At 41.2% G+C, this 60,948-nt stretch overlaps 1 protein-coding gene across 2 annotated transcripts; it reads left to right on the top strand.

The window, feature by feature from the left end:
• The first annotated feature begins 15,172 nt into the window (after positions 1-15,172).
• Positions 15,173-31,496, top strand: vegfab (vascular endothelial growth factor Ab). Of its 2 annotated transcripts, XM_066668150.1 has the most exons (8): positions 15,173-15,991; positions 18,357-18,399; positions 19,544-19,740; positions 21,051-21,127; positions 21,463-21,495; positions 23,499-23,570; positions 28,184-28,330; positions 28,603-31,496. In XM_066668150.1, the coding sequence occupies exons 1-8, from the start codon at positions 15,824-15,826 to the stop codon at positions 28,622-28,624; spliced, it is 759 nt and encodes a 252-aa protein (XP_066524247.1). In that variant the 5' UTR covers positions 15,173-15,823; the 3' UTR covers positions 28,625-31,496. The 2 variants fall into 2 exon arrangements, with proteins under 2 accessions (XP_066524247.1, XP_066524248.1); XM_066668151.1 differs by lacking the exon at positions 23,499-23,570.
• Positions 31,497-60,948: the final 29,452 nt, after the last annotated feature.

The raw sequence follows: 60,948 nt of genomic DNA, 5'->3' as shown, positions 1-60,948 counted from the left end.
ATAGCTTTACCAGACTGATTGTGAGAGATAGTGCCTGAGACTGAGGTCAGAGGGAACGCAGTTTTGAATAAAGGTCAATGGCTTGAACCCTGGGTCCAGTCAGGCAGACAGAGGTCATGCTTTGGGCAACAGGAAGGATGGTAACTTGTCAGTCATGCTTTGGACTCATTTGGAAGCTGTTTCCTGTCTCTGGAACAAGCCACTCTTTGACACTACTTAGATTACGCTGAACACACTGCAATATCCCTGGCCCAGGCCGGAGCAGCCTCAGTGGCTTTATATGCTTTCTTGGCTGAAATGCATGGAAAATGTAAGAGTCATGAGGAGGCCAACACTGCACTGATGTTAGTCCAACAGCTTTCACACTGAAATATCTGAAACGTCGCAATGATGATGTTATGTTGGATACAGTGCTTTAATCTGTTCTTGAAAAAAAACAGTGTACTGCACTCTCAAAAAAAAATATATATATATATTTGTATATAATAACCCCTCATATTATTCAGGTGGCAGCCTCAAGAATACATCTCCAATGCCTTGAGTTAAGGAATATAACCTTCTTCTATATGGGCAAAGGTTTGTGGAAAGTTGGATGCTCATCCAACATTTTTCCTGAAATTACAAGTATCCATAAGGATTTGTTTCTGCTCTTCTGAAAAAGCTTTACACTACATGCTGGTACATTTTTGTGAGAATTTGATAGAATTCAGCTTCAAAAGCTTCAGATTCTGATTCAGCTAATGAACTCAGCTAATATAGGATGATTAGTTCTGGATAACAAAAGCCTCTCCAGCTAATCCCAAAGATATTGAATAGTGCTCCATCACTCCAGAGAGTGCAGTTCCTTTGGTCCCCAGCCTAATGCCGTGGGGCTTTACACCCTTATGCCAATGCATAGGCAGCTGCTCTAGTGTGTTTCGTTTCATCTACTGCTTTTCAAGGGAGATTATGCAGGCTGTGTGTTGTCCCCCTACACTCCACACACTTGATCTTGACTTCAGACTGTTTCTTTTTCTATTTTAAATAATTACTTATGAGAAGACCCTCTTCTCTTGGGGAAGAAAATGTACTGAACCTATAATACCTAAGGATATATAATTTGTAAGTATATTTACATTGTTTATAATATCATCACCAATGTGTACCAGTCCAGATCCCTGCTTTTCTGAAAGGAAAAAAATATATATATATATTTAAAATTGAACTTATGACAGGATAAACTAATAATAGATTCATTGATTGTCTATAACCGCTTACCCAGTTCAGGGTCACGGTGTGTCCGGAGCCTACCCGCAATCATTGGGCGCAAAGCAGGAATATACCCTGGAGGGGGCACCAGTCCTTCACATGGCAACACACACACACATTCACTCACAAACTCACACCTACGGACACTTTTGAGTCACCAATCCACCTACCAACTTGTATTTTTGGACCAAACCGGGAGGAAACGGGAGCACCCGGAGGAAACCCATACAGACACAGGGAGAACACAACAAAGTCCTCTCAGACACTGACCTGGAGCAGAACTTGAACCCACAACCTCCAAGTCCCTGGAGCCATGTGACTAATAACAGAGAAATAACAATTGAACCGTTATCAGCTATGTCAGGATACCAGCTGACAGTTTTAAAATCCAATCTAAGTGTTTGTTCAAAAGGAATAGTTAGGCCAGTAATGCTAATGTTGGACATAATGAACATGAATAGTCACCAATTAGCAAAATCCAACTGTCCAATTGTCATGCTGCTTGAGCAGTATTTTTAAATTTAATATACTTTTAATAGAATGTCTGTATTCCTTTGAATCAGTAAAAAAGTTATTGTTGTGCTGTGACCTGAACTGACTGTTCTAAGGAAGCAGATGAAAAAGGCCAATGCTATAAACACTTGTACCTACACACATACACACATTCTTTTTGTAAACTGGCACTGTTACAGAAAGCCTCATATCTATGTTTTGGACAAGGTTTACTTTCCTTGTTCAAGAAACCAGACTTTATTTATTTAGTTTAATGTCAAAACAGCTATTAAGTTGTTTGTTTTTCAGGAGATATTTCGGTGCAGATAAGATAGAAGATAATTCACTTGCATGTCAAAAGAAAACAAGTGGGGAAAAACAAAGACCTTCCAAAATGGATGTTTAAAATATAAATAAGAATGAAAAAAAAACAGTACAAACTGTATTTAATGCCAAGCTCCACATTATTTTGCATCTGACAAAGTCGTCAGGTGCTTATGTTCTTCTTTTCTCTGAGAGAAGACAAATAATACCATGAGTCTGAAAGGATATGGAGTTGTGGAGAAGCCCTTACCTAGGAAAATGGGGAAAAAAACAACAAACAAACAAAGAAAATCTGTGATACAAACAAAGACATAGTTGAAGTTCTGTGAAAAACACTGATCAACATTCACTGTGTTAGGGATAACTTGGATGAAAAATGCATTCGACTGGCTTTTGGAGGTGTGGGGAAATGTTCCTAAAACACTGCAATGTTATGTTACTTTACACTTTTCTGCTGCTTCAATTACTGAAGGAATAAGTGACTGGAAATTAAGTTCATTCATGAACAACATGAAACGTCTCAGAACTCAAGAATCGTTTAAGAGCCTCCTAGTGTTTTGACAATTCAAGATCTGTGTGTGAACAAGTGTCATCTCCGGGAATTAGTACTATTTCTGGAATAAACAGTCATTTAAGTCAGTAAATGTTGTGTGCAGTGCTGTACTTGTCCAACCATGTTCATTCATGGCTGTGTGCCCCATGTTAAAGCACCACTATTTACCCACATGCATTTACTTATTAATGCCTGAGAATGCTGACATATTTATTCTTAAATAAACATCATATTCAGATCTTACTTTTTTTTCAGTCTTTTTTTCAAACTTGGCAAACAGTTACAACTCTAATTCCGAGCCAAATCCTTCCTGTCATTTGTAAATACACTCTGACCTGTATCTAAATTAAAACAGTAAAAAGACAAGATATGAAACGTTTTACAACATACTACAAAAAAAACTCCCTAAACGTGTTAGAAAACTACAAAAGAAGCAGCAACAGTGTTTAAAAACAGCAGCTTTAGGACAAGAATTTTGAGGCTTGCCTCTTCACCTAAAAAGCGTCTATGAATAATCCATCCATCCATTATCTGTAAACCTTATCCAGTTCAGGGTCACGGTGGGTCCAGAGCCTACCTGGAATCATTGGGCGCAAGGCAGGAATACACCCTGGAGGGGGCGCCTGTCCTTAACAGGGCAACACACACACACACACACACTCTCTCACATACATACAGTCACTTTTGAGTCGCCAATCCACCTACCAACGTATGTTTTTGGACTGTGGGAGGAAACCAGAGCACCCGGAGGGAACCCACACAGACACAGAGAGAACACACCACACTCCTCACAGACAGTCACTTGGAGCGGGAATCAAACCCACAGCCTCCAGGCCCCTGGAGCTGTGTGACTGCGACACTACCTGCTGCACCACCGTGCTGCCCCCTATTAATAATCCAACAGTTTAAGAACAATGTTCTTCAGTGAATAACTGCATGAACTTGTAGACATTTCACCATTTCAAACTCTGTAGTTCCTCATATCATCATATGCATAAATCATGCTGGTAGGAGGATTGGTTATTCCAAGTGCCCATATCTGGAAGTAATATGTGAATGCGTGAGGTTTTGTGACTGACTGTTGCCCTGTTCAGGGTGTGTTCCTGTTTGCGTTCAGTGATTCTGTGTAGGCTCCAGACCCACCTCTACCATAGCAGAAGGAAGCGGTTGCAAAGAATAAATAAATGAATGGATTATTTTAAAAGTGTAATTAATTGCAAAGGTAGAGTAACATAGTGATAAACATGTTCCTGCCCCAGTTTTTTGGAGTGTGTTGCTGGTACTGTATCAAATCTAGATTTTTTGATTTTTCAGTTCTGTCAAAGAAAACCTATTGCCTTATTTCAATGCAATAAATTTAAACAGAATTTACTCATCACGTCATTCAGTTTTTATTACGATTTCACTTTCTGTTCCAACTTTTTCATATTGTGAAATAGCCTCAGAGTAGGTGGTACGACGACCCATCTGCTGTGGCTGGACCTCCTACCCCTGCTGAAATGGCCATGTCCACAAACTGTCTTTCATGTGCCATATGCCTTAGCTTGGACATGCAACATTGAACATAACTCTCATATACATGTCATACGTTTATATATGAAGGATGCTACCTGCAGTGATTCCTATAAATGTACAGTATTTATGCGCACTTGTTGGAGTTCCCTATCTGTGGAGTCCCTTTGTTTCAGCACACATTCTGCAGGCCACATGGCCCAACCACCATGGGCCTAATCTGTCAATCTGTACTGGAAAACAGTGAGACCCAAGGGATATTTTGCTGTTATTGAGGGAGATGTGGGTAAAATCCTCTTAAGACTTCTCGTGTGAATAGCTTTACATGGCTTTGAACTCATAACTTTGATGATTTTAAACATCTAAAACAAGATCATCTTGGATATGTTCACACAGCAATTAAAAAAGGCCCAAATCTGATTTTGTGATTAGATTAATTCAAACATTCATTGCATTCAGCGAAATAAACATAATGAGATCAGGTACTGATGGGCTGTTGGACAACTAGTTCTGAATCACAAATTCCAATTCAGCCCAGTACTGGACGGATTTATACACTTAACTCATTTTGGCATTGAGTACGGTGCTCCAGTGTCTCCCATTCTATTGGTCAGTGCTTTTGTGTGGAGAGTACGTAAAGTATGTGCCAGGATGGAGCGCCAAATCAGTAATAGGTGCATTCTAAAGCACAGATTCAATTTAAATGTCAAAACGTTTTGAACAGACACAGCAGGTAGTGTCACAATCACACAGCTCCAGAGACCTGGAGGTTGTGGGTTCAAGCCCTGCTCTGGGTGACTGTCTGTGAGGAAGTTTGGCGTGTTTTCCCTGTGTCAGCATGGGTTTCTTCCGGGTGCTCCGGTTTCCTCCAACAGTCCAGGTAGGTTGATTGGTGACTCATTCGTGTGAGTGAATGTGTGTGTGTGTTGCCCTGTGAAGGACTGGCGCCCCCTCCAGGTTTTGTTCCTGCCTTGCGCCCAATGGTTCCAGGTAGGCTCCTGACCCACCGTGATCCTGAACTAGAAAAGCGGTTACCGACAACGAATGAATTCATGAATGAATTTTGAACGTATTGTCCAGCTTTAAGGCATTTGTCCAGATTTGGGTTTCTTTGCACAAGCTAAGCCTCTAACTCTGGGATTTGGCCACATCCCAGTAGATCAATCAACTAGGTGTCCTCATGGTTTTGCAAATGTTGTTTAAGAATGTGTTAAGCTGCATGCATGACTACCAATCTTGACAGTTTATGAATTGTGCGACTACTGGAGCTCCAGTGAAGACGTGTGCTACTCTGCTCCTGCATGCTCCCCACAGCTGGAGGGGTGAAAGGTCACATGCTCTTCCAGCAAAATGGTGGTGATTTATTGGACGTTTAACTTTAATGATAGACTACATCTGCTTTCAGTTCGGTCAAAGAATCTGTCAGCGCTGGCCTGTTGAGAGAGATGGGCAGTGGGAAGGCCGTTACACAAGGGTCCAGTAGTGAAGTTACGTGTTTGAGAACCTCTTACTGTTCCCTGGGGTCACCCTGGGCTAATTAGGTACGAATCCTGGAAATGGCCTTTTAGTGAAATATGTAGGAATTCACCTTGAGACCAGCCTCCTCCTCTGCAACATCAGACAGGAGAGGAGTGTGAAATGTAGGTATCTGGATTTAAAAAAGAGGAAAGCTCCTTTTCTGAACATAAATGAAATGAAATGTAAATTTGTCTCAGAGTTAAGCTGCCTGTTGTCTGTTGTTAAATATAAGACTCTGCAGTTCTGTAGCAATAATCAGTGTTAAACACAAGATATACTTCAAAGTGTAAGTGTTTTAAAGGGCTTATTAACCAGAAGCAGAAACTAAACCTAGACTTAAAAGCATTTTGAATGGAAACCATCAACAGAACTGAAATTAAGTTTAATGTATGTAAGGCAAAGGGTCACAATATACATTTTGTATACATATTAATAGATTGTTTATTATTAAATAATAACCATAAAACAATACTTCTGCCTAGACATGTTATTGGGTAACAGTTCAGTTGTCAAATACCCCATCAATAGGTAAAGCATCAGTTGTGATTTCTGATTAAATGACGAGACTCAGGTGTCAGGTTTTGCTCATTCATTCATTCATTCATTATCTGTAACGTCCAGTTCAGGGTCGCTGTGGGTCCAGAGCCTACCTGGAATCATTGCAAGGTGGGAATACACCCTGGAGGGGGCGCCAGTCCTTCACAGGGCAACACAGACACACACACACACACACACACACATTCACTCACACCTACAAACACTTTTGAGTCGTCAATCCACCTATCAACCTGTGTTTTTGGACTGTGGGAGGAAACCGGAGCCCCCGGAGGAAACCCACGCAGACACAGAGAGAACACACCACACTCCTCACAGACAGTCACCCGGAGGAAACCCACGCAGACACAGGGAGAACACACTACACTCCTCACAGACAGTCACCCGGAGGAAACCCACGCAGACACAGGGAGAACACACCACACTCCTCACAGACAGTCACCCGGAGGAAACCCACGCAGACACAGGGAGAACACACCACACTCCTCACAGACAGTCACCCAGAGTGGGAATCGACCCACAACCTCCAGATCCCTGGAGCTGTGTGACTGAGACACCTACCTGCTGCACCACCATTGCCGCCCCACAATGCAACAGTTATTATTTGTTATTATGAGTTTTGCTCATTTAAAAAAAAAAAAAAAGATGATAATCATAATCTTTAAACACTTTATAAACCCCTTTTCCTCAGAGTGATTTCTACTGATTAATCTGAGCTGAACTCAGTGTAGTTTAGACCTGTACTAATGCAAACCCTGTATTTGCATGTCCTTGGTCAAGGGTTGATTCTGATAAAAAGGAAAATCCAAAAGGCTCGGTGCAAAGAGCACTTTGATACAGTTAAGTCAAAGTCAGTCTATATGGCCAACAAGACTACATTGTTTCTCTCTCTCTCTCTCTCTCTCCCTCCCTCTCTCTCTATACGTGTTGGCATACATTCAGCCTGCCATTCTTATATTACTGGATAATATCAGTGAGGCTGAAAGTATGACTTTCACTCAGAGGCTGTAACAGTGTGAGGTTCTACCAAATAATGGTCATCATTGTTCTGGGACTTTTTGTAGAATCTATGTCCAGGTTTGGTAGTGGTGTGTGTGTGTGAGAGAGAGAGAGAGAGAGAGAGAGAGAGAGAGAGAGAGAGAGAGAGAAGAGAGAGAGAGAGAGAGAGAGAGAGAGAGAGAGAGAGAGAGAGAGAGAGAGAGAGTTTAAACAGCTACGTGTGCTTCTGCACACAACATTTAAAGAGAGCTTATGTTACTTTCACTGTGACTTAAAAGTGATGACATTTCTGTCAGTAAAAGGTGGTTCATGGGAAACTGTTAAGGACTGATAGTTACAGTATATGGTCAAAAGTCTGAGCACACACGCTCACGCAACATTTCTTCTGAAATGAAAGGAGTTAATAGGCTGTTCTATTTCTCTCCCTTAGCTTGTACTGTTTTGGGAAAACAGCTTACAGAGTTACCGCATGGTGTTTCATCACTAAAGAGAACACAGTTACACTGCTCCACAGCCTAATGCTAAGGGGCTTTATACCCCTCTAACACTGGCCACTGGAACCATTGGCATATGAGGAACTGCTCCAGAGCATCCTATTGTATTTTATGCTTTTCTAAGCGTTTTACATAAGCGAATACCTGCTTACCCTTCGACAGACATGATTTCACACATCACAAACCTAAGGAACCAGTCCCTCAACCTGTGATTTGATTCTCAGGGTTACATCTCCTGGTAAATAAATAACATCACTAGAATTTAAAGGAACACTGGGTAATATTTGGTCGGCACGGTGGTGCCGCAGGTAGTGTTGCAGTCACACAGCTCCAGGGGCCTGGAGGTTGTGGGTTTGATTCCTGCTCCGGGTGACTGTCTGTGAGGAGTGTGGTGTGTTCTCCCAGTGTCTGCGTGGGTTTCCTCTGGGTGACTGTTTGTGAGGAGTGTGCTGTGTTCTCCCTTTGTCCGTGTGGGTTTCCTCCGGGTGACTGTCTGTGAGGAGTGTGGTGTGTTCTCCCAGTGTCTGCGTGGGTTTCCTCTGGGTGACTGTTTGTGAGGAGTGTGGTGTGTTCTCCCAGTGTCTGCGTGGGTTTCCTCTGGGTGACTGTCTGTGAGGAGTGTGGTGTGTTCTCCCTTTGTCCGTGTGGGTTTCCTCCGGGTGACTGTCTGTGAGGAGTGTGGTGTGTTCTCTCTGTGTCTGCGTGGGTTTCCTCCGGGTGACTGTCTGTGAGGAGTGTGGTGTGTTCTCCCTGTGTCCGCGTGGGTTTCCTCCGGGTGACTGTCTGTGAGGAGTGTGGTGTGCTCTCCCTGTGTCCGTGTGGGTTTCCTCCGGGTGCTCCGCTTTCCTCCCACAGTCCAAAAACACACGTTGGTAGGTGGATTGGCGACTCAAAAGTGTCTGTAGGTGTGAGTGTGTGTTGCCCTGTGAAGGACTGGCGCCCCCTCCAGGGTGTATTCCCACCTTGTGCCCAATGATTCCAGGTAGGCTCTGGACCCACCGCGACCCTGAACTGGATAAAGGTTACAGATAATGAATGAATGGGTAATATTTTAACCATAAAATTACAGCTTCAAAATCGTTGTGCTGCTTCTCTGACATGTAACAGGGAGAATAGTGCCTTTCTTGTTGTTACTCTGGGCTCAGCACTAAAGAAACTGCACTATGTAACGTGTGGAAAAAGGTAGGAACTACACCGTCCCTCCCATTTCCAGACAGTGCTGAAAAATGTATTACACATTACACCTTTAGGTGGAGACCAGGAGCCTAAAGTCTTACCTAGTGTTTCTTTAAATGCACCATATTCATTCCCAGAAAAACACCAAATATACATGTCCCCTCTGTCGATGATCTGTACACTGATGTGAGGATTGGTTGTGCGTTTTTCCACTGCTGTGTGTGACTGGTTGAGGGTGTTATGCCCTGCAATAGACTGGAAACGTCTCAAGTGTGTACCCACCACAGCTATGATCTTGTTGAAGAAGTCATGGAATAGGACTAAGTCTGATCATATGTTTGAGGTATGACTGTAAATATTTCCTATTAATTCCTTATAAAAATGAGTTCGTGTCCTATCTCAGTGTATTAAAGGGAGTGTGAAGTCCTTAATTCCTCAGCTGTAGTAAAGGGAGTGTAAAGCTCATTAAAAGCCTTGTTCTGGGATTCTTTTAGTTGTGTCAGCATTAACCGGACTCCAAACTCTCTCTGTTATTTTTCAATTAAACTCTGACGTGCAACATACTAACAGACACCAGGCAAACATCTCTCCTCATGCTTTGATTTACTGGACATCAGACTCTCCTCCCTTCTTCTCTCTCCACTTTCTCGTCAGTCTCTGCTGCTGGTGTGTTATCAGTCTCTCGTTTCTCCGACTCTCCTTTAACCCACTGTTGCAGTCCAAGGCTGCACCTGTAACTCAGACTAAACACTGCTGGCAGAGGTGTGTAGCCAAGTTTGTTTTATACACACACAGACGTGTTTTCATGCAGTATCAGGACATGGGCTTATACACGTGAGTGACAAATAGATTAACGTGCAAAACTCACTCACAACGTTCATTTATTTCAATTCTAATTTAAATTATTCAAATATTTTCAAGTTCAAATGGTTTATTTGTTCAGAAACGTTTAGATAGAAGATAAACTGCTGCATAAAGACGACACACATCAAGAGAAACAGTATACTGTTTTCATATTAGAGCGACAGAAAAAAGCGTTCATGCACATTTCATACCTGAAATACACAGCTGTTTCTGTTCATTCTTCCACTGTGAGAATTCCATTCTGTGCTGTGCATCGGAAAGGGATGTGGAGCTCTTAATAAAACATTACTAAAAAAAAACATCTGCAGGTGTTCTCAGAACAATGGGTTTACCACAATAGAGCCCAGACGACAGTGTCACTAAATGTGTTTGGGTTTTTCTTTTTGTATTAAACAGGCTTCAGTGCCAGCTCCTTTAAATGAGAATGAACCACAACTCAGATCAGCACAAGAGCCCAGGAATGAGGAGCAGAAGCTCTGGATTTTACCCATTTTCTCTAAGTTCTCATGTTAATCATGTTTAATTCATTCATTATCTGTAACCCTTATCCAGTTCAGGGTCACGGTGGGTCCAGAGCCTACCTGGAATCATTGGGCGCAAGGTGGGAATACACCCTGGAGTGGGCGCCAGTCCTTCACAGGGCAACACACACTCACACCTACGGACACTTTTGAGTCGCCAATCCACCTACCAACGTGTGTTTTTGGACTGTGGGAGGAAATCGGAGCACCCGGAGGAAACCCACGCAGACACTGGGAGAACACACAGACAAGGGAATCGGACGCACAACCTCCAGGCCCCTGGAGCTGTGTGACTGCAACACTACCCGCTGCGCCACCGTGCCGCTCCATGTTTAATCATTGCTCTAATTTCTTTGTGTTTGATGTTTGTATTGCTTTGTTTATCCTTGTCTTTAAGCTTTAAACATGTAAATAAAAATTAATTAGGCAGGCAGAGAAGTCCCCACAATGTATGTAAAGTGGGTTGGGGCCCAGCATCATGATATATATAATATAAGTCCCAAAAAAGCCTGTGATATGGAAGACCAATATGCAGCCTATGATTTTGGATGAACTGGATAACGATAACGGACTGGAAAAAAAGGAAGCTTTCAGGAGCAGTAAGGAAATGTTATTTCACAACCAGAAAAAAATAAGTGCCAGAAATGTTCTTTGAATCAATGCCAAAATAGAAACACTTTCATTTCCTTAAAAATCATTTTATTTTGTTCCACTTGAGAGACCATTCAGTAGATGTGTGTTTTTAATGTTTCTAGAAAATGCAGTGATTATAAACCGACTGATGCCATACAGAAAACATTCAACATTCATGCAACATTTCTTTTAGCATCAGTGTGTAAGTGAAAGGCAAATCCAAGACCTTTAAAATAGAGACTTATGAACCGTCCTGGCAGGTTATTATCTGACATTCATTCTTTTCTCGGAATACACACCCTAAGGTCTGCAGATTGTTTCAAAATATCTTTCCCGTACTGGAAAAGCCTCAAACATTCCCTTATAATTGAGTAGGAGTAAAAATAACGTATCACTTTAAAAACCTTAACAAGTGCTGAGTCTCTCAGAGAAATGCAGTGGAGTCTTAATACAGGGGTTCCCCCAGAACAATGACAAATTCAAGTTACTAATGTTCTGGAGAATTCTTTAAATTGTGGATTCATAATTTAGGGCTATTTTTGAATGTTTATTCGTAACACATATAAAGGACAACTAACAGCCAAAAATGATTCTTTGCACTGACGTACCTGTCTGATCCTTTATGAAATAAAGTAATAAAAACATTACCTTGAAAATTATGTCCTAAGTCATAAAACTAACAGCAAAATGGAACAAACAAATGTCCACCTCCAGCTCAGGACACTGAGACATAGGACCAACTCTAAACACTGTGGCCAGCAGAGGACGCTACAGCTACTAATAGAATGAAAAGTATGAATGGCTTTAAAAGTGTGGTATGAAAGGTCAGCTTTACTTTACTGTGGGACACAGTCTATTAGTGAGACATAAAATAACACACTTTATATAACACATGATAAGGGGGGGGGGGGGGGGGGGATAATAAATACAGGACAGTTTTATGTTGTACATTAATCACTGTGCAACTTGGAACAGTTCATTTTCCAAAAATACACCATGACCTAGCTTATTCTGGGAAGGAGAAAAGGAATAATTGGCCTATTCAAAGACCAGATATCAGAAACTTTTGCACAGACTAAAATGTATAACTTCATTCATGGACAGGCTGTGAGTCCACTGTCGAGCATCACACATCAATTACACTCATGTCTGTGGAACATTTTAACACAGCAAATCCATTTACCAGCACGTTTTTGGATTGTGGGAGGAAACCCATGAAGCCACAGTGAGAACACAACAAACTCCTCGCAGACAGTGACCCGAGGCGAGAATAGAGCCTTTTATTAACTAATTAACTGCATTTCCAAATATTTTGAATTCAGTAAATGAAGAGTTAATGTGCATTAATGCATGCAAAAATGTGTTGCGCTTGTAGTATTTGCACTTACAAACACACGTATGGATGTATTGGATTCGCCAATACACCAACCAACGTGTTTTTGGACTGTGAGAGGAAACAAAAGCACTGGAGGAAACCCACTCAGACACAGGGCGAACACACCAAACTCCTCCCAGACAGTCACCCAGAGTTGGACTCAAATCTACAACTCCAGGTCCCTATTCTGGAGTTCCAGGCCACAGTGCCGCCCTATTCTTATTATTGTTATTATTATTATTATTAAGCAAATACATATTAAATATATTCATGGTAGCCTATGCAAACACACTTTGGTTATTAATTAAACCCATAAAAACTCATCTCAGTTTCTCAGAATATCACATTTAGACGTTATTTCCCAGACAAAAATCCCCCAATGAAAAGTGGTGTAGATGTAACTTTACACCTTTACTTTCATTCACTACGTGCAGATCAGTGACTATGCAATTATCCTCACCATCTGCACTTCACCAACGCTCACCTGCAGAAAGCCCCTCCCAGCAAGTTGAGGGTATTGGTTCCTAAGGTTTATGATGCAAGAACCCCTTGAATCCATTTTTTAGACTGTCTTTGGAACACTGCAGTTTCAAGTTCAAATGCTCAGCCACGACACTGACTTCTTATTTCACGTCTTATATGTCGTTTAGAGCATAAACAATGCCACCCAGGCATGTTACCATTAAAGTAACAATAAAGTAAATATTTTGCTCTTCCCTGGTGGTTAGCTATAAGCTTGTATTTTTGTCAATCTTTTTGTAATTGGCCAATTTTTCGGCTTCAAATTAAGGAGGTGTTAACAGCAATTTTACAGATACCACCAACATGTGTCTAATCTTGTATCCGATTATAATCACCCACTCCAGAGCCCCGTTAAATGAAAAAAAATAAAGATTTTAGCTAAAATGAGCCAAAATCTTAGAGGCGCATCTATTTCAGTGAAAATAATACCACTGCAGACGAGGGCGAAGGGCTTTGAGGCACTTTTCTCGCGGTTTGTCCCACTTTTACCTGAAATAACCTCGTCGTTGCATTGAAAGCAGTGAGAGTGTTAAACCTGCAGCTCTGACTTTGCTTCGCCTCGCCATGACAACGAGCGGTCCTCGCGCCAGCTGGATCCGGCCAATAGAAGCTCACGTGGTCGTCGCGCGCTGAGGCGAGCCAGTCTTCCCGCACGCACGCGCACACGCACACGCGCGCACCTGTACGTGGCGACCGACACACACGCACGCGGACCGAGCTGATCACGCCCTATCAGCTTTTTCCGTGATGCGCAAAAAAGGCGCGCGCGGCTCCGCCGTCATGTGATTCCAGTAATTCCGGCTCAGTACGCGCTAACAGCGGGAAACTCTGCTCTTTCAGCACGTAGCATATAGACTAGAGCATACTCCACCACGAGGATCTGCAGCGGCGTCGCTATTAATACCCGTCTGAGGGGAACGCTACACACAAGCTGCTGGAGTAAATGGAGGGTCTCCTTTCGCTGATGCCTACAACATGAGACAACATTTTTGTTAAACATTCACACGAGTGATATTGGTCATGAGCTTGAACTCTGCCAGCGCCTTTATTTAGGAGACAGAGCACCATATATAAGTACAACCTGTAATCCTACTGTTCCTCTGCATGCATTTTAAGTCCCAAGTCACCCAATCCTTCACTGTTCCAACCCCAAATGTGCCACCACGCTGCAGGTATGATTTGGGTGGTGGATCATTCTCGGCGCTGCAAGGACACTGACGCAGTGGTGACTGTCTTCGTGTGTGTTGTCCTATAACGAATGGATCAGACACTGCAGTGCTGCTCGAGTGTATTATACTAACCGACCCAACCCAGTCAAATTCACCGTGTGGGTGTTGTCTACACTGGTGAAACACACACGAACGTGTTTAATGACTCCACTCGTATTAACGCAACACACACACCACAGTCACTGAATAATTTGCCACCAAATACTACCACCTCTGTTGAGGTCCTGACCACTGAATAAGGTCAAAGGGGGCGAACAATACATGAGTAAACAATGGACTACAGTCTGTGAGTGTTCGAGCATGTCGAAATGGACGGTGTGTGTAGAATATTAGTCTAAGCCATGTGTTATTTTACTTTTTAAACACTATAGATAAGATTTGTTGTTGTTGTTGTTGTTGTTCTTGGGGCTCCCTCTAGTATAATTTAATTTTACAGCGCTGTACTGAAATCGAGGGGGAGGGAGAGGGTGGTTCCCTACCCTCCACCAAAAGTTACATAGTGGCGTTTCTGCAGTGCTGAGCCTAGTGTAGCAAAGAATGATGCTCTGTTCTCCATAATACAAGTCACAAAATACATCACAATGTTTTTAAGTTATAATTTTAAGGTAAAATATTATGTTGTATTCCTCTACGTTGACAATGTAGCATAAGTCTAGGCTACACGATGTCTTAACTATAAAAAAGGTGAACTTCTAGTAGCTAGAAGAAGAATAAACTGATTTTCTTGATGTGTGTTATATACTGTAACAGTATTAGACGCCCAGGCCTACAAATTATTGCTGTTTAGGAAATCCTTAAAAAAAGTCTTCAGTCAGCGTTCTTTTATAGTCACTTCTTTACTGTTAACGACTACACGGTTTAGCCTCCTCTTGTTGTAAACTCGCCGGTTTCAGTGAAGATAGAGGTGGGCAGTGATATAAAAACGTTTGTAAAACTGTATAAAACTGTAACGTTTGTGAGAATTCCTCTTTTTTGGGGATTTATGTGTAGGATTTGTTCGCGCGCTGAACTCCCATTAACGGCTATCATCAAACCCACATCGTTGATACCTTAAGAAATGAGGGGGGGGCGGAGCTTTTTAGAAGCCCCGCCCACACCAGCCTCAAACCTCACCAATCCCTCTGCCGGAGTGACCGACAGTTGCGAACGAGCCCAAGACAGAGGGCTGCGAGTCGAGCGTGTCCTCACTGTAACGAACAAGAAGCGAGAGAAAAAGAGAGGGAGAGAGAAATAAAAATAAAAGTGGAAAGAGAAAAGAAAAAAAAGGAAACAAAAGTAGGAAAAACCTAATACAAGACAGTCGAGAAGCCTCCAGAAGAAGCGGAATCCGAAACTGCGCGCGCTTCAACGACTATCTCGAGCCGGTGTCAGGTCTTTTAGCCGGCATCTGCTAACCGTCCATGTTGAGAGAGCCGCCGTCGCCGTAGTCTCGGAGTTGCGTCAGAGAGCGGCGGACCGAGAGTTTCATCCCTTTCGAAGTTAAAGTCGAGCGAGGCGCGAGCGATATGGGATTATCACGGTGATGTGGATTGTAAAACGGGCTGAAAAGAGCTTCGCTTTCCTCCAGAACAATGTGAGAGGACTCGCCTCCTCCTGGGTCCTCTCGTTTCTGGATATTTTGAAAACTGTGAGCAACGGCTGAGAGACTCCTTCATTTCTGTCTCTCTTTCTGCCTCTGTTCCTCTTCTCCGTTTCTCAGGTGCCTCGCCTGCCTGTGTAGCCTTCTCTGCGGGACCAAAAGACAAGAAAAGAGGAATGGGCTTCTCGCCCGTTGTAGCTCTGTAATTCCGCTCTGGAAGCTGTGCCCCATGTCTGCCCCGTTCTCAGAGACCCTTTCTCATGCTCTAGAAAAAGTTCGCCTATCGTCCGATAGGATTTTAAACAGACTCTCCCGCTTCGCCCTTTCAATCATGAACTTTGCTGTCCGGCTGCTGCAGCTGTTTTGCGTGACGCTCCTGTACTTCTCCGCCGTGAAGGTAAGTTCAGTTCTGCGTGTGGTGTCCCCCCCCCCCCTTGGAGCGGGGGCGTGGGGGGTGCTCGCCCCCACTCCGGTCAGTTTACTCTGGACGTCCTTGTGGCCTCTCCTTGCGAGGTCATTGGCCTTGTATATATGCCTGTACCTGACTCAAGTACTGAAATAAAACCACTCAGAGCAGCCAAACTGTTCCTCTAGGAAGAGAGCAGGGTAGGGGTAGAATAGTAATAAGTCCACCAACTTGTGTGTGTTATTTTAAAGGCCTCATCACAGCCACTTTAGTGGGGATATTATAGGCGCAGGCTTGAGAAAATGGGACTGGAGCTTGTCATGCCAGTCAAGACTAAACAGAGAGTCTGCGTAAGTTAACTCTTAATGGCCAACAGACCACGTAGACCGTGTGTGCTAACTTATAACAGCAGGCTACATTGGCCAAATAAGCTGGAAACTTCCTATAATGATGTCAATAAAGCAAAAAGATCATATTCCAGTAGTTAAAGAAACAAAAGACATACCATAATACTATGACACTAACAGAGCCATATTTAGAAACAGTTGTGAAAAACTGTGATTTGGTTCATGATTTTATTCAGCTGTTTTGCTCTAAATCCATTGAAGCAAGACCAGTGATGGGCTTTCTTAAATGAAGCCTGCATACTCACAAAAGCACATCATGGTAACACTAAACTATTGCAACATTACCCTCCTCTAATCTGAGGATGAGCCCTGAATTTCTGGAAATTGGCTTCAGAAACTATACAACAATCTAGTCATAACTTCTAGACATTTCATTTGAGGCCGTAGTGTAGACTCAGCTATTGTGTGCCTTCCCAGTGTTCACAGTTTATCACCCTTCTTGGCTTTCAAATGATGCAAGGCTGGTGAATGAAAACGTGTACAGAAGGTTTTCCAGTAGGCATGGCAGATCATCTTTCAGGGTTGCACCCACCACAGAGCCCAGTAGCCTATACCCTAGCAAACCTACTAATTTAATACATTGTTTTCTTCTCTCTAAACAAGAACTGAAATATGAGATATAGGCTTATTTTGAGCTGTCTTCCCCCAATTACTGTCAAAAACATTGCCTCAAAGAAAGTGACTTGGGACATGACAGAAAATAGTTGCTTGGTTTAGTTGCATATGAAAAAATGGCCTAAACGTTGATGTCATTTGCAACGTTTGCCTCTTAAGAGCTGTGATTAAGTAGTGATTAAGCAATTATTTGAAGGGTTAATAGCAATTGCAGTAACTTTTAAATGACTTATGATTTCCCATTCATCAGTCTTTCAAGCTTTATATAACTATATACTATAGGGTACATGGCTTGTACAGAAGGCATAGAGGATGTGCATGAGACTTATAAACCATATTGACACTGATAGCACAGCAGTCTTTACAATGAGAAATCTGCACTTTTGTTTTCAGATCTGAAACCACTTGACAGTATAAGAAAAACAAAGCTGGATTTGCTGACATTTGCACTTTCAAATCCTATTCAATATCATGTTCCTTAATCATGTTAGAAGCCTACGTTTCATGTTATTAAATATTTATTGAACGTGACATAACGACCTAGCTAGTTATAGTAACTAGCTAGTCATTTTCACATCAGTATTCAGGTAAGAATATAGCATACAACAAAAAGGCGCACAGCATAAAATATCCCATAAATGTGGATCATTCTGCATGAGAGTGTCTTAAAATATACCTGTTCTCAGGTCACTATTCCAACAAAGTACAAACACACCTGCCCTCTGCGCCTACATTTTTATGATTTATGATTCCCGTTGCATGATTGCGCCCAGTCTGCACTTTGAGTAAGAAGCAAAGCTCAGAAACACAGATGCGGATCTGTGTAGCTCAGGTATGTTCCCCAATTAAACCCCACAGTAAAAGTAGAAAAGTCTATTGTAGAAATTGAGAGCAGTGCTTTTTAAAACCTTCAAGAGAGTCAAGGCTCCTTTACCATGTTCTGGCACCGTTCCCAGGATTACGTCAAAGTAAAAAGTTAAATGCAGTTGGGCCATGCAATGATTGAAGGATATTGCATCGTTCCCTCTGATTTGCATACAGCATCGCAAATGTTTGAAGACAGTTTGTAGGTGGAGCTCAGAGCAGGGTTGGGTGTGTTGTAACTCAACAAGGTTCCAGTAGAGCATCCAGAATTTACTGAATTATTTAAAAAAGTAGACAAAATGTAGAAGCTAGCACTGAGTATTCACTTTCCCCTATTAATTTTATATAAAACAGTATGGTTTAAATTAGTATAGCAGTCTTTTTTGCATTACTTCACATCATTGCAATTTCAGAAGTATCTTCTCAACAGTAATATTGCATTTCTGACAGAACTGACTTTTCTTCCACAGAGTGCCTACATCCCCAAAGAGAGTGGAGGAGATACACTTGAAGGTAAGTGTGTGATGGTATGTAAGCAGCAGATGAAAATTGCTGCTTTACATATGTTAATAATTCATTCCAAAGTGCTGAGTATAGGGGTTTAAAAAAAAGCAACTACAGCAGGAAAACCATTGTTTTCTTGAGCAAAGATAGTATTAATAATTACACAGTATTGATCATTCAATACATTTTGGAACAACCCCCTTTATTTAATGCACCTGCCCAGATTTAGATTTAGTTGCGGCGCCCTCTGGTGGACAAACATGCTTCTCTGAGGTTCCATTTGAGTTCTGAAGAAATCAGGATGAATTAGTAGTGTTGTTCTAACCTTATGACTTGTTTTGTAAGAATACTGTGTATATGTGATCTGGTTTTGGCATTTATCTGGATATAATGACAGCTGAACTTGCTCAATTATAGGGTTGCTCAATTCCCATCAGTTTCTCTGAAGGTGTTGGCTCACATGACATGTTTTCATTATTCATTCATTTTTCACTGGTGAGAATGCTTGGTCACAAAGAAGACCCTCCCTCTCTCTCACACACTCTCACATACACAGACAAGCGAATGCCATATGTAGGGGATGTATGCAGGGGAACTGAAGCTTAGTTAAGATGTGCAGAAAACCCAGGGAGGAGCAGTAGATCCGGTTTATAATCTCCATAATCCCAGTGTGTGAGGATTTGTCACGTTAACATCTTGAATTGTGTTTTTGTCTTATTGTTGAGCCAGGTGGATCAAGCAGCTCTAATACTACAGACAAGAATACTCTTACCGCTTTGTCTCAGTATTCAGGCGATGCTCATCTGATCACGTAGGACATGTCTGCAGCCCCCTGGTGGTGTAAATGCAGGATGCTTCATTCAGCTGAACTTCATTTCATTATATTTAACAATGGATTAGAAGAGTCATTAGGAGCTGCAAGGTCAACCTTGTAAATATGATATTTTTGTGGGACATGGCTTTGTTCAGGGTTATTTGAAAGGGAAAAGCTGATGTCAACCTGCCGCACCCTTCGGGCACTTTAGTAGTATGTGATCCACCTCGATTTACCAGCAGCTTTGTGCTTGTAATAATGTATGGGCATTTATATCATAACACTTTGACAATTTGATTAAATTAGAAGTGAAAGTACAATGTGTCCTTCTCTCTGCAGTGGTGTCCTTTACCGAGGTCTACAATAAGTCTATGTGTCGGCCGAGGGAGCTGCTAGTGGAGGTCCAGCAGGAATATCCAGACGACATTGAGCACATCTTCATTCCGTCCTGTGTGGTGCTCATGCGCTGTGCCGGCTGCTGCAATGACGAGATGCTGGAGTGCACGCCCACAGTCACGCGCAACATCACCATGGAGGTCAGAGAGCTATTCAGAGGTGGTCTAAGTGAAACGAGGACTTCTTCTATGCGTACTTGTTATATTTCCCCTTCCCCAGTCCTCTAGATAAGGGTAATATTGTATTTAATTTGTATTAGCTTATGTTGATTAAAATAGATGCTCTGTTTTCTTGTAATTTTGTTTATTTGTAAGACTCTCATCAACGTAGCTCTCAGTGAAATAGCTATATCAGTTGGGAGCTATTACATATCAACAGATAGGATGCCTAATCAAGAGCTAATCATTTTATTTTCCATACATTTCCTCTCTGTCTCTAATAGTTACATAGAATAATTGGCAAATGCAATCACATTGCTCTTCTGTTTCCTTTCATGTAGTTATTGTAACCCTTTATCTAACCCTTTGCTTCAAAAATAGCTCACTATGATTACTAACAATTTCAGGTACCAATGTGAGATGATTCATTCTCTCTAACTCTGTGTCTCACAAGTATTTGATGGAAAGCCATCACTCCTGAGAACTTTAGTCTTTAAGCTTGTAGGTCACATCTACAAAGTGTCCAGTTCCGCTGGTCAATGCTTTTGCTTTTTTGGAGAAGTAATACAAGCTGAGACTGTGCAGTTGAACTCCAGCATTGTCAGCATTGGGCACACCTTACAGTATTGAATTTACTACCTTTCAAGTTTGTTGTAATCCGTTTGGGCATATCATGTGGGACTTTAGCATTGGATTTAATTATCAACCATAATTTGAAAACTAGATCAAGGATAATACTAACATTTTCAGATTTATCAATTAATGACACATGCTTGTATTGACTTGTTTCTCTTACCTTTGTCTGGAAAATGTGTGCTTTTGCAATCCTATTTCACTGCGACTCTTTCATTCTTCTCCTTTCTGTTTTTGTCTCTGTTTCATTGACACACTTGCTCTCACTCACTTTTACTGATCTGATTCCAGTTCAGAAAACAGTAATCCCCATTCTGGCTTCATTCACAGAGCTCCATTCTTAAAGCTGGCTTTTTTGGCAGCTAGGGACTGTATCACAACTCTGCAAAACAATGGCTGTGTTATCAGGTTGTTTTTTGGCCATGGGCAACAAGTGGCCCACTCCAAGAAACTCTTGGTTGCTGCATAGGACTTGAGAAATTACCATAGGCTCTGTGTATCTGGGGTCAGAAATCTGGGAGAATTGAACACGTTTCTGATAAAAAATATTAGTCAAGCTGCTGAATATGAAGTTCTTATATCGTGTACTCAGGACAAATGTGTGTATGGTGTGTTATGTCATAATGCATTTGTAATACCCCCGTTTTCTTACCTTATAGGTACAAAGATTAAAACCCCTCCGTAACAGAGGCATCTCTTTAATGAGCTTCACAGAACACACTGAATGCCAATGCAGGTATGAACCTTTACTGCAATAACTTCATGACTTCAAGCTCATAAGTCACATTTGTATCTCAAACATTACCAATTTGCTTCTTCTCCAGCTTCTGTTTCTCTCTCCCTTGCTTTATTTTCCCTGGTTGTGGCTATTTACCCTGTGACAAATGTCAAATGCAGGGCTACACTGAGGTATATTGTCTGTTTCTCTAGGAGTGGCCTTTTCTCCTGGCACAGATTTAATGGGTACCATTGGGCTGCTCAACTGAAGTTGATGTGTATTCAGGTTGCTTAAAATCCAAACAAACAAACACTGAGTGAGGTAATGGTTCCCTTTTGTTTCCTTCTTTTCAGGCTAAAGAAAGACATCCAGGACAAGACAGAAAAGTAAGTACAGACATTTTTAGGACACAATAGTCTTCTGTCTGTTTAGGAAAACATTGATGTCTTTGGTCTATCAGCCCCTTTTCTTTTTCTTTCTTCTCTCTGTCTTTATCTCTACCCTATATAATCACATCTACATCCATATCCTCCTTTCTTATTGTTTCCTTTCTTTTAGTTTTTTGTCATTGTTTGTTTTATCCTCTTTGTTTTGTGTAACATACACTGTCATATTGTTTGTGATTGACACAATGTTTCATCCTCATCTGCATCCATATTCAGATGCTGGCTATTATTACACAGATAATTGTGGGATTTCTTGTGATGCAGCTGAATAGTGAAGCTGAAATGGCATGCATAGCACATCCATAAATATCATGAACTCAGCTCACTCTCAAGTGAATGACAGGAGAGTTTTAAAAAGCAAGGAAATATCTGTGTTATTGTGTATCAGTGACTGGTCTCTGTGTTAAAGTTAACATGGCAGAGGTTAGTGACACCTGCTCAGGCAGGGCCCTCTTTCCCCATGTATTCCTGAGAGCACCTGCAGTTATCATGTTTTATGATGTGAAGTATATCAGAGAGGTGATAGGAAGTTCATAGTCTCTGATGTTTTAAGGTTCTCAGATAAGAGTGTGCTCTGGAGTTTGAGTTAGCTCATACACTTTGACTGTCCTTCTTGTATATAGTATACTTCACTTTAAGCACATCTTGAAGATCTGAGTAATGTTGAAGGTGTTGACGCTTTGCGTTTTTTTCTGGTCATTAGCTTTGGACACTGAAGGTGTTATTCTGGAAGAGGTCTGCTGTGGCTTCTGGTAGAATATTGTCGCTGTCCAATTAAAAACACGTATCTCTCAACATATTAATGTTACTGGAGAGGGGAAAACCTTCTTAATTTTAAATGAAAGTGAATGTAAAAAGATTTTATTCTAATTAGTTTTGGAGCATTTTCTATTGGTCCATTCATCATTAAGTTTTCACATGATGTGAAGGACAACAACTGCTCAAATGATTTATTAAACTATAAATCGACAGAAATTTGGATGCATATTTTTAATTGGGGGTGGCGCAGCAGGTAGTGTCGCAGTCATACAGCTCCAAGGACCTGGAGGTTGTGGGTTCGATTCCTGCTCCGGGTGACTGTCTGTGAGGAGTGTGGTGTGTTCTCCCTGTGTCTGTGTGGGTTTCCTCCGGGTGCTTCAGTTTCCTCCCACAGTCCAAAAACACACGTTGGTAGGTTGATTGGCGACTGAAAAGTTTCCGTAAGTGTGTGAGTGTGTGAGTGAATGTGTGTGTGATTCTGTGTTGCCCTGTGAAGGACTGGCGCCCCCTCCAGGGTGTATTCCTGCCTTGCCCCCAATGATTCCAGGTAGGCTCTGGACCCACCGTGACCCTGAATTGGATAAGCGCTTACAGATAATGAATGAATGGGTGAATTTTTAATTGGACAGTGAAAATATGAACAAATCTTTTTCTTACTTCACATATAATAATCTGGATTAGATGATTGCTTTGTTAAACACTGCAGAGAGAATAAACAGTGACTGTCATCAGCACTATGAATTAATTAAGTGTGATTTCCACTGCTTAGACTAAGTTTTTTTATAAGCATTCCAACTGTCTCAGCTTCTCATGACAATGTTTTTTCCATTTTGACCCATTTATGTATCATACGTCATACATCGTATTTGTGGTTCATGTAATCCATAGTGGTTCTGCCACAAAATTCATCAGTGTCAATATTATTGTAGATAATTTCATGTTCCATTGCCTCTCTGTTCAGTTGTCCTTTGGTTATGAATGAGCGCTAATAAGCTTCAGTAATTGTTGTAATTAGTCTTAGCTCTGTAATGTGAGCTGTATTGGTGCTTCAAGTTTTTTGTATACGGCTATTTATTTGTTCATGTATTTTTTTTTTACATTGACTGTTTGGTTGACCTGTGGCTTCATTTTCCCAAATTCAGTTGTTGTTTTTCGTTGTTGTTTTTTTTTTGTTCCTTTTCCAGAATATCCCGGAAGGGCAAAGGGAAAGGTCAAAAGAGAAAGCGAAAGAAAAACCGTGACAAAATGCAAGACTTGTATGTCACCTCAGCCTTCTCCTCTACCCACCTGCATTTGAGTGTTATGCTCTTGGTCATCAAATTAATCTGGGAGGAGTTATTTTGTCTCCTTTAATTAATCCAAATCCCAATTTAATTAGCATTAATTCACCCCAAGTATCACCTTTAAACTTACCTTCACTATTTTTAAAATAATTATAATCCAAACCTCAATTGCAATTACCAATTAAACCAACATCAATCTTAGGGCCAGATTTGCTTACTGGCAATTGCTAGAACTGGTAGCATGCAGCAGTTGACAAAAATGTTACAGACCAATTCCTGGTTTCTACTGTGATTTCTGCTACTTCTACTCAGCAAAGGCCTCAGCAAATCTAGCCCTGTGATTGGTAAAGAACTGAACGAATTTTATGGCAACAGCGCACCCCTTCCCCTTCTCCGATTGCATGGCTTGAAGGTAATGGTACTAATCTTGGTTGATTCATGGCCATGTCAGTGTTGAGTCTGTCCTGCGTGCGGTGTCTCAACAGTTATTTTTGTTTGGTTTTATTTCTTTTTTCTGTCCTTTCTGAATAAGTCTTCCTTACACTGCTGTTTTGTCTAAGATTTGAGCAGAAGTGTTTAAAATCCTTATCTTTTCTTGTTTAGCTTTTTCTTTCTTTGCTTTTGTGAGTTATGTAAACCAGCAAATAATTTGGTATAAGATGTTGCTGTTTCTTGCTTGTGTGGGTTGGTGCCTTCTTTGTGGACATGTCAAACAGCCACTTTCACTTTTAAACATTTTCAGTCCATTTTATGTTGAGGAGAGGTTTAAATATAAAGTAGTTCAGTGTATCATCATTTTCCAGCTACAGACATCTGTCCCATGGCCAACGTGTCCTTTCAGGTTTATTACATAATCACATAACCACAATGTTGAGCTGACTGTGATTTTGCACATTTTGAATCATCATCATGTCTTCATCATTTGTTTATGCTGAAAATTCTTGAGTCTTGAGACTGATAAAACATAGTTCAGCCAAAAGTCAACTTTAACAGATTTCCCCTTGCCCCAGAATATAGTTTACCAGGACATTTGTCTTTTTTAGTTTTGAAACAAATGCTTCAATAAATATTAAGTTATACTTGATATAGTATACTGTTATAATATATATATATATATATATATATATATCGGTATATTAATACACTTATAGTATATTATAGTGTAATACTGTTATAGTATTACTTTACAAAAATGGACAAAAATATTTCTCTATAAAATTTAGGCAGCGAGATATCTGCTGCATATGACGAAGAGTTGTGTGAATGGATGGCCCTGGTCAGTGACATGTCTTCTTGGTTCTCTAAATGAGAATAAGTAACACAGTCCTGTGTTTTTATTTTTGATACATAATTACTAGGGTTTTTTATGTTTGTGAATTTTACATATTTAAAATATCCTACAAAACTTCAAGGCACATTTAATATTGTGTTCGTATGTAATAATAAATAGCAAATAAATTGAGTGCCCAAAATATTTTAATGTAGTAAATCACTAAAATCTAATTTAAACAAGGATATTCAAACTTTTTCATTTGACCGTGCTGCTGTCCGAACAAGGATATACCATACTAACTACAGACTTGCACAACAAACTTTAAGTTAAGGTGGGTTAATCCTAAAGTTCATATAGTCCTTTGACTTACTGAGAAACAACCTGGTTCGCTTCTATAAATTCTGAAATTAAAAGATAAAAAATAGGTGTTAGCATGTAGAGCGTTATCAGCATTTATTTCCTTTCATTTTAATCTCAAGTTTGGCGAGTTATTTTATATTCTATACAAACTGGACACATTGAGATTGAGCACTTTGAGATTTCTTTGAAATGTAAAGTGCACTAAAAATACAATGTATTATTATTATTATTATTATTATTATAAACTAGACACACGTTCAAGTATGAGTTCTCACTTTTTCTAAATTTTCATTTTTTTGCATGTGTCTAAGTCTAAGCTAGCTCTAGTACTTCAGTCAAATACATGTTCTACCATATTTTATATAAATAGAATTGAATCAAAATGGAAATAACTAATTTAAATATAAGGCCTATGAAAACAGTGAGTTCAGGGCAGTAAAAACAGGGAAGTAGATTGCTCATTTATAGTGTAGCTATAGTAGTAGTTAACCAGCAATATAACAAAAGTCATGCCTGAAGGCCTAAATATGAACTGTTCAGTATGCAAGGGATCTAAATACATCCCAACTTGTGTGAATCATAGTCTTACATGATCTCACAGGTCTCATGATCACTTTGGGTGGTTCCAGAATATTAAGCCATTTTACAGGACAAAGTTTACCCAAAAGTGGGTAACACTCCTTAACCATATGATTCCATATTTAGACAGAATAATTCATCACAGCTTTTCAAGATGTAGGTTATATTTAAGGTTAATTGAAGGCACCTGGTGCTGTACTACAATAAAGTCAGAGACCATACTTATTTTTTTCAATAGCAGATATAACCTACATATTTTTCAGTGTTAGGAAGAAAGCAGAAAAAAAGATTAAAAGACCCGCTAGTATTTTAGTATTTTAAATAAATCCCTAAGAGGATAGTTCATGCTTCCTCAGTATTTATTCGTAAAAGATTGTCTGCAACCTATGATCATAGCTTTTCTCAGTAACTGACAGCTCCTTTTCCTTTCAGACCCATAGCATTGACTTGCCTTCTCACATTAGAAAGATGCACAGAAACTCTTGTGTAGTTCTTCAGTTTTAAAATGATTGTAGAACTTGATTTGCTTCGTTCTCTCAAAAATGAAAACTTTACGTTTTGTTTACCTGACTGAGACATTTTTTCAACCATTTGGAGAACTTATGATTTATTAATCTTTAATCTCTTTCAGACAGAACTGTATAAGGTAGCTAACGTGCTGGTTTTATGACTGGAATATCGATGAATTATTGGTCTTAAAAATGAAAGGACAAAAGTTGAAGTGGTAATAGAGTGCATCAAAGTACAGTGTGGACAAGTTAAGTATGACGTTTAAACATTGTGTAACATTGAGGATTCTGTCCACGATTGTGTTAAATACACACGTTTTAGCTTTTTTGCTACATTGAAATTCATGTTTTGACAGTGTGGTCTCTGACTTTGCACTGTACTGTATTTTATTTTCATATGACCTCATATGACATTTCATATAATTAGCTTGGAACTGTTCATTTTTTCACTGCGCTGTTTCTGCAGTTTCAGCAGTTGAAGTAGTTCCATCCCCAGTGATGCCTCTTCAGCCATCTGAGGCCAAAGGCCCAAGAGAGGACTATTGGCTTAGCTCCATGTGTAGGATGGCCCCCTTTCTCCCCATCACACCATGTGCAGTACTAGCCAGTGGGAACAGGGCACTTGATGCACTCTTCTGATGTACAAGATATCCAAAAGAAATCAAAAGTTAAAAAAATAAATGCAGTAGCTGGCTTCACATGTCTTGGAGGACGCATGCGCTTTCCCTAAACCTTCCAGGTTGGTGCCATTGTGTTTGACTGCGGGGAGTCCTGTCTAATACAGTGGAATCGGTGACAGCTAACAATTGAGAGAAAAATTATAAATCACCGGATGTACTGATGGAATCTGTTGAAATGCTGCTGCTGTTGACTTTTATGAATACTGCCTAGAAGCATTTGCAGCTCGTTGGTTGTCCATAATAGAATCCACATCAGGTAGCTTTTATTAAAACTATTGTTATTATTATTAATAATAGTTGTTTAGTCTGACACTGACTCATTGCTCAAGTAAAAGGTATTTTGTCCTCTGTATTTACTAAAATTACTACCTCCTAGAAATAGATGTGCTTATGGTTATACTGAACCATAGGGGAAATAGTGTTACTTTTGAGATTATACACAGGGAACCAGTGTAGTGGCCTATGCATATATATATATATATATATATATATAATTTGAAAACTGTAATGTAGTGGTGTACATAGATGTGTTTGTTTGATTATGTGAAAATATCATATAATTGAAACAGGTCTTAACCGGAAGGGATCTTTGTCAATGTGGGATTTTGTATTTTTAATGTATAATCTGTAAACGTTTTACGTTACTCTGAACCATCACTACTTGTAAGATGAAATAAAGAGTAGCATTGTACTGTGACAGCATTTAATACTGTCTGATTCATTTCTTTTTTTATTGATGCTTGTATTTTTTTACTTGACTTTGAGGCAGAGAGAATGGAATTGGCTGTGTGTGTGTGTGTGTGTGTGAGAGAGAGAGAGAGAGAGAGAATGAGAATCTGGGTTTATCTGGTTACAGTGATTGCAGGTGCATGCCACGCTCAACCTAACATATCCAAAAGCCCTCCCTGTGCTCTCAGGTGGGAGTCCTATGGCCCATAGCCAGGCATAAGCCTTCAATCACAGATAATTCACTGCTTGCTGGTTCTTGCTACCAAAACTCACCTGTGCATCGCTGTGTGTTGGGGCAGGTCAAAGTGACATAACTGATTGACTGATAGATGGAAACCTTGAACTGTGCAGTGACGATGATCAAATCAATTGCTTCCCTCCTCTTTTTTCTATTCTCTCTCTCTCTCTCTCTCTCTCTCTCTCTCTCTCTCTCTCTCTCTCTCTCTCTGGTTGTAGTAGTCACTGTAAACCCTGCTGCAGTACCTGTTCTGAGAGGAGGAAAAGGTTATTTGTTCAAGACCCAGAAACGTGCCAGTGTTCCTGCAAACACTCAGAGGCAGACTGCAAACAGAGGCAACTTGAACTCAATGAGAGAACATGCAAGTCAGTGTTTTTCTGAGGCCTACATGTGCAGATTTATAGTATAATAGTATAATTTTAAAGGATATTGTGATTGGTGGAACTTCATGTACAAATCATCATTAAATTTCACTGATAATTGGCATTAACTTTAAAAAATGTAAAGCTGTTTCACTGTTTGGGTCATAAACAGCAAAATAAATCACAAAAACCTAATAAGAAATGATCACAGTGTAATCTGTCTGTAGGAGTGGTTATTCCTGGTGTATCATCAAATTCTGTCCTCTCTGTTCCAGATGCGACAAGCCAAGGAGATGAGTGGAGATCACCCTATACGTGTATGGATACTGGGATGAAGGAATAATTACTAATATTTCAAAGCACAGCACTTTGAACATTAAACTCTGACCGGTCAACTCTGAACAGTCTGGACTCTGCAAGCATTCCCCTGGATAATCTTAGGAAAGTTAGCGTGAGAAAGCAAATGAAACTTGCCCCCTGTATATTTCTACAAATGTGTGTATATTTAGCTAACATATATGGACCGATTTGAAAGAATTGCTGCTAAAGAGACTGTATATAAGAGTTGATCATGACAGGTGCTCAAGTGATGTGTTCTTGCATTTGGATAGTGTGTGACTCTTAAAATCACTTTCTGAATCATGCACAGTGTTTGTGTGTGTGTGTGTGTGTGTGTGTGAAACAAAATAACAGACATTGAAAAAGAGACATCAACTCAGCAGGACACACGACAGAACAACAGCACACATCCGAAGAGAGCTGTGTGATATTGGACACTGGCTTTTTCTTCTGGTTTGTGATATCTGAAGAAATGCATCTTTTGGATAGAGACTATATAAATCTACAGATGCACATCCATCGTTCACATTTGCATCAAGCCATTAAGGAAACACAGAAAGACTGAAGAGAATATTGGGTGCATCTTCTGTCATAAAGGGATATTAGTTTTTCAGTACGGAAACAACTTTGTTCTGTGTTTGGACTTTATATTATTGAAAAGCAAATGACTACTTGAGATTACAGTGCTCTTTTCCTGGTGTGAATTTTTTTTTTTCCTTCATACACCCTGCAGTGAACACAGTGGACGTTTGAGGACATCATTTTAATGTTCATTCAATATCCCTTCTTCAAAATTCTACACCCCAGAGTTCATTTAATTTAAGATCAGTATATTTTCAGTATTCATGCTCTTCATATTTAATTGGATCTATTTATGTGCAGTGTTATATTGTGATCTTTCTGATTTTATTTTATTTGTTTTCAATAATTGATGGTCAAAAAAAACATTCCCATACCCCCATGATCATTTATTTTTCTCAGTTTGACTCAGAGGGTTGTGACATTTCTGCATATCCACGTTGTGTGATTTGTGTGAGAGAGAGGGAGTGTGTATGGGGGGGGGGGGGTTGTGTGTTTGTTTATGTGTTTGTGTGTCACAGTGTGCGCTATCAACGCTTCATACCTTTAACAATAAAACGTAGCCACAAGAATTCACACACCATCAACCCCCTAATAACTTTATATTTTATTTTTCATAATCACAAAATAGGCTGTCTGATTTTAGTTTATCTTAGTTTATTTGGTTTATTTATTTACTCCACTGTAAATATGTTGAATATTAACATGGTCTTTTAGTAAAACATATTTATTTTCAAATTACATTGCCTTTTTCTATAAAAAATTTATTTGAAAACCCTGTTCTTTTGATCATTTTGCTTTTTGGCACAATTACAAGCACACCAATGGTCATTTTGTGAGTAACGTATTTTCAGCTGTAGGTTGTGGCACTTAAGAGGTTAAATATGTTGTATTTATGAGAGACCAGTTCAAAGAAAGCAGCTTTCTCTCCTGCAGGACGAGTAGAATTCAGAGTTCTAGTGTAGAATCTGAACTAAAGGGGAAAGTCTTGACTCCAAACTTAGTGTTTGGTTGTTTTGGGGAAAAAAAATTGAAGCCCTAACATCTGAAAGTTGTGCCAAAAAACAACAATACTAGAGTTGTCCATTTACCAAACCATAGCTGCTTCATTATACACACCTTTTGTTGTCAGTTTGTTTTTATCCCTCATCAGACTCATCAGATAAGTATTCCACTATTAACCTATTTGTGTTTGTCGAAAACTGGCTAAATTAATTTAAAGTGACTTGATAGAAGAGATCTTTGTTGAAGTATTGATTTATAAATGTCTGTAACAGGCACTAATGCATGTGGTTTTGGTCCATACTGGTAATTGTTCCATGGTATATGTGCTCCACTGCTGTTCCTCTGCTTTTATGCGTTTCTATAGTGTAATCTCTTAATTTGCCTAGCATTCAAACCCTTCTCTGCTCAAACAATACTGAGAGCACCTTATTTAACAGCAGTGACTGGAATAGTGTACAAAATACCATCTAACCAACACCTTGTAGCCACCTGCTTAGCCAGTGTTATTGCTGTAGCTCAGCTGTTGCTGGTCGGCAAGGCTTTAAGATTTCATCATATTCAGAAAAGGCAAATAGGTTTTGAAACATTGCTGTGAGGATTCGATTGCATTCAGCCACAAGAACATTGTGAGGTCAAGTACTGATTTAGGATGATAAGGTCTTGATCACTAGGAGCGCTCCAACATATTCCAGAGTTCCGCAGTCCAGTGTCGAGGGACTTCTACATCTTTAACTGACGCTTGGCACTAGGCAGAGATGAATTAGACTTAAGCAGCTCAGTGGCTGGAATTGGAGGAAAAGAGCAAATAAAACTTGCCTGTAGAAAACTGTTTGGAAGCACATTAGTAATTAATCAGTGCTGTCCACTGTTAAAATATTAGGAGATGTTATGTGTTTAGATAAGTCCAAGATTTAGCCAAAATTCAAAATGTACACTCGCACTGCCTTCTGCTATAGTGAAGTATGATGGTGAAAATAACACTCTGTATTTGGAAAAGGAAAGAAAACTAATTTAAAATACATCCGTCAAATGTGTTTTGGATCAACAGGTTTCCTGTTCTTTTCTAAACACAGTAATGTCTGTGATAATCATAATTAATATGCTACTGGTGCAGCACATAGAGGCTGAAAACACTGGAGTATACCTTAAATGTGTGAGGCTTGAATATTTAAGCAAGAAGCACCTTGCATTTTCTTTCAAATGTCTGCAGATATCTGCTAACTTTGACTGTGTTTGTGCTGGTCCAAAGTAGATAAGTCTACAATAAAAATACTGATTAGAATTGTGTTAGTATCATTTGTAACTCAGAAACTGTTGCTAACGTCAACGCTCATGCAGCTCTGTGATGGTGGATGATGAGATCCTTGAATATTTGGACGCCATAAGCCTCCTTTGCTGGTGTTGGTGCTATGATTAGGAAATCGCAATGTTAGCCTATGTAAAATACAGAACCAGTAATGTTCTGGAGAAAACACATTTTCTGAAAGCATGCCTCATACTCTCAGAACTCTACACACAAATCAAAAAACACACACACAATGGGCAAAAGCCCTCAATTCTCCTGCAAAATAAAACTTTACATTCAAAACAATGTTATCTCTTCTCTAAATGGTATTTTGCTTTCAGAAGACACACACAAACCATCATATGAATAGACCTTTATAAGAACCACTGATCACCGTAAAAATGATCACTGAACACTGATCACTGTAAAACACTATGATCACAAAAACAATGTACAGTGTGTATCCCAACCAACACAAAGTTGCACATACAGTGGTCTACATACAAAACAACAAAAGATTTTACAAGCAATGTTTGGCCAAGCATGGGCGAATCCAGCCATGAACAGCATCATCTGCTGTATCTCCACATGTGTCTTCCATTGCTTGGAGAAGGGGTATACATGAATTCGCAAATACACTGTGAGCAGAAGATGTTCCCATCCACCTTGTGTTGGTCATCTTTCAGTTCTGCAATACAAATAGTAAAATACTGTAAATAATGTGTAGGAATACATTCGCCAAATACTTAAAACATACTTTATTTTTACAGTCCTTCAGAACAATCCACAGGCGATACTGTACTACTGTACTCATTGAGTACTGTAGTGATATGCAGTACTGCAGTTTTCTAGTGAGAGTATATTTCTTACCTATTCTCATTTCGGAAAGTCTGGATGATAGATGCGACAGGGGACCTGCTCAAACTTGGCTGTACTCTTTGCTCAGACTCCCTCATCATTAGAACATGGTTGACCACATGATCAACTAGGGTGACCAGACGTCCTCTTTTACCCGGACATGTCCTCTTTTTTAGACTTAAAAAATGTCCGGGCGGAATTTCACAAACGTCCGGGATTTTGTTTTTCTAGAGCTTACATAGAACTTCGAGAAGCGTTTCGTTCACAAACTAGTCCCGCCCTCCCCTACTCCGATTGGTCCGCTTGAGTGAGAAGGGGGCGTGGTGAAGTAGCCTAAAATCTTCTGATTGGATGGTCTGACTGTAGAGCTACCGTTATTGGTCGATAATCTTCTCTGTAAACATTTAATTAGTCAGTCTGCACGTCAGTAGTCCTCTTTTTCACCATCTCAGATCTGGTCACCCTAGGTCAACCAAAGTGGCTCAGAACTCATCAGAGATTACAGTCCTTGGCCTTCGTCGTCCTCATCCTCGCCGTCCTTCTCCTTTTACTGTCACTCCTCTGGCTCTGCCTCTGTTTCCAATGTTGGCTTCTATTGCTCCAAAACAGAAGAGCTCACCTGTTGCCTTTTCATGCTAAAGCTCTGATTACTAAAAACTGCATGACAGATGTTTTCCCATGTGATGGTCAGTGTGCATAGTCTTTAGAATTTCATATAACAGTGTGTTCCTTGTGAAAACAAGTTATTCTCTTTATGAAAATTGTGCCAAATGCAGAGAATTGTGGGGGGAGTGTTTTGAAAAAAGTGTGTTTTAGAACTGCGGTTTGAGTGTAAAGTATGAAGGTGCTTGTAGTTTAGCAGAATTGGTTCAGGGGGTTGGCGCATGAGTTGCATGTTCTGGTCGTTGTGTCTCAAGTACCAGTATTTGTGTGCAAACAATTGAGAAAAACTGTAATGCTATCCCTGCACAGGCATGGTTCCATGTCTAAACCACATGGAACATTTCCAGCTGTGTGAACGCATCTGACAGAGTGTGTTCTACATGAGAGTTGCTATAATGTGTGAAAGGGCATCACCGGAAAAGGTCCGGACCTGATCCTCCAAATGTTTTCCGGAATTCATACGTGAAAACAGCTTTAGACCAATTAGGTGCTCTCAGTTTTCATGGATGAAAAAATGCACATTTATTAATGACATCTTTCACATTGAGTCTGAAACTGACGAAGTGCAACGATGAGTCGATTTTTCAATGAGAATCTTTTCTATATTCTGTATTTTACAGGTGTGTTAAAGTTTGGCCGAAATATCAGAGATTCGTTGTAAATGCAAACCAAGCAAGTGAGCATCAAAACGGCAGCAGAACACCACTCCTTGTTTGCAGCAGAACTCAAAAGCCTGTAGAACAAGCAACAAACTGACCATAAAAATGCAGAGGTTAAAGAAAATATGAGCCTTTTTAAAGGAGCAGCACTTAGAAACAGAACCTCAAACCTTAGCTCGTTACACAGCTTTAGATCTTAAATGAGGTGCTGGAACTCGCTGTGTTGTTGCCTTCTCTGCTGCTCAAGGAATCAATTTCTTCTTCCAGAGTACTCCCACAATTTCAGAGTTTATAAACGAGAAATAAAAAAAGAAGAAAAATAAAGCACTCGATGGAAGGTTTCCACTACGTCAAGAGCCTCATCCAAGTTTTTCATCTCTGTATAGGCCCTAACTGAGATGAAAACAAATGCACTTGGCCAACAAAAACGAACTTGGAGTTAATGTTCTTCTCTAAACATGTAACTCTGTAATGATATTGTAGTTCCAGAAAAAAATATATATATATGATTTATTATTGGTGTCGTGACCTCTGAGCTTTGATAGCTTCATGTGATTGAGGAGGAAACTGTATAAGTACTTACATAAATAAACAGAAAAAACCTGGACACTCATCACTCAATATATGTTTTTCATACTGGAGAAAGATGTTATAACTGCACATGAATTTAATATCTACCTATAAATATTGAAGGTGTTTTAATTAACATTATCAAAAAATGTTTTTTCATTTACATTTTTTTAAATGTAAAAAGGGATACAATTTGGGGGGCATGGTGGCACAGCAGGTAGGTGTCGTAGTCACAACAGAGGTTGTGGGTTCATGTCCCGCTCCAGGTGACTGTCTGTGAGGAGTTGGTGTGTTCTCCCTGTGTCTGCGTGGGTTTCCTCCGGGTGCTCCGGTTTCCTCCCACAGTCCAAAAACACACGTTGAAAGGTAGATTGGCGACTCAAAAGTGTTCGTAACTCAAAAGTGTGTGAGTGAATGTGTTGCCCTGTGAAGGACTGGCGCCCCCTCCAGGGTGTATTCCAACCTTGCGCCCAATGATTCCAGGTAGGCTCTGGACCCACCACGACCCTGAACTGGATAAGGGTTACAGATAATGAATGAGTAATAATTCCAGAGCCTACCTGGAATCATTGGGCGCGAGGCAGGAATAGAATCCGGAGGGGGCACCAGTCCTTCACAGGGCAACACACATTCACACACTTTTTTGAGTCACCAATCCACCTACCAACGTGTGTTTTTGGACTGTGGGAGGAAACCGAAGCACACAGAGGAAACGCACGCGGACACAGGGAGAACACACCAAACTCCTCACAGACAGTCACCCGGTGTGGGACTCGAACCCACAACCTCCAGGTCCCTGGAGCTGTGTGACTGCGACACTACCTGCTGCACCACCGCATTTGCACTAAATGGATCATATTTGTAAACTTGTTATTTGAAGTGGCAGTTTTTAATATCATTATTTTCTTTGATACATTTTGGCTTAAATCTAACTGCATAGGTGCCATGTGAAGTCTAGTGATGTCAGGTGCATGTACTGGATTATTATTTCTGAATCACAGATGTAACTCCAGCTAATCGCAAAAAAAGTATTTTCACCATCAACCCAAAGAACATAGGTCCAAGGCTATATAGACCAATGCTGAGGGACTTTATACCTCTCTAGCCACACTTGGCAGTGAGTGTGGTGGGCAAAGGCTCATATGCAGCTGTTCCAGAGCATCCCATTGTAAAGTCTTTACAAAGGCAGCAGTCAGTGGTTTTCTGTTAATGAGGCTTAAGTGTGGTTTGTAGAGACTTTGCTGTGTTTGTTTTAAAACAAATGTGTTCAGTCATATTAGTGGATTAGGTTCATGCTTGACATTACTGGAGCATGTGAGTCACTTCACGTCAGCAGCTTTAGCTACCTGTGGAATAGAGCGTAATCCCACCACCCTCGTCCCGCTCTGAAAAGCCCCCTCTTAACTCATGGTGAGCTTAAATACATGAGGAATGCTGCAAGTGATTTAATCTGAGATTAGGGCAGGAATTTGTGGAAGGCAGATATGTGCCTTCTCTCTAAAAACCAGAAAGACTGAATGAAGCGACTGCAAGATGGACTCAATTCGAACACTACAGAACCCCTTTTGGTTTCGTGAAGAAGTTTTCATTCTTTAAATAAATAATTTAAATAATAACGCACACATAATATGAAGACAGCCAAGCGCATGTAAGTGGTGCCCAGCCATTGCAGAGCGTCAGAGCTCTCCCAGTCACTCACACCTGTGGACAATTTCACACAGCCAACCTAAATACCAACGTGGGAGGAAACAAGAGCAGTAAATGACCCGAGGTGGGCGTCAAACCCAAGACCCCAAGATCCTGGAGTTTTTATGAGCCAAAATATCTGTAACACAACCATACCACCCTCCTCTGGAACATGTCCTGAGATATCAACACCTCGCAGTGACTGGCAATTAGATGATGAGTGGTCTCCGGTGTTTGAAGTGTACTGTACAGGAACTTAAGTGTGTGACTCCTTTAGTTTTTTTCCTCCAGGATGTTGATAGTGTTGTTAACTTTATGAAGTGAGTGTTTTCATTTATTTCCTGTGAATTACAGAATCACATGCAGCTCTATACAATTTATAAGACCCACCAATGGAAAATTAAGAGAAATGCAAGTCCTCCCGTTCCTCCCAGATGTCATATCCCTGTCCAGCTCTTGGATACATTAGTGATAAATTATCCTCTGGGTTTAGTTTTAAATGTTGCTGCCTTCTTCCCCAGATGATTTCTACAGAATGTTTTTTTTTGTTATAACAGACTATATAGTCTTTTTCCATAATTCATTTTCCATTATCTTGTTTATGAATAGTTTATGACTACAGGCCTCATGAAGAGCACATAAACAAATCATGTTATGATCAAACCCAAATATGAATGGACAGAATATCTGATTCAGGGCTGTCTGGGGAGTAGTCTGATGAAACCTGCCTTGGGCCCCAGAGCATAGTGTGACATGAGGTCTAAAACCTTTCTGTTACAAATTAGAACAGAGTGAACCTTGTGGCCAATTAATCGAAGAATGTTACTGGCACAAGTTTGGTAACACTTTATTTGGATGGTTCAGTGCAGATGGCTTGCAGATGCCTGACTTTAATTTACTGTTGTGTTCAAAATTTTGTCCAGCTCTTGTGTAACAACATGATTTGTTGATTTTATAAAAGAAAAATACTCAACACATTCTCACAGAGAACAGGCTTAAATATGACATTCATCTGCATATTTTAGCACTTATTTCTATTAACTGCTGAGTTTAAAACGTGACAAAATGCAGACGAAGTAAACTGAGCTATCATTGGAAAATCTCCCCAGGAGTTCACCATCAGCCTTGTTCTCTCCTGAGGGACTTCTCCTCATCATTGGGAGTAATGCTAGCCAGTGGCTTCTGTTAGCTAGTAAAACAAAACTGAGCCATTAGTGTTCTCCTCCAAGTGTGCTGAGCTGTTTAAAGGCATTGGCATCGGTTTGAAAAGAAGCAGTGGCTGGTTTCATGGGTCTTGAAGGAAGCAGATACTGCTTTAAGACTTCCAGGATGGTAGGATAGTGTGATTGCAGGAGACAGAGCTAATAGTGGATAATAACAAAAGCTTTTGTTGACACAGCTTTAACTCATTGGTTTAAAGACTGAGGGAATGCATTGAAGTTTTGTTCAAAGTAGTAAAAAGTGGACAAATTGAACATTGATGGGTCATTAACGGAAATATTAAGGTTTGTGTTCCAGACACCGATGTTTATTTGACAATGCAGTCAGAGTAGTTCAGCTGTGACTGTTGAAAGATTTTAAAAACGAAACAGTTGGATTTAAATCAGAAAAATGCTATTTTAATAACCTCCTTTGAGAGAAGTTTGTCTGGATTAGTGTTGGAGTTTCTTCTGAAGCTACAGCCTACAGTCTTCCACATAAATTCTTTAATGTTGTTTTAATGGCCTTTATAATAACCCTTCCCTGCAGTGCTCCTTTTACAGCACTCCCTCACCAAGAGCAGCTATCAGGCTCAGCTCAGTGAGGGGAATAATAAGGAATACTAATGAACAACACTTAGAAGTCGAGTAACTTTCTCTCATCACATCGCCATTGCCCTTTAAATAGAAACTTGAATTAGTTTAAAATAGTGAAATAGTTTAAATAGTGACTTTGCATTAAAAGGAGGATACAGTCCAAAACTAGGCTTAATCCCTCTCTCGGAAACCATCCTTAAAATTTAGAATGCTTTGGATTCCCTTGTAAAGTTACAGCAGCTGTATTTAACAACAATATCTATGCTGCAGAAACACACAGGTTTTAATTGTTTTTTTTTAATAGTCATTTGCAAGCCCACTTTGTCTTTAAGTTTGTGTTTTATTTTAATTCAGTAGTATTCAAGCTTACATAGTTAAACTCTTATAGTAAACAATGAAAAGTATGCAGTCACATTTTGTTTCCTGTAGTATCTAGGTGCATACAGCGAAGCGAGCTCTTCCATTGGTTCGGACGTCAGGAGGTAAATTGTCGTACAACACATAATGAACGGTCAGGAATCAACTGATTCACAATGAATGGCACCAATTTTGTGACAAAACAAAAGAAAATAAAAAACAAAAAACACCAGTGTGGGTCTTTGGAATGAGAAGAGAGTGGAAGGTATACGAGGGAGCTTTAACTTAAAAATAAAAGATAAACATCCCAATGAGTAAAAAGATGTTTAAAACCACAAAATGGATGACTACAGAGACATACTTTAGACATTAATCCATTCATAGTCTGTAACCACTTATCCACTTCAGGGTCGCGGTGGGTCGAAAGCCTACCTGGCAACAGTGGGTGCAAGGCAGGAACACACCCTGGAGGGGGCGCCAGACCTTCGCAGGGCGACACACACTAACACATTCATACATTAGACATAAAAACTTTTTACAAGACAAAACTTTTAACATGGAAATCCCCCATTTTATGGTTGCAGAAAATACGTATTTGATCAGCAATGGACAGAGGACCAGATTTATAGGGAATTCAGACCAATGACAAGTTTTTTTGTACAACTCTGGCATAAAATCAAAAACCTAGCCGTATTAGTCACAGTTCACAACAAAATAAATAATGCATTAATCAAATTACAACACTGATATCTCACATATTGACATTTTATCCAATGAAGAAAAAATGACACAATCTCCTTTCATTTCTTGCCATCCAATTACGGCTTGTAAAACAGTATCTGTGAACCTTGCCACACTTTATCACTGGTTCACTTCTGAACAGAGAGAGAGTGAGAGAGAGAGAGAGAGAGAGAGAGAGAGAATCAAATCAAATGAAAGTTTATTTGTGGCATACATAGTTCTACACTGTACAACCTGCAGTGAAATGCATTGACAACATCCACACACGTTAACAAAAATAATAGCTAAGAAAATACTAAATAGAAAATAGAAATAGAATAAAACAAAATAAAAAAAATATAGATATAGATATATCAGAATAAATAATACTAAACTATAAAGAATTAAAGCTAAAACTATAAGCAAATCAATCATCAATCATTCATCCCAAGCATTCATGTAATCACCTCATACTGATCAGGGTCGCAATGGTATGAAGACTACTTGAAATCATGGGTCCCAAGTTTTTGAGAGTTACAGCCATAGACATTGATTCTGGCAATAAGTGCTTTTTTGTCTTAATAGCCAGAGTACCATCAAAGTTACATTTTATGGCTGTAATAAGTATAATATAGGGTGACCAGATCTGAGATAGTGAAAAAGAGAACACGTCTCGTGGGGCATTTACGTTTTACGTTTCGGCATAGATGCTCGAGGTGAGGGTAGATACATGAGCTTTGCCTGACGTAAACAAGGACCACTGACGTGCAGACTGACCAATTAAATGTTTACAGAGAAGGTTTTCGACCAATAACGGTAGCTCTACAGTCAGACCGTCCAATCAGAAGATTTTAGGCTACTTCACCACGCCCCCTTCTCACTCAAGCGAACCAATCGGAGTAAGGGAGGGCGGGACTAGTTTGTGAACATTTCTCGAAGTTCTATGTAAGCTCTAGAAAAACAAAATCCCGGACGTTTGTGAAATTCCGCCCGGACATTTTTCTTAAGTTTAAGAAAGAGGACATGTCCGGGTCAAAGAGGACGTCTGGTCACCCTAATATAATACGAGTGATATATGGGTTTCATCATGTAGTCAACATGATTTTATTTGATTACACACATTCCCTAGGCTCAACATGAGGTAGGAAGTGAGTGTATAACTAGAAGCCTCAAGTGTATTTGTCAGCTGAAGCCCCGAGAGCCATTTGTAACCGATGTGATTATCCCTTGTCTCAGAAGGGTGGGTAAGTGAGTGGGTAAGAGAGAGAGAGAGAGAGAGAGAGAGAGAGAGAGAGAGAGAGGTGGGTGGAAGTGACACTTGATTTCATGACAGTGCTATAAACGTAAATTACACTCAGCAACAGGTAGGGGAGCTCAGGAGGCCAAACCTATTCCTTTAAAAACATGTCTCAAATATCTCAATTTTTAAAAGTGTTTTCTAATGTTCTCAGACATTTAGTCTGGAAGATGTAGGTTAGTTTATATGAATTAATGTGATACAATTAAACTTTACCTACGTGGTGAGTTTTGGGCATATCTCAAACTAATTGTTTTCAACAAAGGATTACGTTACGCTGGTCCTGGGCTGCTACACTTTTAAAGTCGTCAGTGTTGGTGGGTGTTAGAATATAGCCTTGAAAACGCAGCTTGTAAAGGTTTATATTTTTGTCTAGACATCACAATAACAAGGTTACTGCATGTGTTCTATTCTTATTTTTCACTCTCTCTACCTCTCAGTCTGGGGCTTAAATCTTAAAGCTCCGTCAGCCAAGATTTTACATTTACAAGTCTTTACATTTATGGGATTTGGCAGACACTCTTATCCAGAGTGACACAATATTTGAATCGTGTAACAGTGGTATGCAAATGCAGTAATAGGAGCCATGCCCAAGGACTCACAGTTTCATGATTTTGCCTGAGCTGGGAATCGAACCCTCCACAGAGACGTGTGGAAGGAAATGCTGTGATTTGGAGTAGCTGCATACACCAACCAGCTATAACAACATGACCACCTCCTTGTTTCTGCACTCACTGTCCACTCTCTCAGCTCCACTGACCAAACAGGAGCACTTAGTAGCTCTACAATTGCAGACTGTAGTCTACTAGTTGCGCTGCATGCTTTGTTTGCCCCTTTTAATGTTATGGCTGATCGTTGTAGGTTCGCCATGCCCACTATGGTATCTGCAAATGTTTGAACATAAAGTGTAGTTCTTCTAGAACATGAAAGCCTTCTATGAGCTTGGAGTGTAAAGGGGCTGTTTCAGATCATTCATTTTGCGGAGATTGTTTCAGAGACTTGTGTTAAGATCAAGGTGAATTCCTCCAGAAAATTTCAGTCTAATGCCTGTTTGTCTCAGCCAGGAAGCTGCCACTGAGTCCTTCCAGCAGAGCACTAATAATCTCAAACATAAACAACCTCAAAAAATAAAAAATTAACATAGAAATGTTTCAATCAAAACAAAACCAATCAAGGATTTTGAAAGAGTGAGGATGGATGTCCAGGGTCTTGCCAGTTCTTGCTGCGTGTGTGTTCTTTCCATAGAATTGCTAATAAATACAAGAGAAACGTAAACATAAACGTCTTTTTTTAAATGTTAATCAACCTGTAGTTTCAAAGTCAGCCAGAGAAAAGTTTAGGGGGATTAAAATAGTTGTGTGTGTCGTATATAAGACACATAATTTGTGACAAATGCAGACCTTGTTTCTTTGTGATGTTTGCTTCACTATCACATGGCTGTCCACTCTTCTGCGGAGTCAGTGAACACAGAGTGTTGCGTGTGCTTCAGCAATGTATCACTGGGCTTAAGAACTTTGAATAAAAAGTGTAAAAATGAGGGCATAGTTCATGCCTTTGTGTTCTATTTACTGTGAAATCAGCTGGTGACACAAAAACAGGATAACACGAACCATGCCTTATTCTCCTCATTCCAGCCTCTCCTCTCTGCCCCTCATAACCGAGGTATTTCTGATGCCAAAGGAAAAAGAAATTCCTGATGCAGTCGTTGGCGTTTGTTGACTCTTGCCCTTCCTCATCAGCAGATATCCTTACAAAATGTGCTCTAACGTTTCAGACATTGTCATGACATTCTTAATCTCTCAGTTTTCAACCCCACTTCTTAATCACACACTAGCTCGGTCAATGCTACCGACCCGAGAGCGCAGACACAAACGTGATTCCACAATTTGGTGTGAATAAGACGCATCAGATCTGTTAATGCAACGGTGTTAAACATGGATGTTTTGTTTCATTTATGGCCATTTGTGAGGGTATCTGGATGTGGTGAGTTTGCATTCTCTGCTGCTGAGATATGACATGGGGGGCCTGTTTTTTTCTTTGCTGTGTGCTGTTACCTGCTTGATATTTCCTCTGCTGACCAGGGCAGCCTGCTGCTTGATAACATTGCAATAAGTTACTGCTGATTTTGGCCAGTGGAGTTCTACTTTATCGCTGCTCTGCAGTTGATGGTCTGTTGCCTCTGCCTCTGGCCGCGGCTGGTATTGTCAAGGAAGATCGTATCCTCATTAACAGTGAATGTGGCTTGCGGCCTGCTGACTCTGCTGCTGGTGTCTAATAGGGGACCCATTTCAAGCAGCCAGCCCTCTGCAAATGCTAGTATTCACAGTGACTTTCAATGTTAAATGCCAGTTTTCACCCTGTTGCTCTCTGCTGCTCATTCACTGTCTATGAGCTCTCACCTGTATTTTTTTGTATTGTTTTGTTCTTGTTTGTCTTTTGATATTATGTTTATTATCTTTGGAATGGCGTCTCTGTTTGGGCCATTACCGAAAGGTTGGTGGTTCGAGCCCACCTAGGGACGTCTACGGCTGCATTTTCCTATGCATAGGGGAGGCACGGTGGTGCAGCAGGTAGGTGTCGCAGTCACACAGCTCCAGAGGTCTGGAGGTTGTGGGTTTGATTCCGGGTGACTGTCTGTGAGGAGTTGGTGTGTTCTCCTTGTGTCTGTGTGGGTCTCCTCCGGGTGACAGTCTGTGAGGAGTTTGGTGTGTTTTCCATGGGTCTGCGAGGGTTTCCTCTGGGTGACTGTCTGTAAGGAGTTGGTGTGTTCTCCATGTGTCTGCGTGGGTTTCCTCCGGGTGACTGTCTGTGAGTAGTTGGTGTGTTCTCCTTGTGTCTGTGTGGGTCTCCTCCGGGTGACAGTCTGTGAGGAGTTTGGTGTGTTTTCCATGGGTCTGCGAGGGTTTCCTCTGGGTGACTGTCTGTAAGGAGTTGGTGTGTTCTCCATGTGTCTGCGTGGGTTTCCTCCGGGTGACTGTCAGTGAGGAGTTGGTGTGTTCTCTCTGTGTCCGCGTGGGTTTCCTCCAGGTGCTCCAGTTTCCTCCCACAGTCCAAAAACACACATTGGTAGGTGGATTGGCGACTCAAAATTGTCCGTAGGTGTGTGTGTGTTGCCCTGTGAAGGACTGGCGCCCCCTCCAGGGTGCACCGCGACCCTGAACTAAATAAGCGCCTACAGACAATGAATGAATGAATTAATTTTTGGAATGTGTTACGTCAATAAAATATATTATAATATTAATTTGTTTTCCGGCAAAGATTGTCCCCAATTTCAAGTGGTGTTTTTGAGTTGAAATAAATTTATATAAATTATGAAATATATGAGTAACTTTTACAAAAGCAGAATTTCATACTTCATGTCCCTCAGTGTGTTAAACTGAACAAATAAACAGCAACGATGCATAACATTACAGCATTTAACACTATGTCTGTTTTCACAAAACATGTCATTTATAATCTGACCAAGGGTACTCAAAGTTTTGCCATGTGCATTTCCTCTGTGTTCTGCCTAAGGTCACTGCAAACAGCAACAGTAATGCGTCTGCTCACGTGAAAAGGCAATGAAGCTAAACTGAAGGCAGTATTCACTATATTGAAAACACGTGTTTCTGGCACGGAGGTGGACATTCAAAAATGTTGCCACTCAAAAGAGTCCAAAAGCAGAAAAGATTTCACATTAAATGTAAGTTATGACAGACAAATGTACCAGACCAGAAACCACAAGCATGACATTTGTTACATTCCGTTTGCTCCTCTCTTTATTTAGAGCACATCTCCATACTAAGCTTAGTTTTGTTTCTTAAAATGAGCGAACTCACTTAATTAAATGTGCACTCATGCTGCCACGTCCATTTAGATCTGAACCCAAAACTCATTCAACCATTCTAGAAATGCATGAAAAGGAATGAGGCCATCTGCAGCAGCTGAGCCAAAGGTCACTATGCTCAATGCCAAGTGTCGGCTAGGGGGGTAAAAGCCTCCAGGATTGCACATACTTTCTGAATGAGTTCAAGGGCATTTACGATGCAGATCTTGTTATCCCACAGTGCGTGGTCTGACTAATATCGCTGTGGCTAAATATCATCAAATCCTCACAGAATCCTTCCGACATTTAAAGATTTCACAGCAGATTTGAAGCTGTTACTGCAGCAAAGGAGGACAAACTAGCTATTTATAGCCTTCATTTCAGACAAATTGTTGATATAGCAGGTCTACACAAACAATTGGCCACACAGTGAATATTTGCTGCCTCTACTCTTTTTCAGATTTAAATTAAGGTCAGATTGCTCTAATTTAATAGAATTCAGAATTTAATTTAGAATTTAGTTAAGAGTGGATGACTAGCGAGGGTAGATATTGGTATTGAATGATTAGTCTCTCTCTCTCTCTCTCTCTCTCTCTCTCTCTCTCTCTCTCTCTCTCTCTCTCTCTTTCACTCTCTCTGTGTGTGTGTGTGTGTGTGTGTGTGTGTGTGCACTATATGGTGTGATTAGCCTGGAGAGTTGCTAAGAAACCAGATTAAGACATTCCATACATTCCCATTATAATCATCCTTTTCATGTTGTTAAAATTATTTACCTTTGACTACCATGGCTTTGCAGAGCAAATGGTGAAATGTGTGTGTGTGTGTGTGTGTGTGTGTGTGTGTGTGTGTGTGTGTGTGTGTGTTTGTGTGTGTGTGTTATACATGTATCTTTGTGTGTGTGTTATACATGTGTCTGTGTGTGTGTTATACACGTGTGTGTGTGTCTGCATGGCCATACACTCTCATTGTCATATGTATTAATTCTATTTCTTAAACCTATGACATAGTGTAAATATTTCTTTCTTCCATAATGTATCTGTTTAAGGCATGTATTCACTGAGGCTTTGGTAGATGTTTATAGAAGAAAGGTCTGGGTGTATACACCAGTCTGTATAGAAGTAAATGCTAGATGTAATAATACACAGCCCCACATTAAGGTGTCTCAGAACAGTTCATGGCCTCTAGTTGCAGCATGCTATCAGGAATGTATTCAGTGAAGTCGTACATGAACATCCTGAAGTCTCTGATGAGATCAGCTCTGGAAGTGTGAGACTGTGTGTGAAATGTTGCCAGTTAATGCAGCCACAATCCCCACTTGATGAACTGTTGGCAATCAGATTTAATCATTACTTAGGACTGAAATATTTTGGATCCCAGAAATTCACAGCACTTTTGATAAGTACATTTCAACAAGGTGAGAGGAAATGCCAGCAGGTTTTTTCGTAGACACGTGAAGCCGCCAACCATGTAACACAACACCACTGGACACCTCAAGATGCTTGGAGGAGAACACTAATTGCCCTGTTCTGTTAAATAACTAGCAATGTGCTGCATAAAAGGGCTGAGGGAAGGCCGTCCTACCCGCAGAGAGCGAGAGAAACTTAGGTCAGCTGTGCTCTAATACACTCCCAGCCAAATAGTTCCTAATAGTGGAGAACAACATTCTCATAAAGTTAAGTCCACATGTCTGCGAGTCTATCTACATGTCTGTAGAAGATCATTAAATGTATGCTCATTGGACCAGAGCCACTACCAGCTGTCTATATCCCTCTCAGAAGTCTTTAGCCCCAAAGTCAATGGATCAAGTTCAGCATCAGCTGTCTGTACCAACAATAAGCCCAACTTCCAGCTTCTAATACCTTTGTGTCCTCTAGCCCTATTCATCAAGTTTCCGCATGACAATCATTTGAGTTACCGTGAGGGGAGTATGAAGAATCTCCTGAAGTTGGATTTCCTCGTCTGTCACACTTTAAACCTATTCTTTTTAAGATGGCATACATTTCACATTCTACACTCACCACAGAGTCTGGGAATTGGGTATGTGCACCCAGGGGGCTGCCCTTTTTACCCTCAGACTATGATGTGCCCTCTTTGTTGCGGTGTATCTGAGATTTATGTTGCTTCCACCATAGTTCAAGACTATTCGAGATAATGATTTATTGACGTGAATCTTTGCCCCGAAACTTGATCTGTCACAAATACGCAGTATTAGAAAAGCTGCTCCTGAGTGGAATGGAGTTTAAAGCAGTGGCTCTGTCATCGGGAGGTCACAGTTCTGTCCCTGATACCAAGATATCTGAGGCCAGGAGTTCAAGAGAGCACAATTGGCTTTCTTGCGTGGAGGGATAGGATGTTCCCTCACTTCCCTTCATCACATTCATGGGCGGCTGTCAGCAGATGTGACAGATCTGGGCAGTTGATGTTTTCCTCAAGTGGCACCAAACTGGTAACTTTTCAAAATGAAGTGGTTTGACTGAGCCTAGGATTTGTCAATGTCCCTTTCATTCATTCATTATCTGTAAGTGCTTATCCAGTTCAGGGTCGCGGTGGGTCCAGAGCCTACCTGGAATCATTGGGCGCAAGGCAGGAATACACCCTGGAGGGGGCGCCACACACAGGGCAACACACACGAACACTTTTGAGTCACCAATCCATCTACCAACGTGTGTTTTTTTGGACTGTGGGAGGAAACCGGAGCACCCGGAAGAAACCCACGCAGACACAGGGAGAACACACCACACTCCTCACAGACAGTCACCCGGAGCGGGAATCGAACCCACAACCTCCAGGTCCCTGGAGCTGTGTGACTGCGACACTACCTGCTGCGCCACTGTGTACCTCTTTCAAGGTAACTATAAGATTGTTAATCTGTATTTCCCAGCATTGAACACATCCTTTTCCCAGTCTTAAAGTCTTAGTGGCCAGACATTGCTGAGCAGCTCAGTACATGAGGTAATACACAAAAATAGACCACTAGATAGACTACAGAGTTGGCTGAAAGAGAAATCCTTCCATGAGAGACACTGTTAAAAATGTAAGAAAACAAAGGGCAGAAAAAAAGAAAGTAGGCAATATGTCCTGTTCTAACCTAAGCCCTCTGCATGAGTGTGCCATGGGGGACAGCCAAAGTTCACCCTGTATTTGAATCTGGAGAGGAGAGGTGGCTTGTACTCAGCTCTCTGTTGAAATAGCCTTACGTTGAGAATGACACACTACTGCGTTGTTTCCAAGTAGACGGTCATCTGTTTTTGTGTACTTCAGTTGCATGAGTTTGCAAAACTTGCCAAATCCACCCTACTCCCTGCTCCATAACGACTTCTTAAAGAAGTCCAATTCTTGTTGTTGCTTGAGTCAGCTGATTACATAAAAAACCACTGATTACATGACACCTTTTCGTTACTTTAAATGCTTCCAATTTTTGGGAAATGACACCGTTGTAGTCTTTTCTTTCCAGGTGCATATGTTGCATTAAACACAATGAATTTTAGAGTCATAAACCAAAGCGGCTCACAACTGATCCCCGGTTTTGGGAGCAAATAACCCCATATATTAAAAAGTCAAGTGCCTGCTGGACCTCACTAATTCAGCAACTCCAAGCAATGCACAGCTGATTACATCTTTAAATATAATTCAGCACCAGTATATACAGTATGTATGTGAAAGCGTTTGGCCGCCTGAAGTCCTGTTTACATTCCCTACAACACCATTCCAAACTCAGTGGATTGAAGAGACACTTCAGCTGCAAAGCAGTTGGAGACATCACCGCTGATCTGCAGGCTTCTCCTCCAAACAGCCCACACAGCTGACAAACTCAATACATCCACAACAGCAGAGTGATCCACCACCCACCAGCTCCTCTGAAGGCAAGAGGAGTATAAACTTAGAAAGAAGGAACTTAACCACAGTTACTGTATATACAATATGTTTTGTACCGTGTTTACATTGTCTTTTGTAAGTGTTTATTCTATTTATTGACTGCCTGCTACTCTTCTGAGGTAAATGTAGCGCTGAGATTCTGAGTAATGATTATACATTCTTCACTCAACGCATCTGCGGTGAGAAGGAATGACAATAACATGTGACTCTGTAACCTCTTAATACATCCTGCATCTGTCATCAGAGGAGCTGAAGTGTGTTCAGCATTCCTTCCTTCACTTTGACACACTTTATCTGAGCTTAAATGATAAACATTAAAAATGTAGGTGATGAAGTGTAAAGCAGTACAGATTTCCTCACTGATTACCTACTGCAGATGTTCAAGCATCGTGTAAGTTATTGAGAACTAATAGTGCATAAATACAACACCACATGTTAACGACAGTTAAGACATAAAAACACTGGCAGTATCATGGGAGCCCACTGTGTGCTGCTCAATATCCGTGGTGACAGACACCACAGTATTACAGTTGAAGTACATGTAACTAGTTAATGCTCCTCTCTGAGGCCTGGAAACTGTGTGCGTGCTCTGTTTCTTCTTAGTGTATCAGTTATTGGCCATTGTGGTGCACATGGAGACAGCGCGCAGCCGACATGTGGCTGCAGTTAGTGCGTCTGAAACAAAGTCAAGGCTACAATCAGCTGTAATGTCACCAGTTTTCATAAACAGATTCATCTGACTGAAGAATCGATGGGAGCGCTGAGGGAGTTCTTATAAATCAAGTTCCGTTCTGTGACCCATATATGCCATCAGCTCCGTTTGAGAGTTCCACACATGCCAAACTCTCTGCCTTTCAATGTCACTCTCAGTCTGTCATTAAGCCACACCCACACACTCCCACCCACATACACACATACACTGCCACTGGACCCAGGCTCCAATCACTGGTGAAGCTTTTATAGAAATGCAGTATCTCCTCTGCTGGTGTAAGTAAAGATCTCCGGTCATAAGATCCCCCCCCACATACACACACACACATGCTGTCACACCACGTGCTCCTTCATTCCATGTGTATCCCATATGCACACACATACACAAATGGCAGCAGAGTGTCATGCCCTGCAACACCTTCAGCTGCCCTGTAACGTGAAGCACGTTACATGTTAGTAGCAATGTGATCTTAAATGCCTTTGTGCTAAATCTAATTCTCAGTCCATTAGGTCTGCAGACTTGAACTTGGGCCACGATTGTTCTGCCCCCTGCCCTTTAGGCTGACACAGCGCATTCACAAGCAAAAGCAAGGGTGTCGGATGGAGGGTCACAACATTTTAGACTGATATTTTTGTGCTGAACACAATAAGCAGAAGCTGACGCTGACGCCAGCTTAGTACTTTTATTGGTTTCATATTTATAAACAAGTTCACATCAAAATCCATATCCAAAGACATTCCTAAAGGGATCCCTAACTGTGCAACTGTCAAATCTTTGGCCTTTAATCAGGAAATCACAAGTATCCTCAGTGATGCCACTGCCATCCATGGCCAGGAGGCCCCCATCGCTAGCATCTGGTAGCTAAAGTCCCATCTCCTCCAAGTGTGTTGAGCTGTCTGGAAACATTGTGCTGGCAGCAGTTCAAAAAGCAGTAGATGTGGCAGGCTTTTTCAGTGGAAACATATGCTAGCCTTCACCCTCCCAGCTTGGTAGCTTTGTGAGAGCACACTGTTGACTAAAAACCGGGGTGCAGTTTGGGAAATTAACCCATTTCTGTACGTCACTGACATCTACCAGTAAATTCTAGTGAATATACAGCAGTTACAACAAATCTAGTAGCTAATATAGTTACAAATACATAGTTTGAAATGTTACTAACTCTCAAACTGTTCAACAAATTTTACATGATTTTCCACTTACCCCATTTGGCGTCTGTATGTTTAACCTTGAGTTTTGGGGCCAATCTTGCTAACGCACACAGAAAGTCAATAGTCACTAAAATAGCCTTCATTAAACCATTGAAAACACAACTAAACAAACCATTAAAACGTCAACCATGTCATAAGTAATGCAGAATAGACCAGTTGATGTGTTTTAGGGTGCGGTATGACCTACTGTGAACCATTAAGCAAACAGTTATGATTATAGTTGAAAAAAATGAGACAACCATCTGGATTAAATGTGATCCCCTTTTTCTTTACTATAATTTAGTATCATTCCACATTTTACAACACACAGCTGCACTCCAGCAGCCCACAGAAGGGGGGAAAGTAATTGAAAGTGTGATTTAAAAGCAGGTGATAATGCAGTTCTGTTTAGCTTAAATCTGTAAATAAGGTCAGTCTGTGCAGTTTTATAAAATAGACTTTACATAGTTTACACTGTTAGAAAAAAAAGTCTTTCCTAACAGTACATTACATTCTCGTCTCCGGAATGAGAGGTGAATATGAATACATTTTCCTTGTTTGTTAAATTAGGGTGGTGCAGCAGGTAGGTGTCGCAGTCCCACAGCTCCCGTGGGTTTCCTCCAGGTGACTGTCTGTGAGGAGTGTGGTGTGTTCTCCCTGTGTCCGCGTGGGTTTCCTCCGGGTGACTGTGTGTGAGGAGTGTGGTGTGTTATCCCTGTGTCCGCGTGGGTTTCCTCCAGGTGACTGTGTGTGAGGAGTGTGGTGTGTTCTCCCTGTGTCCGTGTGGGTTTCCTCCGGGTGACTGTTTGTGAGGAGTGTGGTGTGTTATCCCTGTGTCCGAGTGGGTTTCCTCCGGGTGACTGTCTGTGAGGAGTGTGGTGTGTTATCCCTGTGTCTGCGTGGGTTTCCTCCGGGTGACTGTCTGTGAGGAGTGTGGTGTGTTCTCCCTGTGTCCGCGTGGGTTTCCTCCGGGTGACTGTCTGTGAGGAGTGTGGTGTGTTATCCCTGTGTCCGCGTGGGTTTCCTCCAGGTGACTGTCTGTGAGGAGTGTGGTGTGTTATCCCTGTGTCCGCGTGGGTTTCCTCCGGGTGACTGTCTGTGAGGAGTGTGGTGTGTTATCCCTGTGTCCGCGTGGGTTTCCTCCGGGTGACTGTCTGTGAGGAATGTGGCGTGTTATCCCTGTGTCCGCGTGGGTTTCCTCCGGGTGACTGTCTGTGAGGAGTGTGGTGTGTTATCCCTGTGTCCGCGTGGGTTTCCTCCGGGTGACTGTCTGTGAGGAGTGTGGTGTGTTATCCCTGTGTCCGCGTGGGTTTCCTCCGGGTGACTGTCTGTGAGGAATGTGGTGTGTTATCCCTGTGTCCGCGTGGGATTCCTCCGGGTGACTGTCTGTGAGGAGTGTGGTGTGTTCTCCCTGTGTCCGCGTGGGTTTCCTCCGGGTGACTGTCTGTGAGGAGTGTGGTGTGTTATCCCTGTGTCCGTGTGGGTTTCCTCCGGGTGACTGTCTGTGAGGAGTGTGGTGTGTTCTCCCTGTGTCCGCGTGGGTTTCCTCCGGGTGACTGTGTGTGAGGAGTGTGGTGTGTTATCCCTGTGTCCACGTGGGTTTCCTCCAGGTGATTGTCTGTGAGGAGTGTGGTGTGTTATCCCTGTGTCCGCGTGGGTTTCCTCCGGGTGACTGTGTGTGAGGAGTGTGGTGTGTTATCCCTGTGTCCGCCTGGGTTTCCTCCGGGTGACTGTGTGTGAGGAGTATGGTATGTTATCCCTGTGTCCACGTTGGTTTCCTCCGGGTGCTCCGGTTTCCTCCCACTTCCTTGCCCTGTGAAGGACTGACGCCCAGGGTGATACTCCAGGGTGTATTCCTGCCTTGCGCCCAATGACTCCAGGTAGGCTCTGGACCCACCGCGACCCTAAACTGGATAAGCGCTTACAGATAATGAATGAATGTTCGTTAAATTAGACCAACATTAAAGCAAACTATGAAAGTGCTATTGACAAATCCTAACATAAAAGTCCTGAATATGAAATGGGGTGTGTAAAATTATTGCAACATAAAAATCCAAATAAAATGTGGCACAATTACGCTCCCTAACACAAAGTACTGAATATGTATCGTAGAGGTTTGAAGTAAACATACAGTATGAACGTTTTGCCATACCATTTGCCATTTCCAAAGGCAATTTAGGCTGCTAACTATATACATCCAGTGTTTTTTAACAACGATAGTCATGAGGTTGAACGTGATTTTGTGAGGATCGTGGAAAGGTCAGTGACGCTGAAACATGAGCAACACTAATCTCAGGGTCTGACTTTGAAGTAAAAGATCTAAAGAAACGGTTCTTTCGGCGTCACCTGCCCTCAAAGCAGAGGAGGCAGAGTTCAGCAGGGCCTTCTTTCAGCACGCTTCTCACTGTCAGCACGTCACTCACCTCTCTCCCTTTCTTACTTTCACCCTCTGTTGTCATGGCGACCCCAGGGGGCCGATCGCAGGAACAATGTCATCACCCTGAGGCACGAGGTCGGAAATATGGCAGCGCAGCATGGGGGGCCGAGCGCTGCTGTCTGGCCACAGACGTTCCTGCCATGCCGGCAGCCAGCGGCCTTCCAGTGGACGGATTGGGTCTCAGTGACCGCTCCGTGGAGCAAAGCCATCGCTGCATACTACATGAACCGCTGGTAATGGGATGACCGAAACAACACGGGGAGGAATTTATGGCTCCTGGCAGGGAGGCATCAGCAGTACTCATGAGTGTGTGTGTGTATGTGTGTGTGGATGCCAGCGGGGTTGGTCTCAAAAAATAGTTGACCACAGAGGCCCAGAATGTTTGAAAAGTCAAGGTGACTGGGACAGATTTTGATAGACCGAGGCCTTAAGTTTCGGTGATATCAGTGCAATTCATTTTGTCACATTTGTAAACTCCAACTGTGCTTTTTGTTTAAGATTAACAGGAATATTCCAAAACAACTACACTATACTCAACACAGTCCGGTACCTGTGGGAAGAGTTGGACTGGTCTTTACCATCCAGAACTGCTCCAATATCAGTACCTGACCACCCTAAAGCTAACATGGCTGAATGCCATCAAATTCAGAGTGTAAATGCAGAGGGGTAAAGGCCGATACTACAACAAAGAGGGACACATTCCCGGTTAATATACTGCTACACAGATTTACTACATGCTTTTAAAGCTATACCATGATTTTATACTGCTTTATTCAATAATTATCACCTCAAACAAAACTCAGTGACAATTTTCACCAGCGTCTTGCATGGCCTCTCTCGTTCTTTTTTGCCTTCTTTCTCTCTGTGTCTGCTGTAGAGGCCTGATCTTCCATTTATAGCTGTGGCATGTCCACGTAGAGCAGAGAAGCAGAAGTCCCACTCAGGCAAATATGGCTCTGATATTTTTTTACCAGGCCAGAGGCCAACACACTGCTCCAGCAGGAGCTTCCCCAAACAGGACACACATTTCCATTCTATACTAACATGCACTCACTCACTCTCTCTCTCTCTCTCTCCACACACATACATCACTCTACACACACACACACACACACCTCATTCTGCCTCCTTTTCTCAGAGTCTCAGGACTTTTTCTGTGAGAGATGAAACTCTCATTAATTTTGATGGAGTTTAACGCCATTTGGGAAATACCAATGTCTGAAGCATCTCCCGCGTATGAAGTCCCACCCTCTTCCAATATGAAACCCTGTTTCTGTTCCCCCATAATAAGGTTTACACCCCCTGTCCTTGTTCCTCGGTTTTACCTTTCCCTCCTACCTCAATTAAGCAATCTCTCAAACACACAGTGCCGAAGGTATGGTCAGAAGTACGACACGTTGTAGAATTCATGCTCTGGACAATGAGTGTTGTCTGTGTTTGTGAAGTTTAATTCACTTTGATGTGTTGTGGGAATACTTCCAATATTCAGATTCCCTCTTGGATAAATACATGACGGTACAACTCAGTTTCACTGTTGGAAATAAAGTGGAAAAAAAGGTGAAGCCTCTAAAAATGTTCCCTTTTCGTTACACCATATGTGGCTTGGGCAGAGAGCAGGTTGTAGAGGAAGACCAACAGGGAGGGGAAAAAAGAAGAAAAAAAACCCCACGTTCTTAGAAAGCCTGAACAGCAGTGTTACCACACTAGTTTAAACTCTGTCCTTCTTTCCAATATGTAAACAAGGTTCTCCCTCAAACCACTCTTTCACCATTTCTCTCCCTCTCTTTTTTGCCCTTTTTCTTTCTCTCTTTCTAGATAAAGAAGACAAATTAAAGATTAATCAAAGAAAATATTATTTTCTCTACCTTGTATCTCTTTTATATTTATCTTTTTATATATTTTATATTTGCTGGCAGTTAAAGAGTTTTGATTGGACAGGGAGAAGTGCAATGAAATCAATCACTGAATCAAGTGCATTCAGTGAAATGCTGACTCTTGGAATCACACAAACACACACATTCCTTCAGGATGTATGTTTTGGATTTAACATAATCAGTGTTGGTCATATTAAGTGTCATTTTTAACTCTGAAAGTGTCCAGAGTTTAATTAATGCCATTAAATTCCCTACAGGTTTTACAGGTTACAATCCAGTCAGTCATTATCTGTAAGCGCTTATCCAGTTCAGGGTCGCGGTGGGTCCAGAGCCTTTCTGGAATCATTGGGTGCAAGGGTGAATATACCCTGGAGGGGGCGCCAGTCCTTCACAGGGCAACACATTCACTCACACACTCACATCTACAGACAAAAACCCTTGTTTTTGGACCATGGGAGGAAACAGGAGCACCCGGAGGAAACCCATGCAGACACAGGGAGAACACACCTGCGTGACTGCGACACTACCTGCTGCTCCACCGTGCCGCACAGTTAGAATCCATAAACTCAGTAAAATGATTGGACACAACTGTCCCCTCCCAAATAACGTGGAAAAATAATAATAAAAAAAAGTACCACAGAACTGATCAACACACACACCAGTCTACATCAGCCAACAGCAAACTAGGAATTAGGAATAATGATTATTTTTAATTAAGATTCATACCACCACCACCAAAAAAAAAAATGTGCTGTTTCACACTACCCCACACTGGAGACCCCCTCTGTGGAGTATAAAATATTGCAGTAGTGGAGTACACTGTAAAGCAGTGGAACGGAATTCTTTAGAGGAGCATTAAATACCTTTGAGAAGAGTTGGAGTGATGTTTGTGGTCAGGATCTAATCACCCATCAGTAACTGACCTCACTAATCTTCTCATGGTTTGAGAAGGAATGTTGGATGGCAAGTTACATTATGTCCATGGATGGGAATGTGCTTTGTTAAGGGCAGAAGGTATAATGTATGTTCTGGCAGTGCAGACCCATGAGGGCAAGAGCAATGGTGCAATTGATCTTAGGAGCTTAATCCAGCCTGTGTTTGTTGGAACAACACAAAGTCATTACCGCAAGAGGAAAACCAGAAGAGCAAATATTTGACCCTGGCCAAAGAAAGGAAGTCATGTGATTGGGTTTTTACAGGACTCCGATTTTCCACCCATAGGGATTATGGGACGGCAACTTCTTACCTGCACACACCTGTGTTTACTCAAATACCTGCTGTTAAAAGAGAATCAGAAATGTTAAGCATTATACAACAATATCATATCAGAGTCCCATTATCAAAGCCATCTGACTTACAGGTACACACATCCACTGCGGGTAATCTGTCTGTGTAATCTGTATTATTTTGTAATGTTATTCCACAGTGTTAACATAAATCAACTCATTAACACTGAGCAAACATTTCGTGACCCCCCAAGCACCTTTCACAAGTCTATTTACAACAGTGTGTAGAACTGTCACAGCTTTTTAGTGTTCGCTCCTAAAGGAGGATACCTTCAAAATTCAACTTTACATAAACAGAACCTATACTTTGTGTACATCATTAAAAAGGTTCTTTCAAAATAAATCAGAACATGAATTGGAGATGACAAGGCATATTACTTTGTGATGTCAACAAGGCTGTTTGGGTGGGAATAATCCATTAGGATTTGACACGGATTGCGAAAAAGTGGGCGTTCCAAACCAATTTAAGGTGGAGGCGAGGCAGTCTCACGACAAGACATCGAACAATGTAAATGTTGCCCAATGTCTGAATGACAACACTGACTTTTTCATTTAGTTGCCAACATCAACAGATAATAGTAACAATTAAAACTCAGAGAGAGCGAAAGTGTAAAGAGACAGAGCAGAGCTTTAGAAGAAAGGGAGCTTTGTGCATCAGGAGAAAGATTCGTTATGTAGAAGTGGTGGGAGATGGAGGGAAAATACACTGTGATTTCATTTGTTAATTCTACCCTGCCTTATCTACAAAGTGACGTACTGAAACAGCAGACGCCTTTTAGGGGCTGGAGTCGCTTCAGCTGAAGATTACAAACACTGAAAACAACAACAACAACAAAATAAAGGTCTTTGAATGATTTGTTGCCATCGATTTTAATTTGACCAAGGACAGGAGCTGACTTCATAAAAACAAAAGCGTATTGATGTATTGTGATTGAACTGAAAGGGTTTTCTTCGGTGACATTGGTCAATAATTCTGTTTCCTGGAGATCAGCATTCCTGTTCGGTTTATGTCCTAAGTGCTTATAGAAACAGGCCACCGATAATAGAGTGGCTTTTCAAAAATTAATAAATAAAAAATATGGCCACCTCTGGTCAAATGATGTTTTGCTAATGTTCTGGGTGAAAATGAATGAACACATTATCAACAGAGAACATGCTTAAATACTGAACAATATATTTCTACATACTTGAAACAATAAAACAAAACCTTTTCATGTTTTATTTTATCCCCAGTGTTAAATCCGATCTTCCATTCGATCTTCCAGGGTAATAAAACACCCTGAAGAGGGCATACACATTCACATCTATAGACACTTTTGAGTTGCCAATCCATTTTATTTTATTTTTTTGACAGTCACCCGGAGAAAACCCACGCAGACACAGGGAGAACACACCACACAGACAGTCACCTGGAGGAAACCTATGCAGACACAGAGAGAACACACCACACTCCTCACAGACAGTCACCCGGAGGAAACCCACGCAGACACAGGGAGAACACACCAAACTCCTCACAGACAGTCACCCTGAGGAAACCCACGCAGACACAGGGAGAACACATCAAACTCCTCACAGACAGTCACCCTGAGGAAACCCACGCAGACACAGGGAGAACACACCACACTCCTCACAGACAGTCACCCGGAGCGGGACTCGAACCCACAACCTCCAGGTCCCTGGAGCTGTGTGACTGCGACACTAACCTGCTGCACCACTGTGCCACCCCCAATAACCATTACAATAATAAGTACATTCAGACAATAATCATTGTCAGAATAAGGCTCTAAGTTAGTTCATTAAATGTGATCTAAAGTGCATTAAACCAAGGCAAACTATGTGAACTGCTTCAAGTGCGAGAATTACTGCCACTAATAAAGCTTATCCTGGCCATTAAAGACGTTTAATTTGGCCTGCAAATGTTGCCCTAACCCCACCCCATCAACCAAAGCAATTATGAATAATGTATTATCCTTTATTAATACTGTAATGTTATGAAATAAATCTTTATTTATCCTTGTCATTTTTCCTCAGATCTGACCACAAACACTGTACTTTTGCACTGCAGCCCAGCAAGCCCAGCAAAACAGCCTGCATACCAGATGTTTTTTAACCCATTTCCAGCTTCTTGTTTCAGTGGCTCTTGTTCAGGCTCCTTTTCAAGAAGTGGGTTTCCTCCTCAGTGGGACATGATATCTAGACATCCCCCCACCAACCACCCACCTCTTGAATTGGCAGCATACTCTCGCCTCATGATGAAGAGGCCATTGAGTTTAAAGGTATTTTCTTGCACAGCGCAGACTTGGGGAGAGGAGCCTGAATTCATGCAAGTATTTTTCCTCAATGTAAAACAATGACAGTGAACAAACAAAACAAACTGAGTCATTTATAGAACAGTAGTGGAACTTCTTAATCCACCCAGAGTCTATTAGAGTCTATTAGCACTGGAGCTGAGATTTACTAGACTCTGTTCTATGGTTGGATGGTTTTTCTTTTGCCTGAAAACAAACCCTTAATGTCCATGACTTTTTAAAAGGAGAAACTCCATAGGAAACATAATGTGTAAATCACCATAGGAATCAATTCAGCAGGATGCATGTTTGTGTTTGTTCCCAAGGCATGAGTGAGTTCTATCTGAAAACCTACTCCTACTTGCCCCCTTTTCCCATTGTAAGTGGTCACATATGTGACGTAGGTGTTACGCACCTGCGAGTCAGTCGAAGTGGATAAGGGCAAGTGAAAATCAGAATTGAACCATAGCTTGAATTAAAACAGAAACTGGAAGACTTGTAGAACACTAGAAAATAGACAAACGACAGTAAAGCCATACACACACAACTTCACAACAAAACATATACAATGCAAGACCAAGCACAGGCCAAAGACAAAGGTAATGCATACACAGGGCAGGAGGACCACGAACACCGGCGACCAGTGGGTAATCATAGACACTGACCACTCCAAAATGCAACACATGACACAGGCGGGGCTAGAGATGAGTCAGGGCAGAGAAACAGAACCAAAACAAACAAAAGCACATGGCCCACACAGGGGTGAGACAAGACGAAGCAGGAGCAGCTCTAATACAGAGGCCGTCAACAGTGATTTGTATAAAAGCTTGTAGACACCCCGTTTAATGAGTGAATTCAGCTACTTTAAATATGCACCCACTGTGACTGTTCCACTGCCAAGTCATACTATCTCTGCAGAAATGTGTGAAATGGTGGTATCTTTTGTTTTCACTTTAAGTTTGCTGATTTGTGCCCATTCATATGGGGCGGCACGGTGGTGCAGCAGGTAGGTGTCGCAGTCACACAGCTCTAGGTACCGAGAGACTGTCTGCGAGGAGTTCAGTGTGTTCTCCATGTGGGTTTCCTCCGGGTGCTCCGGTTTCCTCCCACGGTCCAAAAAACACACATTGGTAGGTGGATTTATGACGCAAAAGTGTCCATAGGTGTGAGTGTGTGTCGCCCTGCGAAAGACTGGCGCCCCCTCCAGGGAGTGTTCCTGCCTTTATTCCGGGAGTTCTGGACCCCACCGTGACCCTGGACTGGATAAGCAGTTACAGACAATGAATGAATGAATAATTTCATATGCTTTGTTTCATTTCCAGGATTTAGATTAATTCATTCATTATCTGTAAGCGCTTACCCAGTTCAGGGTCGTGGTGGGTCCAGAGCCTACCTGGAATCATTGGGCACAAGGCAGGAATACACCCTGGAGGGGGCGCCAGTCCTTCACAGGGCAACACAGACAAACACACACATTCACACCTACAGACACTTTTTTTGAGTCGCCAATCCACCTACCAACATGTGTTTTTGGACTGTGGGAGTAAACTGGAGCACCCGGAGGAATCCCACGCAGACACTGGGAGAACACACCACACTCCTCACAGACAGTCACCCGGAGCGGGAATCGAACCCACAACCTCCAGGCCCCTATTGTACCTCTAAAAGGTACATTAACACTGTTGGTACCATTAGTGACAAAAATGTACATCCATCGTAACATTTTTCATGACAGTGTACTGTCAGAATTACAGTTTTATGAAGTATGTACCGGCAGTAGTGGAAAACTAGAGCTACCTTTATTTAAGTTCTAAAAATAGAAGAGGAAAACTGATGTTTTAAAGGAAAGAGTCCCTGTGAAAAACAACCTAAAGATAAGAGTTACTTTTTTTAAACCCTGAACCATACATTCAAACCCCAGAGCCATATAGAATATTAGTTTAATGGTGTGTTCAAAGCGTTTTTCCTTTCCTGTTCACGTTCTACTTGTCATGTCTCATAGAGAGAGACCTTTTTAGCTTTGCCTTTTCAGTCATAAAACCTAATTCTAGAAGTCAGCAGGATCACTGACATTACAGCATAAAATTATAGCCTACATGTAGATGATTGGTGAAGGCACCAGCGGTTTCTTTTCTTTTCTCCTTTTCAAGGCACTCCAAACTTCTGATTTCACCCTTGGCCAATTTTTGTGATACAATTTGGATTTTCTCTTTGTGTTCATCAAAGACAATATCAAAGGCAATAAGCAATACATAAAAACCCACTTTACCATCTTTTTACCAACAAAGACAAGGGAGATGCAGCACATGTTCAAAGTATTTAAGATAAAGGCTCAAAAAATAAAAGTTCTATAAATAAAATCTACAAAGACTCCACAAAGAAAAACATTTTGGTAAAACGCTAAGCTCTGGACTACGCACACAAGGTCAACACTCAATCCCAAGTGTTGACTAGAGGGGTATAAAACCCACTTGTTGAGCAGTGGAAATGTATTTTCTGTAGTGAACGAGCACCATCCGATACCTCTGAAATTAGTAGGAGTACTGATCCAGAAGTAACCGTCGAGGTTTTTGGATTTCACATATCTTTATGTGGCTGAATGCTGTCAAATCCTCAAGCAATGCTCCAACATCTAATCTACATGATTCTGAGGAGAGTATAAGATGTCAAAATTGCTGTAAAAAATGTCTTGGCCTTCAGTATGCTCCTAAATATTTCATAAAATAACTTGTAATAAAGACAAGCGATGTCTGGTTCCTTTTACTTCTGCTCTAGTCAATTCTGGCTATGTATGAACCTTAGGAAATAAGAATATACAACAAAGTAAAACAGCTTTTCAAGCAGTTGTCTCATCACTGAAGCTTCAACTAACCATTGGCTTCTTTGGAGCAATGCCTAAAAAGGACCACATTTGGTTCCATAAAGAACCTTTCATTGGATGATTCTCAGTAGATCTTTTTTGGTGCAAGGGATGTGTGAATGTGAAGGACCTTTCAAAGTCTAAAGACTATCCCCCACAGTTTAAAGTTCCAAGGGGTTTTCAAGCCAAGAACTATTTTGTAACCTGTATTTTAAGAATGTAGCTACTCTGTACTAGACAAGGAGCTTAAATTTGGCCCTGAATAACCTGGTGAACTTGAATGACATAGCATAACATTCAACTGCACACACGCTGCAGTTACCACCATGATAACAAAAAAGCCCATGTTAACATAATAAAATCAAATCAAACGGAGGAGCGAAGTTGTACAGCACGTGGCAGAAGAGCTAGCAGGGCTTTGCAAACATCCTAGTGTGGGTCAAAATGTGTGTGGAACAACTGAGTGTTTGATGAACCCATGT

The sequence above is a fragment of the Hoplias malabaricus genome, chromosome 4 (assembly GCF_029633855.1).
Source record: "Hoplias malabaricus isolate fHopMal1 chromosome 4, fHopMal1.hap1, whole genome shotgun sequence".
NCBI classification, from domain to species: domain Eukaryota; kingdom Metazoa; phylum Chordata; class Actinopteri; order Characiformes; family Erythrinidae; genus Hoplias; species Hoplias malabaricus.
The sequence above is the reverse complement of the archived record's forward strand: the minus strand, read 5'-3'. Positions and strand labels throughout refer to the sequence as shown.

What these genes read in the sequence shown, in the direction of transcription:
- vegfab (XM_066668150.1), top strand. Translation starts at nt 15,824, where the DNA reads ATGTCTGCCCCGTTCTCAGAGACCCTTTCTCATGCTCTAGAAAAAGTT. An exon ending in CACACTGAATGCCAATGCAG is followed by an intron (nt 21,128 to 21,462) that starts GTATGAACCTTT and finishes CCTTCTTTTCAG; the next exon opens with GCTAAAGAAAGACATCCAGG. An exon ending in CTCAATGAGAGAACATGCAA is followed by an intron (nt 28,331 to 28,602) that starts GTCAGTGTTTTT and finishes TCTCTGTTCCAG; the next exon opens with ATGCGACAAGCCAAGGAGAT.